The sequence below is a fragment of the Pleurodeles waltl genome, chromosome 5, assembly GCF_031143425.1.
Source record: "Pleurodeles waltl isolate 20211129_DDA chromosome 5, aPleWal1.hap1.20221129, whole genome shotgun sequence".
In the NCBI taxonomy this organism is placed as follows: Eukaryota; Metazoa; Chordata; class Amphibia; order Caudata; family Salamandridae; genus Pleurodeles; species Pleurodeles waltl.
This window is the reverse complement of record NC_090444.1, coordinates 1,849,533,118-1,849,605,206: the sequence shown is the minus strand read 5'-3', so window position 1 is coordinate 1,849,605,206 and position 72,089 is coordinate 1,849,533,118.

Here is a 72,089-nt window from a genome sequence, read left to right as displayed (position 1 = left end):
TACACATGTGGGTGGCACAATCAGTGCTGCAGGCTCACTAGTAGCATTTGAATTACAGGCCCTGGTCACCTCTAGCGCACCTTACTAGGGACTTACCAGTAAAATCAAATATGCCAATCATGGAAAAGTCAATTACACATACAATTTCGCATTGGGAGCACTTGCACTTTAGCACTGGTCAGCAGAGGTAAAGTGCCCAAAGTACCAAAAACCGGCAAAAACAGAGTCCAGCACACAGTCAAAAATACAGGAAGCAGTGGCAAAAAGGCAGGAAGCCATGCCAAGGATGCCAGGTCTAACAACAATGGGGTTCATATTGCAAAGAAATGCATATTTCACTGATGTGCAAACCATAATGACATACATACCTCAATCATGTGCATATCACAGTGATGTCCGTACTGTAATGATATCCATAGTGCAATGATATGGATAGAACAATGATGTGAATTCCATAATGGTGTCCGAGGAGAAATGATGTGCATACTGCAGTGATGTACATGCCTCAATGACGGGCATACCTCAATGATGTGCGAACAGCATTGATGTGCATAACAGAACAATGTGCATACAGTAATCACGTGCATACCACAGTGATGTGCTTACCACAATGATGTGAATACTGAGGCAATGTGCATACTGCAATGATTAGCATACCTCGGTGATGTGCATACTGCAGTGATGCACAGGCCACGATGGTGTACATACCTCATGATGTGCACACTGCACTGACGTGAAAACCACAATGTGAACACTGCAATGATGTCCATACCACACTGGTGTGAGGACCACAATGATGTGACCACTGCAATAATGTGCATGCTGCACTGATGTGTAAACAACAATGATGTACACAATGACAAGCAGGTAAGTCATTGTGCATCATAAGGGCAGCACATGCAGAGCGCCTCAACGCCGGCACAAGCAGCAGCAAGGATATCTTCGCCATCATCAAAGATTTCACCACACCTCTTCCGCCTGCAGGAACATCACACCCTCACAATGCCTCTTCAACAATCTCTCGGAATTCTTCAGTAACAAATTCACCTCCATATACAACAACTTCAACTCTCAACCAGACCCCATCACTGTCACAACTCAACTTCATGTCATGGCCAAAGAACAAACCCTGACTTTGTGGACCCCCGTCACCACCATTGAATTGCCATGCTCATGGAGACCATCCACTCAGGGGCTCCATCTGACTCTTGCCCCCACCACACCTTCACCAAAGGGCTCCTACTTATCAGCAAAGCACTAACACCCATCCTCAACACTTCCATAGAATCAGCCACGTTCCAGGACACTTGGAAACATGCCACTGTCATGCCTCTGCTCAAGAAACCATCTGCTGACCCAGCCACACTTTCCAACTACAAACTCATCTCCCTCCTGCCATACCGAGCAAAGATCTTAGGGAAACTGATCACCAACCCACCTCAACAACCACCAGCTCCTTGACGCCACACAGTCGGTATCCAGGCCCATACACAGTAGAGAAACAGCACTCATCGCCGTCACAGACAACATCTGCATGATCCTTGCCAGAGGAGACACGGCAGCCCCCATTCTCCTGTGCCTCCCTGTAGCACTTGACGTGGTGTCACACCCCATCCTCACCGTGAGATTGAGACTGTCATCCAAGGATCCACTCTTCTCTGGATCTGCTTCTTCTTCATGGGTAGAAAACAAGTTGTCGGCCTGGCACCTTGCTCTTCAGAAGCCTGCAAACTAATATGCAGAGTGCCTCAAGGTTCATCACTCAACCCCACCTTCTTCAATGCATATATGATCCCTCTGGACAATGTCATCCACGCATACAACATCAACAGCCTCTCCTACACCTATAACATGCAACTCATAATCTCCCTCCCCAACACAAAAAACAAGTTCACCTTCAGCATGACTGAAGTCGCTGACTGGATGAAAACCAACTGCCTCAAGCTTAACACCGACAAGACAGAAGTAGTGATCCTTGGCAAGAACACCCCACCATGGGACTCCAACTGGTGGCTGGATTAACTCAGACCCACACACAGCACCCACGCTAGGGACCTCGGAATAATCATCAACAGCAAACTGGACATGACCACACAAGTCAACGGTGTCACTGCACCCTGCTTCCACACCCTGAGGATGCAGAGCAAGATCTTCAAATGGCTCCCAAGCAACACTAGAAAGACTGTCACTCACGCCACAATCACCAGCAAATTGGACCACAGGAACACCCTCTATGCTGGGATTACCAACTAACTCGCTAGAAGACTACAACACGGCAGCTAGGCTCATTATCTACCTCCCTCACAAAACTCACATCACCCCACACCTCAGGGAGTTGCACTCTCTGACTGTCTGATGCCACTGATACACAAACACACTTATTTCAAACTCCTCACACACACATGCAGGATACTACACAACTTAGGCCCCTCCTACCGGAACAGTTGCATCTCCTGCCAGCAACCACCCAGACACCTCTGCTCCACAGGACTCCTGCTTGCACACATCACATGCAGACACAGCAGCAAACCAGGAGGTTGAATGTTCTCTTACATCACTCCTAAAGCATGGAACGGCCTCCCACTGCACATCAGAGCCCTCTTCCCTCTTCTTGAATTCCGCAAGATGTTGAAGAACTGGATTTTCAATGAATCCAACCTTCCATGTGCTGGACTAGGCACATGCACCCGCTTAGTGCCAGGATACCCTGATTTCATGGCACAAGATAGTACAGTTTACAAATATACATAGTATAATATAAGGAAACATCCCTTCAAGAACTGAATTGGGGGGGTCATGGATGTACGAGTGTCTCTAAAGGAACATGAATGCTGATGAACCTGCACCGCCCCTTAGAAAACCTCGTTAGACACTCCCTCTACTTGCCTGTAGTGATCACCTAGGCTTCTGACCCAGTGGTAGACAGGAGGCTGGCCTAAGATGAGTGCTGAACACCTTTGCAACTTTAAAGAAGACTGTGTTACCTGTCAGGGCTAAAGACCACTTGTGCCACCTCCCTTTGGCCTCACACCGCTGGATATACAGTTTTCTGAGGCTGGTTAGCCGGAATCCAGAACCACCAGCAACGTTGTCCTAAGGCTTGTGGACTTAAAGATGCCACTTCTTGAAGCTATGGAGGCTTCCTTACACAAAGCAAGGGTCACTGGGAGGGGCCATCTAGTCCAGGGCATGCCCCGGCTTTTGTGAAATTTCATAAAATTTTAAAGCAAAAGCACATTTAGCGAGCATGAGTGGCTGCGCGCCATCGCTATTCATGTTCTGTTGCACTTAGCACTATTCCTTAGCGCCAAATGCATGTTTGCTTGGGAGGAAGGGGCCATGTTGTGCCAAGAAAACAGTGCTTAATGCAGAATTACTCTTCTCGTGTAGTCTGCATCTTGTGGAATTTTGGGGTAATTTGGTACAATTATGCAACACGTTATTACGTGAGTTACACTCACCCCTAGGTACAATTCTGCCAGTTTCACAGTGCTTTTTCAACATTTTTGCTGTTGGCTAAATTTGATATCCTTCTCAAGCGTCTAGTATTATCATATCACCGATTGTTTCTTTCCTTTCTCAATTTCCTTTTGGAGTTTTTCTTGATCTTTCCAGCCTTACTTTATTGGCATCTCTAACATCCTTCTTGAGCAATTAGCATTGTTTTCTGTCCTCTCCTCCAGCACATGTGGGTCTGGATGTCCATATGATGGTTGGAGAAACATGCATAAACCCCTGGGCTCTCTTTTATTATCAACACTTGGTGTGAGGGAAGTGCCCCCCCCACCATCTATTGAGTTCTAGTTTTAACTGCATTTTAAATCTCCTAAAATATTGTGAAATGGGCAAAGCCCACCAGGCAGGTCTTTGGAGACGTGTCCATCCCACTAGGGCAAGACTGTACACTGAGCTCAAATTTCGATTACTCTCGCCAGAGATATGATAATGATCCTCTATAACTTTGTGTTTTAATGTTGCATATTCATGTGCACACTTTTATGGCTGTTTTTAAACTTGCTAAATAAAGTTTATCGAATTGAATCAATATTCTATAAACAAAACACAGATAGGCATATATGTTTAAAGTGTTTGAATTAAATTCCACATATTTTTGTGCATCATAATGTATGGAGATACAAAATGCTATACTTCAATGATTATCTGAATAGAATTGGCCCATTAAGGCATGATTTAAAATGTATGTTGAAAGGCAAAGACAAATTTAATATAGCTTTAGAGTACTCCATAATGGAGCCGTCACTCACAAATAGGTGATATTCAGTTTAGTGAAAAGCAATTGGTTAAAAAGATGGCGAAGGGACTAGCAACATTCACTGCAACCAAAGCTTGTGAGGGCAAAACATGTTGTGATCAATGTTCTCAATGCCAATGAAGTGATGAAACTGATGAACAAAAAGTCACACTTGGAATTCGACAGCTGTGGAGTGTGTGATGTCTTTTTTACATATTTTACGTTAAAACGTAAGTATATATCAACATTAAATATTATTTTATGATAAACTATTTTAATAACAATTTTTAACATAAAAAAAGTAAATGCAATGTATAAAAACACATTGATTTAAATTAATTCTCTACATACGTTTTTGTAATTGTTAATACGTAATAAAAAAATATAAACATTCTCCTGTAGGTGGGATTATCATTATATTCAATTTAAAAAAAATAATATTATTTTAGTTTAATATATTTAAAAGAATTAAATATTTCAAATTACGGTAAGAGCACTGTAGCATTTGTTAAATTTTTGTTCCGTATGTAAAATAAACATATAACATTACTTTACATTAATATTTTACATTTTCTGTTTTTTTTATCATAAGGCGATCCACACCCCAGTCTCCGAGATACCCCTATGGTAAAGTATAAGGAGAATGTAAAAAGTTTTATTATAAGTAATATATTTTTTTTAATAATGAACTATTTGATTAATAATTCTATCCATTCCTTACCATTTAAAATATATAGGCCCACATTACGACCCTGGCGGTCGTCGGTAATTTGGGGAAAGGTACTGCCAACAGATTGGCGGAACCTTTTCCCAAATGATTACATTGGCGGTTTGGCTCAAGCCAAACCGCCAATGTACCACTCCGTCTGCCAGGGTGGTAATGGCCGCTGGGCTGGAGACTTTGGTCTCCAGCCAGGCGGCTGTCGCAATCCCACCCTCGGGATTATGACCCCACCTACCGCCATGGTTTTCGTGGCAAGCGTACCGCCACGAAAACCATGGGGGTAGGCACTATCAGTGCCAGAGAATTCCTTCCCTGGCACTAATAGGGGTATCCCCTGCCCCCCTCCACTCCCCAGAGTCTTTCCCCACCCTCCCCCTCCCTCTCCTGCCCCCGCACATTTGCACACCCACACGTGCACACATATACACACGCATACCCACATCCACCCACGCATGCACACATTCATACCCACACACTGCAAAACCCACCAACATACTTTGTCGCACACACGCATTCACAACACACAACATACACGTACACTCACATTCAGTCATTCACGGACTCATTCAACGCAACTCACACCCGCATGCACGCATACAAAAACAGACACCCCCCCCACATACACACACACAACACCCCCACACACTCTCAACACCCCCCACACTCCCTCTCCTGTCGAGAACCCGACTTACCTGCTTGCAGGGGGTCCTCCGGCTTGAGACGGGACGCAGCACTGCTGTCAGCAGCAGCACCCACCAGCAAAACACCACCAGGCCGTGTCATTGCTCATGATACAGTAGGTGGTGTTTCGCTGGGGTGGAGCTGCTGCAGACAGCAGCGCCACCTTACCGCCGTCCGCCACCATGACCGTTGACAGAATTCCACCAGCCTTCTGGCAGAATTGCGTCGACGGTCATAATGCGGTGGGCGGCTGGTAACCACGGCAACGGTATGTTGGCGGCCGTCGCCGTGGCGGTAGGCGGCAGTTACCGCTAGAGTTGAAATGAGGGCCATAGAGTTTAAACATTGGAATAGTTTAACTCATTTAACACTAGTTCTTATGGGATGTTATTTTATTTCCCAGAACCAAATGTTATCATTTGGGAGTGTGTTACAGTACCAGTGGTTGGCAATGTGTGGTGATTGATTTACTCTAAGGCTGGGCTGGGATATATTTACAGCTGTTTTGACACCTTTAATGCTGTAGTATTTTAGAAGTGTAGTTTCTGAATAGTAATGGTCTTACTCTTTTGTGTGCTTGTGTGTGTGTGCATGTGCGTGCTTGTAATAGCTTGCCCATCACTAAACCCCTCCTTAAATGTCCTTAAATCCCTTCAAATATAGTAACAACTATTCCCCGTATTCGAGCCACTACCCTTTGTCCCTCCCATGTTTACTACTAAAACATATAAATACATGTGCGGAGATCTCCAAAAAGAAAAGATAGTAGCGGCTGAGGTCTCCACCTGTAGGTTGGTGAATAGCACCTTGTACTACGTGAGTCGTACTACCATGATGCCACTTTATGTATTACAATGTGGACTTTGTGTGTAATTCCCCATTCCTTTACAGGTTGTGTATGACACATCTTAGGAGTGACTATTTTAAACAAAATATTTTTTAATAAAAACACAAATACATTGTTTCTTTGTTGCCCAATTTGTATATATAAACACATTTACAGATGGTACCTGGAACCATAAATTTACAAAGAAGGAGGTTGAGTTTAGCAAAAATAAGATAAAAAATATATAAAAGTATGAAAACATCAACTGCCAATAGATAAGAAAACTATTTATAATGAGTAAATCCTTGACAAAGTGAGCGTATGAAACATTTTTACAGGACTCTTTTAGGTGAAAGAAAAGGTTTTATAATATAAAACATAGAACTAAGGAGAAGTTGGACCAGAACATCTTCACTGGTGCCTTCATTGTTTTACGTTGCGACACGACTGTTCATCATCCCCTCCCTGAGTATCATCATCTCCGCCGGAGTGAGGACGTAAAGATAGCACTCGTAAAGGCCCTTTGTGAATTACCAAATTTCGTAAACTTTACCTTTGTGAATCGGGTCCTAGATGGTCAGCAATGTTGGCAAGAGATTTGCCTGTGCCATGGAACCAGATACTTATGTCTTAAAAAGATTAATTTTATTTCTTCATTGAGCTAGGACATCTGTAGACTCTTTCATGACTGTCGCGGAGTGTCTCCACCCCCTTCATCATTTCTCCTACAATGCTCTTTTTTGCCCTGTGTGCACATTTCAAAATTTAATTGAGGAAATTGTCTTCTGCCTCTAGAAGAATGTTGATGGTTGGTTTGGAGCCATTCTCAAAAAGTCTCGTCTTGCCAGCATTGGTGAAGTGACTGTCTGAGTTTAAACGTGTAGTATAACATTTCAAGAGATCTCACACTGAGGTACCATTAAGGCCAAGCCACAGGCCCATGTAAAAGAACTGTTGTTCCAAAGTGATGGGGCCTGCAAAGCCTGACCAAACAGATTGTCATAGTAAACAGTTGTATTATATCTTTAAATCCTCCAGATAGTAGTATCACACTAAGCATTGTATGAAGTACAAGCAAATATCTATCATATGTTCTAACCTAGCCAGTGAGAGTGTCTTGTTACAATGCCTATTGCATGCATGTAATGGGTTATGTGATATTCCATCCCTCAAACAGCAGCCTTTGTGGATTATATCTGTGTGTGTAAACACAGCTGCAATGTGATACCTCTATGACATTAAGAACCTGACTCTCTGGCCTTCCTTACAAGTTAGCAGGAATAGTGCGAAATGTATCACGTGACAAATACCATTTCCCCAGGATGAACTATTTACCACGTGTGGTAAGAACTTCCTATTCCTAGTTTTTAACTTCCAATTGAGGCATAAGATAGGGAATCACTATATAATAAACCAAATACCGCATATTTTGCTTTTTCCCCAAAACATTTCACCAGGTTTGACCTGCCAAAAAAAATACTATGCAAGTGTGACAATTATCACCTAACACTTAATTCCGATCCTGGTGCAAAAATTATTTGCACTGGGTTTAGCCCTGCACTTGTAATGAAGGCTGTTTATATGCAAGTCTGTTAGAAATGGGGTTTGTGGTTGGCTAGGGTATGCACCGCAGCCAGGCAGAACCCACCACTCTACTCAGGGCAAGTCAGTTATATAACACAGATAACCTGTGCTCGCCCCCTGGTAGATAGCGCACAGCAGTCAGGCTTATCCCACAGGCAATGTGTAAAGCAATTGCACAATATTCCCACAAAAGTGACACAATAAATACACCACAAGAGAGACTCCACACAAGATTATATAAAAATGGGTTTCTGTATTACATGTATAAATCATTAGGCCCACAACAACATAGATCCTCAGCACTGTGCAAACTGTATCAATCCTGTGATAATACTCATCATCCTTACAAGGCAGGGTAAAATTATATATATTATAGCATCGGGCCATGGAATGCAGCAGTAAAGTAAATGAACTGTAATTATTGTGTTTCGTAGACCATTTCTGAAGATAGAAGGCGTATATGTCAGATATATAATGACAGTAGTGTCAGCATTGCAGACTACCAGGGTTGGTCACACACCTCACAGTAATATCAAATGCACATTTGTAGCAATTGCAGTAATCTCAAATCAACCAATGTTTGAGGAAGGAGGTACAGGGTCTCGGAGCACCTGTGCTCCTATTAGGGTAAATATGGTAATGTCCCACCAAACGTAGGTGTCAGGAACACCTGCACACCTACTACTTTGATTACAGTCATTTGCAGAGCAAGGGAAAGCAAGATGGGGACCTCTGTAGAGCAGTCACCCCACCCTGCAGATTCCAGCTCCTCTGTGTATGTGCCTTGGGGGACGGAGTGGGAAGGATGGCATTCACACACATGTGGGTCCCCCTACAGGCCGGATACTCCCCGGCGGCTGCAAGGTAGCACGTGGCCAAGTGTGGCGTGGGAGACCTCCTTTGATCTCCCCATGTCTCGCTCCTTAGCGTGTCATCGGCAAGGGCGGTATGGCGCCTCACGGCACTCCCCGTTACTTAGCCGCTCAGGCCGGAGGGGCATCAGCGCATCCCCCTCCTTGGCTGTCAGGATCACTCTGGTTGCGAGTTCAGCTCCTGTTCTCCTCTCAACAGCCCATGCCTGTACTAGTGTCACACGGAGGATGGGTTTTGGGGGGGAGGGAAGTCCTCTTTGGTCTGTCACTCACTGACTTGCCCAGAAAAGAAAGGGGACAAAATACTTTTCACCTAATGTAGTCCCCCAGCGGTATAGACAGGGTAGCACTGCCCGAGCACCAGACCTTCCCAGTAAAGTGGACGCACAGGGAAGGGAGCACCTACCAGGCCCAGGCTTGATGGCGGGAAACAGGGCTCCCCAGGCACTACTTTCTGTGAATAAAATGATTGTGTTAAGTGCATACCACGCACTACTTGTGGGAGAAAGGGTAAATAAAAACTCAGCGCCCACCACTCTGGATAGGTGAAGCCAACCCAATGCACTGGGCCCCTGGGAGAACACTTGGGGGTCGACGAGCAAACAGCAGTGGGTAGGCAGACCAGCATACCAGAATTAGCAATTTCCACGGTGATCTCTCCTGGCAGTCCCACAGTGCCTTAGCAGGACAGTGTCAGGAAGCAGCTGGCAGCAGGACAACAAGCAGAAAAGCAATCCAGTGAGTCCTTTATGCCACCCAACAAGTAGCAGGCAGCAGGGCAACAGCAGAAGAGCAGTCCAGTTGAGCACCCTTGATGCAGCACAGCAGTCCTTCTGACGGAGGTTCAGTCCCAGTTCCAAAAGTGTTCTAAAATTCATGGGGTTAGAGCCTCTATACTTATACTCCAAAATGTCTTTGTTCCGGGGGTGACACAACCCCTTTCAACCCAGCCTTGGCTCCAGACATCAATAGGGGGTAAATCAGCCCATTGTGTGAGGCAGGGGCACAGCCTATTGACATGTAAGTGCACCCCGCCTTCCCCTCTCTCAGCCCAGGAAGACTATCAGTATGCAGATGCACCCAGCCCCTCCTGTGTGGTGGCTGTTTGGAAAGGATGCAGAAAGTGTAGATGTCACTCTGCTGTCGATGTGAATTGGAGTCAGGCTGCAAAGCACATAGAGCTATAAGCACATAAAAATGCCCACTTTGTAAAAGTAAAAAGAACAGGTGATGGACAGAAAGCTGAGCAATGCAAATATTCACCCCAGTCACAAAGGTCTTGGTTTAATCCATAATTTGTTTTTGCCCACCACGCCACCCCAGTTTGGACCCAGCCATATGCAAATCAGTCTTGACCCTGCTCCCCATGGGAACAATCCACCCCGAACTTCCAAGCCAGGTCCTCCCTGGACCGGAAACAAGCATCCCAGGACCGCATTTAGGGTATTGCCCTCCATCAGCCATGCTAGCTTGAATTTAGTGACTCAGTGAGCACGGGACCCACGACTGGGCATACCCTTCCCACTTAGGTTGACAAAAGCAAAAAAGTGGCATTTCTAAAATAGTAATGTAATATCCAACTGCAATGTTGCTCGAATGTGAATTTAAGTTAAAGAAATGAAAGACAAGAGGCGTTTGGCAAAACAGGAACACTTGGTTTAATTAAAAGCAGCAACTGGGAGAGGTCAGAACAGAGTTGGGTCTGATGACTCTCTCTCAAAGTTACAGAGTTCTGAATGCCCTTATTGTGAGAAAAGGCCTCTTTTTTACATGGTTAGCCCCCACTTTGTGCCTGATGTATGATGTAGCCTAGAAATTGCAGTGCCCAGGGCCCCTGCTAACTAGGTTCCCTGTACCCGAGATCTTTCCCTAAAACTGTTGTGATGCATTGGCACAATTGGAGACACATTTAGCTGCCACCATAAGTCCCAAATAAATGGTACTGAAGTGCCCAGGGCAGGACACAGCACTACCACTGCAGGATAAGTGCCCTGATGCAACCCTAAAATGTAAGCTAGACAGGGCACACTGCCTGTGTGCCCTGCCCACTACACCCTGCATACACATAAGTCACCCCTCTGGCAGGTATTCCAGCCCTAAAGCAGGGTGCACTATACTGTATGTGAGGGCATAGATACATGAGCAATATTCCCCCACTCTTTCCTTGCCAATTAATGGACATAGTGAGTGAACAGAGCAGTCATTTTAATATATGTGCAGGACAGTGGTCAGCACGAGTTACACAGCTACACGATGGCCACTCTAAACCCTGGGTTGTTTGGTATCAAACAACTCAGAATGATAAATCCAAACTGGTACCAGTATTGGATTTATCACCTTAGAGGTGCCCCCTGGAAAAGCTAACTACCCTGGCATGGTTGCTGACTGGTTCTAATTAACCTGCCACCACCAGACAGCCAATCTACAACCGTGGGGTGAGAGATTCATTTCTCTGCGTTGCAGACAAAGCCTTTCCTGCGTGGAGGTGATAACGCATCCTCCCTCAGAAATGTGCACTGCCCTGGCGGTGAGCTTCAAAGGCTTACCATCTTTGAAACTTGACCGCTGACAGCCTCAGATGTATCCTGATCAACACTCGCTCCATCCACAGGCACGCCATCGAACTCTGGAACCTCATCTACGCCACATCCTCGGACGTCGCCTTCCTCACAGAAACATGGCTTAACCCCCTCCTTAGCTCCAGACAACGCCATCGCCATCCTAGACGGCTACAAGATCATCCGCAAAGACCACACGTACGCCCCGGGGGAGGCATCGCCATCATCCACAAAGAGTCCCTATGCTCATCTACCAGCACCGAAGACTCCACAACAAACATGGAACTCCTCCGCTTCCAGACTGGAACCAACTCTAACACCAGTCTGCGGGGCACCCTCATCTACAGGCCGCCGGGCCCCAGACCCCCATTCTGTGACACCATCGTTGACCTAGCCAGCACCCACGCTCTTACTTCCAAGGACTACATCCTACTGGGGGACCTCATCTTTCACATGGAAAACCCAAACGACAGCAACTCCACCACCCTGATCGAAAACCTCGCCAACCTCGGACTCAAGCAACTCGTCACCGCACCCACTCACTCGGCCGGTCACACACTGCACCCCATTTTCTCCACCAACAACCACGTTTCCGTCAGCCACACCACCGAACTCCAATGGACCGACCACTGCTACATTCACTTCACCTTCAACAAACTCATCGGTCGCCACCACGCTCCCCAACTTCCCCACAGAAATTGGAACAAGGTTACTGAAGCCCAGCTCACAGCCAGCTTCAATGCAACACCCACACCAAGCCGACGACGATGTCAACACCGCCGCACACAACCTCCACGAATGGATCACCAACTGCGCCAACACCCGCAAGACACCCCACTACCGAAGCACATCCAAGAAAGCAAACTGGTTCACCCCCGCACTCACAGAATCGAAGCAGGTCTGCATATGTCTAGAGAGAAAATGGCGCACCAGCAAGACCCCCGCAAATCGCGATACCTTCAAAAACGCCATCAAACATCACCACCAGCTCATTAGGACCACCAAAAAACTCACCCTGCAACAACGCATCAATAAAAACACCCACAACAGCAAGGAACTTTTCACTGTCATCAAAGAGTTCACCAACCCCAACTCCAACTCCACCGACATCCCCCCGTTGCAAGAACTCTGCAAAAACCTCACCAACTACTTCCATCGCAAGATCGCAGACATTTAGGACAGCTTCACCACCCAGGGCCCCCCCACGACTCTCACCACCAGCCCGTCGACCGAAGCATCACCACGCCCCCACCCTCCTCCGCTGGAACAACATCACCGACAATGAGACCCGCACCATCATGGCAACCATCCACTCAGGAGCACCCACCGACCCATGCCCTCGCCACATTTTCAACAAAGCCAGCGACATCATCGCACCCAAACTCCGGCATACCATCAACCGCTCCTTTGAAACTGCCTCCTTCCCAGAGAGTTGGAAACAAAGCGAATTCAAACCTCTACTGAAGAAACCCACCGCCCACCCAACAGACCTCAAGAACTACGGGCCCATCTCCCTGCTCCCCTTTCCGGCCAAAGTCATTGAGAAGGCAGTCAACAAACAACTCACCGCCTTCCTGGAAGCCAACAACATCCTGAGCCCCTCTAAGTCAGGATTCAGAAGCAACCATAGCACCAAGACAGCCCTCCTCGCCCCCACAGACGACATCCACACTCTCCTTGACCGAGGCGAGACCGTTGCTCTCATCCTCCTGGACCTTTCTTCCACCTTCGACACAGTCTCACACGACACGCTACGCACCAGTCTCCATGATGCCGGCATCTGAGACTCATCACTGCAATGGCTCTCCTCATTTCTCACCAGCAGAACAAAGAAGATCCGACTCCCCCCCTTTCTCTTAGAAGCCACCAAGATCAGCTGCGGCATCCCCCAAGTATCCTCGCTGAGTCCCACCCTCTTCAACCTCCACATGACCCCACTGGCTGCCATCATCAGAAGCCACACTCAACATTGTCTCCTACTCTGAAGACACCCACCTGATAGTCTCCCTCACCAACAACCAGACCACCACCAAGAACAATTTCGAAGAAATGAAAGCAATCTCCGCATGGATGAAAGATAGTTGCCTCAAACTGAACTCGGACAAAACATAAGTCCTCGTCCTCGGCTCCACACCTTCAACCTGGAACGAGTCCTGGTGGCCCACCACCCTCGAAAACACCCCCACCGACCACGCCCACAACCTCGGCGTCATCTTAGACTCATCGCTCTCAATGGACTCACAGGTGAGCGCAGTCTCATCAGGTTGCTTCCACACCCTGCGCATGCTTCGAAAAATCTACAAGTGGAACCCCACCGAAGCCAGAAGGACAGTCACCCAGGCCCTTGTCAGCAGCCGCCTCGACTATGGCAATGCCCTCTTCTAAACTCCAGCCAGACAACTCTGCTCCGCCGACCAGGCCTTCGCCAACGTCTCCCGCATCCGGAAAACCACAGGCGGAGGAGGATCCTTCTTCCACATCCCTGCCATGACCTGGAACACCCTCCCCATCCACTCAGGCAGTCCCCCACCCTGTCACAGTTCAGGAAGGACCTTAAGACCTGGCTCTTCGACTGATCCTTAGCACCCCCCATCCTCCCCCAGCACCTTGAGACCCTTACGGGTGAGTAGCCGCGCCTTACAAATCCCTGATTGATTGATTGATTGACCTCCAGGCCCTACTTGCCATGCACCACCTCTAAGGTGTTGCCTGCGAGGTGCACACTCCATTTTATTTTCCTCCATCTTGGATGGAAGGAAAATAGCCAATCAGGTATAGGGATATGTGACCTCTGCCCTCTTAGTGGATGTAGCCACCCTAAGGGAGATGACCTATTGGTCACTACCAGGTTCCCCCTAAATTTGGTATTTAGTGCAGCCCTAGGCCAAGAAGTTAGATTAGAAAGACAAAAGAAGACCAGCACCAAGAAGAACCAAAGCACGAGAACTGTGGATCTGCTGCATCAAAGGAAAGGCGCCAGGATCCGACCAGGATCCGACAATTGTGCAGAGGAGCTGGTGGATGACTGTACAACTCTACATAAACCCCAGAGATCCTCCGGGTTTTGGAAATCACCAATGAACTCCCTCCAGAGTGGAGGTACCACTTAAAAAGCAAAGAAGAACCAGCAAGCCAGCAAGTGTCACTTCACTGACCAGCCTCTAAATCCCGAGCCGGATGCTGCAGCTGGACCAAACTTCAACCTAATAACCATGAGGACAAACCCCGTCAGTGTACCAAGTTTGGTGGCACTGCACCCTCCAGTGGTCATACAATGCCAATACCCTTGGGATTGGTCAGCTAATGTCAGACATCAAGAGAAACTGCCCTCCAGCGTATGCAAATGACAAGGAGGAAATCCCAGTTGAGGGGCTTCAGAAGCAATCTGGGCCTCCTGCCAGAGTGCTCCTACTGTCCTGTAAACAACCCTTGAACCAACCTACCTCCTGCTCATGGGGACCCCAAGAATTCATCTTTAAACTTACCTATGCAGTGCTTTTCCGAGTGGTCCCTTGTAGTGACCCTGCACCAGCTCCAGAGACCTTCTCTCGCTGCTCCCTCCGGAACCGGGAGCCGCCCAAACTCCTCCAGCTGGCACAGCATGCCCACCAACCACTTCAACCAACCTGCGAAAGAAGAACTTGGTAAACCAACTGTGTGATTTTGTATGTACTTTTAAAGGTGATCTACCATTGATTCCTATGGTGCTTAATTACGCACGAAAAGACTATTCTTATTAAACTTTGCAAATCCATAATTCCAAAAATACTTAACCAATTGTGATTATCTTGGTCTTAAAAATTATATAACAATCTGAAGTATTTTTATTAATTGGTCTTGAGTTATTCCTTTGAATGTGTGAGTTGCAAGATTGATGCTGTGCATACAACAAATGTTTGCACTTCTCCAAGATTGGCCTAACTGCTCGACCAAGCTACCTCCAAAAATTAGAGCATTACGTGATCTAGTTTTACCTCTGTAAACCAACGTGTAGCTGTCTGGACCCTCTGCACAGTGTGCATAGCTTTGCACACTACATAGAGGGTTCTTTGCAGAAAGGAATCCAGGTCTAGTCACAGAGTTATATATCTAAAGTGCGCAGGGGGGTCTTGACCCTGCATTGGCAAAATGCCAGCCAGTAGGAACATGTCCAGATGTCTGGCTTGATGAGTGCATGATCACTGCATTTTGTGGGTGTGTTGTCTTCTGACTGGCTGAGTGTTCCTAGCTTCATGTGGTATTTAATTGTATGGTGTTTTGGAAACGCAAAGGCAGGCCTGAGAAAAGTTTGAAAGGATGCTTCTGCGAGTGGCGCAATAGCCCACCAGAAGCATTTAGTTTACAGGTCCTGGGTATATGGTGCACCACTTTACAAGGGACTTGCAGGTAAATTAAATATGCCAAACAGGTGTAAGCCAATCATACCAAGTTTTAGGGGAGAGAGCACATGCACTTTAGCACTGATTATCAGTGGCAAAGTGCCCAGAGTCCTAAAGCCAACAAAAAAGTGGGTCAGAAAAATAGGAGGAGAAAGTCAAAAGGTTTGGGGATGACCCTGCAGAAAGGGCTATTTTAAGTCTATGATGAATTATGTTACAATGATACTTTGTATGCTTAGGGCCCCACTATTTTTTAGATAAGATTCCATACATTGACAGCAAAAGGGTTTATTTTTGAGGAAGATAAAAGAAATATGGTATAGTTTAAATATTATATATATGTATAGCAAGTAATGTATGACATATTTGTCATTTTCCCTCTTTCAGGATTTACTGTATTTCCACTCTTAGACTAACTGTGTTTATCATAATGCTTTCTGGGCACTGTAGTGCTGGCCGGCAGCCATTGGGAAAAATGACAAAGGCACTCATCTGTGTGGAGATATTCTGAGATACTCTACCCTTTACTGTAGTTAACTTGTTATTCTTGTAGCACTGGCATTGGAAAACGTGACCACTATGTGATCATGAGCACTATTTACCTAAGCTTAAAGATAATAAAAACTTTAGTTCATGAAAATCAAATTTGAAGTTTTAATTTTTAATTGGTAGACAAGATTGAAGCCCAAATAAAAATATATAAAAACACTTTGATCGTAGTTTTCCCATTCTTAAAAAAATACTTTTAATCAAGTTTGAGTATTTTTTCAACAATCTCATTCAGGGGTAAACAAATAAATAATTCTGTAGATAAAAAACAAATTCAAAGGTTAAAATATTGCAATCTTTATTTATCACAGGAGAGACTGGAGGGAGGGTCTAGGAGAGGCAGGGTACTGCATGGTGGGACTAGGAGGGTCAGGGCACTGGAGGGTGGGACTAGGAGGGTCAGGGCACAGGAGGGTGGGACTAGGGGAGTCAGGGCACTGCAGAGTGGGACTAGGGAGATCAGGGCACTGGAGGGTGGGACTAGGAGATCAGGGCACAGGAGGGTGGACTAGGAGGGTCAGGGCACAGGAGGGTGGGACTAGGAGGGTCAGGGCACTGGAGGGTGGGACTAGGAGATCAGGGCACAGGAGGGTTGACCAGGGGGGTCAGGGCACTGGAGGGTGGGACTAGAGGGGTCAGGGCACTGGAGGGTGGGAGTAGGAGAGTCAGGGCACTGCAGGGTGGGACTAGGGAGATCAGGGCACTGCAGGGTGGGACTAGGGAGATCAGGGCACTGGAGGGTGGGACTAGGAGATCAGGACACAGGAGGGTAGGACTAGGAGGGTCAGGGCAGGGGAGGGTGGATCTAGGAGGGTCAGGGCACTGGAGGATGGGACTAGGGGGTCAGGGCACTGATGGGTGGAACTAGGGGTTTAGGGCACAGGAGGGGGGACTAGAGGGGTCAGGGCACTGGAGGGTGGGACTAGGAGAGTCAGGGCACTGGAGGGTGGGACTAGGGGGATCAAGGCACTGGAGGGAAGAGGGATCAGGCCACTGGAGGGTGGGACTAGGAGGGACAGGGCACTGGAGGGTGGGACTAGGATGGTCGGAGCACAGGATAGTGGGACTAGGAGGGTCAGGGCACTACAGGGTGGAATTAGGGAGATCAGGGCACTGCAGGGTGGGACCAGGAGATCTGGGCACTGCAGGGTGGGATTAGGGAGATCAGGGCACTGGAGGGTGGGACTAGAAAGGTCAGGGCACAGGAGGGTGGGACTAGGAGGGCCAGGGCACTGGAGGGTGGGACTGGGGGAATGAGGCCACAGAGGAGTGGGACTAGGAGGGTCAGGCCACTGGAGGGTGGGACTAGAGGGGTCAGGGCACTGGAGGGTGGGCTAGAGAGGCCAGAGCACTGGAGGGTGGGACTAGGGGTTCAGGGCACTGGAGGGTGGGACTAGGAGGGTCAGGGCACTGGAGGGTGGGACTAGGAGGGTCAGGGCACAGGAGGGTGGGACTAGGGGCTAAGGGCACTGGAGGATGGAACTAGGGGGGTCAGGGCACTGGAGGATGGGACTAGGAGGGTCAAGGCACTGGTGGGTGAGACTAGGAGGGTCAGGGCACAGGAGGGTGGGACTAGGGGCTAAGGGCACTGGAGGATGGGACTAGGAGAGTCAGGGCACTGGAGGGTGGGACTAGGAGGGTCAGGGCACTGGAGGGTGGGACTAGGAGGGTCAGGGCACAGGAGGGTGGGACTAGGGGCTAAGGGCACTGGAGGATGGGACTAGGAGAGTCAGGGCACTGGTGGGTGAGACTAGGAGAGTCAGGGCACTGGAGGGTGGGACTAGAGGGGTCAGGGCACTGGAGGATGGGACTAGGAGAGTCAGGGCACTGGTGGGTGAGACTAGGAGAGTCAGGGCACTGGAGGGTGGGACTAGAGGGGTCAGGGCACTGGAGGGTGGGACTAGGAGAGTCAGGGCACTGGAGGGTTAGACTAGGGGGAATCAGGCCACTGATGGGTGGGACTAGGAGGGCCAGGCCACTGGAGGGTGGGACTAAGAGGGTCAGGCCACTGGAGGGTGGGACTAGGAGGGTCAGGGCTCTGGAGGGTGGGGCTAGGAGGGTCAGGGCTCTGGAGGGTTGGACTAGGATGATCAGGGCACTGGAAGGTGGGACTAGGAGGGTCAGGGCTCTGGAGGGAGGGTCTAGGAGGGTCAGGGCACTGCAGGGTGGACTAAGATGATCAGGGCACTAATGGGTGGGACTAGAAGGGTCAGGGCACTGAAGGGTGGGACTAGGAGGATCAGAGCACTGGAGGGAAGAGGGATCAGGGCACTGGAGGGTGGGAATAAGAGGGGTCAGGGCACTGGAGGGTGGGAATAAGAGGGGTCAGGGCACTGGAGGGTGGGACTAAGAGGGCCAAGGCACTGGAGGGTGGGACTAAGAGGGCCAAGGCACTGGAGGGTGGGACTAGGAGTGTCAGGGCACTGGAGGGTGGGACTAGGAGGGGCAGGGCACTGAAGGATGTGGGACTAGGAGGGTCAGGGCGCTGGAGGGAGGGTCTAGGAGGGTCAGGGCCCTGGATGGTGCGACTAGGGGGATCAGGGGACAGGAGGGTGGGACTAGGAGGGGCAGGGCACTGGAGGCGGGGGCTAGAGCAGGGTCTCCAAACTGTGGGGGCAGACCCCCCCCTTTGGGGGGCCTCAAGTAATCCCAAGGGGAGGGGGCCGCGCTCTGACCAAAAGAAGCATTATGCAGATAACAGTGATTTGTTTTAAGCAGAAAACACTTTATGGCATTTTTAAAAAAGTAGCAGAACTTAACTGCAATGCTTAACTAAGTCTAGACATGTTTAAACATTGCCAACTTAAAAGAATAATTGTGAAAAGTTCTGAGGTGGGGGCCGATAATTTTTGCTCCCCACTGGAGGAGTGCAGCATTAAAAGGTTTGAAAACCACTGGGCTAGAGGGACCCGGGCACTGGAGGGTGAGACTAGGGGCATCAGGGCGCGGGCACTGGAGGGTGGGTGTAGAGGATCCAAGACACTGGATGGTGGGACGAATTAGAGAACTGAAGGGTGGAACTGGGAGAGACATTAAATGGAACAAAACTGGAGATCATCCAGTTTTAAAATACTCCTGAGGCTTCTAGGCTTAAGGCTAGTTTTAAACACACTGCAATCCAGGGAAGTGTTTTAATATGCGGTTTTTATTGTTTTTGATGGTTGACTTTTGGAAAATTGGAGAGGTCCAAAAACAATCTCACTAAAGCAGTGTCAGGATGGGAGGACGATTCTGGTGCTTGCCGGCGATGAGTCATAAGACTGAGCACGGGCCACCAACCCAGTGTGGTCAGTCTGGCCCAGAGAGAGCCACTGCGGCCGACAAGACGTAAATGAACTATGCTTAAAAAATCAAATATGCAGGAGGCCCATCAAACAATGCAGTGCAATTTGGTTTCCTTCATCCACAAGTGCCTTAACGCCTACAGGCATTTGCTGCACTCTACACATTCTACTCAAATCAAAATCTGCATTTAAATCTTTTGGCCAATAGACTACGCATGCAAGGGAGCTTGTCTGGGCCTGCCAATCATAACTAAGTATGCTCACGTGGTGACGTAAGGATATGCCTTAAATCTACGCCACGCTACTCATTACGCACTAAAGGCAGCTGCTTTTATGTACACGCCCCTGCGCTTGCACTGTAAGCGCTGCTATTTCCAGATGCCTAACCTGTTTGTGGAAATATACAGGATAAAACATGGGAACATAACATCACCTTTTATTTCTCATAAAACAGATTTGAATATCCGCATAAAGGTGAGGTGTACGTCAAGGTGTCAGAAACAAAACCCAGTGCAGGAACCAGCTAAGCACGCTGTATCATATGAAATATATCATATTAAATACCATAAGGGACCTGCAGAGCCGTTCAAAGCTAACATGCTGGACACCATAAAACTGTGGGTCTGTCTCTCACACTTCATCATACAACACACTAGCTCCTGGCTGCCTGACCTGAACAAGAAGAGTGTCTGTCTTGCTTGGAAAAAAGGTGTGTGGAGGGGAGGAGGGACATGGCCCCTCCTCCCATACAGATGGGCAGCTGCTGACAAAGACACATGAAGTCCACTGAGACTGAACTTGTTATTGCCTTCAAACTTTAACCTCACAATTCTATTTTCACAGTCTCTAAATTGCACTTGTTCCTTGGAACTACAAGCACATACATGTGAAGAAATGTCAACAACTCTTTTCCTGGAGAGAGCAGTAACGCCTGGCTACAGCCTGTCAACTATCCTGTTTATTTCTAGTGATTAAAGTTCCTGCGTATTAGATTGGGTTTTAAACAGCCCCATGCTAGTGTCCTTGGAAATACTGCTTACCAATCAATCAGAGTGCAAGATTATCCTCCCTTATAGTATAAAACAGCACAGAGATTGATTGTTGCAGTTTTCTTAGTGTCTCAATACAGTGCTTAATTTGAGCCAGTGTTTGCAGGTGGGGCCCACCCCCACTTTTCTTTCCTCATCAGACTTTGACCATGAGCAACAGAGAGAAAAACACAAAAGGGAAAAGAAGGAAGAAGGGAAAGATGGAAAAACAGTGACGAAGAAAGAAAGTGTGAATGAACAAGAACCTAAAAGAATGAGATAAGGGGGAGGAAGTGTCAGGTGCTGAATGGCGGATGCATGAGGTGGAGCCAAGATAACACAGCTTTGGTATCCGACAACCCCGACATTCACCAGCACTGGCCGTGGGCTTCTGAGCAAAACTCTGGGCAACAGCACTTATTATTTTACAAATAAAACACCTCTGACCACACAATCAACATCCTCAGGCCCATAAGAAACAGAAAGAAAGAATCTAAAGAAAATGATAAATTAAAACTAGACAGAGAAGAAGGACAGTGTATTGTGCAAACCTCCTTCCTGCTCTGGCCCTTTCCATTTCTTCTTGGCGGCTCCTCAGGGCAACGACTGGAAGAACGAGTTGGAACTTTTTGCACTTTCTGAAAGTTGTAAGTGCAGATAAGGTGAGAGTATGAGAAAGCAAAGCATACCTGTGGCCAGGAAGGCCTTTGGCAGCCATCAGTGAAGTTGGCTTGAGCACAATGGCTGGCAGCTTGGCGCCAGGATTCGTCAGGGCTGTGTATTTGCCACACTGTGTGTCATAGATTTTTCACATTCTGGAGATTTCCCAACAGGTCTGACATTTTCAGTGATGTTTGTTTTCCTTACTCGGCCATGTTTTCCAAAACATCTCCACTTCCTGCAACCTGGATCCCTGTGACGTCCACCCGCGCACTGAGGGAAATCAAGTCTCAAGACCTGCCTCTCATATGTGGCAAGGTACCGTATGAATAAGGATGGAAGGGGCCTTCACCACATCTCCTCAGTGGAGCAGACAACTCACCATGTTTGGCCAAATCACACACGTGAAAAGTACCTGAGGAAAGAGACACTGCTATATAGACTGATATCTGTGAGGAGGTTCAAGGCAGGTCTCCTGCCTGGTCTAGGACCACGAAATAAAGTAGAAGCAATCTGTAAGGGACATTGTTCTCTGCTGCACACCCAGGTCTACTAGAAACTTCAATACTTGAGGTCGCCTACTGACAGTTCAAGCACAGCTTGCCGCATGCGTTATATGGCTCAGAGCGAAGGTGCTGTGAACCGACTCCCACCAACACCACTGGCTTCAACTTTATGAAGGACACCACCTGGGAGATATATGCTGTTCACCTCTTTTGGATTCCTAAATCTCAGTCCAGTGTCACTCTTCCTTCACGACTATACTCAATTCTGCCAGGATTGACCCCCCGCCATTAGGGACAGCAGCTAGACATGTTTAGAGTTCTCCAACAGGCGGGTGGAGATCTCGTGCCTGCAAAGCAGCCACCACCGTGGCAGCTCCTTTGAAGGCACTGAGGTTTTGCTGTGCGAGCTCAATGGTCAAAGTTTTTTAGAAACAAACTGCTAAAGTGGGAGCTTGTTTATGAAAAACAAAATATAAATCTCACTGACACGCTAGGAGTTTTCTTCCAGCGTGTGGTGGTCACTTATTTGCTTTCTTGTCGGAGACCACCAAACTTTCCTTGGCGGTCTAAAACAGAAAAAAACAAGCAAGAACATACCCCCTAAATAGGGCAGCCTTGCCCGATGTCTGTGTGGCCATCGGTCTTTAGTTTCCACTGGGAAAGCCAGCGAAGGCTTGGGCGACGGATACATAATGGATCGCGTGACTCTAAATAGAGCAGGCAAACCAAGGGTTTGGCAGACAGGGTGCTCTGCCACATTTGTGATGAGTACCTAGTCTGCCAACTCCTAACAAGCTCTTTGGGCGTCAAGCAGTGCCAGCGATATCTGTTGGCCATGCGATGGCCGAATACCTGCCCACTTCCTCAACCTCTGTATTTGTGCTCTGGGGAAGAGTGGTATGTTTCTGAATTTAATGCTGTTGTAGGAAATCCGCCTTTTCTGCATGGCTCCCCTGTATATTCCGCCTTTTGCTGCATCCTATACTTTGCTGGTTTTAGAACTCTGTGCACTTTATCCCTGCGAACAAGTACTAAAGTGCCTGTGCTTCCCCTTTAAGCATGGTCCAATTGGCATTTCCTAACTGATGTATTTTACTCACATTTAAGTCCCTTGTATATTGTACAAGGTGTACCCAGGGCTTGTAAGTTAAATTTCACTAGTGGACTGCAGCACCCATTGTGCCGTCCACGTCAGTGACAATGAAAAACGTGGTCCAAAGCCTCCCATTGTAGACCACGGACAGTTTAAGCACTGCAATTCGATCTGTCAAAATAAAAGCTTTTTACAGGTCAAACCCTCCCTTTTAAATATTAACGTCACCCCTGTGCAGGCTTTGTCACCCGCAAGACAGGGTGCATTGTATTTAAAAATGGGACATGTAGAAATTTAATGTTAACATGATGTTACAGTAACTAGCACCCGAAAGTTATTTTTCACTGTGACTGGCTTAGCAGTTATATGCAGAAAACCAGAGTACTAGTTAAAAATCTTAATACTGTTTCTCAGGAATAGGACTAGGTAGAAAAATAAATAAACAACTATTTTTAATAGTTATCGAAAGTCCAATTCAATGCTAAATTGGATTTTTTAATAAATATAAGTAAATTGTAGAAAGTTGTTTTCCCTGGCTAAATTTACATTTGCTCTCCCACTTCTGGCAGCCAATTAATTAGCATGTGAATAGGTGTGAAAATGGAGTGAAATGCCTCCCAAGAGCAAACAATAGGCTGACCTGAATGGTCAGCAATGACTCCTCTGAACGTGACAGAGTATGCAGGGTGGGGATGTGAACATCACTTTTGACTTTACCGTGTCAAATCCTGCTTGAATGTCAGATCCTGCTTGACAGGTCTGCTGGGTTTACAACATCTTGAGGTGGGGGGGGGGGGCTTGAATGAAAGGGAAACAGAATGCCAAAAAGAAAGAGAATTGTGGATTGCGTCTGGTTGCCGAAATCCCCATGTTTGTTCTACCAGACTTCTATCTCTGGGTTTTAGATGTAGCACTGGGGACGCACTTGAAAGGAAATTAACAGGATTCCAAAACTATTCCTGTGCACTCACTGGTTGCTGGAAAACCTACTTTTGTTCTACCAGACTTCTGTCTCTCGGTTTATTGTGGGTACAATGACTGCCCCAATCTGGATTTTAGTGTTAGATGTCAGAGGACACCAGGATTACCATAGTACACTCCCCACACACCTCTAGCCCAGAGAGCCTGAGTTTCATGTGGCCAAAGACTTCTGCCATCTTGAAAATTCTCAAAGTGGATAGGGTTGGCTCCAGGAACCTTTACCCCATTGGCTAGGGTATACCCAGGAGTCGTTCCCATCCCCTAGCTAATGCCAGGCATAAATGTGGCACCTCCAGGAACACACTTCAGAACACTCTTGGACATGAGGAAAACCAGAAGGGAGATGAGCCTGCTGTCTGGGACCTGAGAAGAGCCTGAAGGACTGAAACCGCTCTCTCGTGCAGCCAGGACAGAGAAGTAAACTCCAAGGGCCATAAGGCTGACCTCCTGTTAAAGCTGTAGGGACACAGCAAGTTACAAGAGGCCTTTTCCTGCAACTGCCCAGGTGACCAGTGGCAACTGGACCTGGACTGGACTCTGCTGTTTGGACTCCACCCAACATCGTGTGAGCTGCTAAGTGCCCACCCCCCGAGGTCCTGGAGACTATAAAGCTGTACGCCTGTGGTAGATTGGGACTTAATTGGCTACAGACAGCATCAAATTGTGATAGGTTCTGGTCTACTGCGACCATTGACTATAATTGGCACTTTATGCTTCTTGACGCTATTTCTAATTTCAAAAATGAAAAATTCATATCTCCAGTCCCCCTTATTGGATTTTTGTAATCTTGGTGTCATTTTTTAAAATAAATTGTACTCTATTTTCTTAATTCAGCTTGTGATTTTTATTGTTTTGCATTTTGACTTAATTATCATTTTGGTACTGCATTAATACTTTATAATTGCCACAAATTAAGCCTTTCTGCCTTCTGCTCTATGCTATAGCTATATGGGGGTTGAGCTCAGGATAATTTAGTGACTTTGAGGGTTCACCCTAACAAGGACTATGATTAGTCCTTGAGTTGGGCAGTCACCCACCCCACATAATAATCCAATTTCTTACAATAGTGATAAATCTGGTCTGTATGAATACAAACCTAAGGTGGTGGGGAAGAAATAATTGCCACAATTTTGCTACCATGATCAGCAGCGCATTCCTGTGAATCCAAACTCTAAGCAGTATTTGTCTGCTGTCATGTTGATGTAACACTGATGTACTTCAAGGTTTTATGGTGTGCGTAAAGCAGCATTGTTGGAAATTGACTTTTCTGCAGGGTCAACCCCAGAGTTTTAGCCTTTTCCCTCCACATTTTGTTGAATTAATTTTTGTTGCCTCTAGGACTCTGGGCACTTTACCACTGCTAACCAGTGCTAACGTGCATGTGCTCTCTGCTTAAAACAGGGTAACATTGGCTTATCCACAATTGGCATATTTAATTTACTTTTAAGTCCCAAGTGAGGTGCACTATAGGTGCCCAGTGCCTATAAATTAAATGCTACTAGTGGGCCTGCAGCGCTGGTTGTGCCACCCACTAAAGTAGCACTTTAAACATGTCTCAGGCCTGCCACTGCAGAGCCTGTGTGTGCAGTTCTAAGATGCCATTTCAACCAGGCAAGTGCAATTACTTACCAGGCTCAAACCTTCCTTTTTATTACATGTAAGTCACCCCTAAGGTAGGCACTAGTTAGCCCCAAGGGCAGGGTGCAGTGTATTTTAAAAGTTGGACATGTACTTTTAAGTTTATCATGTCCAGGTACTGATCTTTCCCAGAGGATAACATTGGGATTACCTTAAAACGTCTTTTAAGTGTGACTCCCAATTAGGAAAAGATAGAAATATGGAGTTTGGTGGCTCTGGGCCCACAATTTAAAAAAACAACTTATGGTGAAGTAGGATTTTAAATTGTAAGTCTGAAAACGCCACTTTTTTAACATTGGCATTTTCTTACTTTAACCGTTCTGTGCCTTTGCCAGCCTCTGAATACACGCCTGAGTTGGGTGACAGCTGGGCTCTGTGTATTTCCTCTAGACTGCCACACACAATGGAAGATTAGGTGTGACTTGATAGGCCTTAATAGGCCATTAACTGGCTTGATGGGGGGCAGGGCTTATCACTGCCTCACTTACACCTGAATAGACTTGTCCTGTCCACCCACAATAGGGCTTAACAACCCTGTATTCTCACTCCAGCCAGATTGGAGCCAGGACAGAAGAGGCAGGGCATCTGTACATTTCAAAGGCCTGCCTCTGGTAGCTTCTCCCAACTTCCAGAACTAGGGCACCAAAGTATAAATACTTGACCCCAAACCCCACCAATGCAGAACTCTATTGGAACCAAGGGCACTCTGCCAGGAAAAAGCACTGCTGTGCTGCCAGAAGGAACTCCCACTATGCAACTGCAATGCTGTGTTGACCGACTGTTTCCTGTGTGCTGTGCTGTGCTGTAGGAGGGACTGACACTTTTCTACTTGCTTTGCTGTGTTGGACGGCTGTCTGCTCCTTCTTGCCTGCAGTGAGAAGGACTGGACCTGTTCTCTACATCCTTGAACCCAAGATTTTCCAAGAGCTTGTTGGGTTGCCTCCAAGGCTTTAAGTGGGCCGGGCCCTAAACTAAAAAGCAGGTGCGGAGTCGGGTCCCTATCGGGCTCTCCATTTTTGCCTTCACCCTCAGGGTGGAAAAACAAATCTTAACTCTGCATCAGTACCACCCTCTGCTACCTTTGATGTAACTTCAAAGAGACTCGCCTCATCATTTCAGAACTGAGGTACTGTCAGTATTTTATATAAGGTCATTGTTGTTGCTGATTTATCTTATTCAACGAATGACCACTGACAAATCCAATAGCCCTGGCTTGTTCTAGGTGTAATGTTACATGTTGTATTATATGTCTGGATGCAATCACAGAAAGAAGCAGTAAAATACCAGCCAGTGGCACAGATTTTTAGCTTAAGTGATTTTAAGCCATGCCCTTAATTACGTCGGCCACACAGCTAAGACCCTCCAGTTTTTTATCCCACTTACAGCCCTGTTTGCCTCCTGTTCTTCTGCAGTCTCAGGGACATGAAAGACTGCTCCCAACTCACCTGCTACAGCACCTGGACTCTGCCATCTGTGAGTCTACCCTGACTTGTGGAGCCACCTCAGTCCTGGAGCCTTGGAAGCGGGCCAAAGGTGCTCTGCTTTCTGTGGTTTTCATTGGAACTGCCCCAAAGCAACGCAAAGCCTTGCAAAGCAATGCTGCACAGACCGCGCACCAGGATTTAAGGTACTGTGTTCAGTTGGCCCAAGTAGGTCCCTGAAGCTGGCCCGTGCTCCATCGCAGTCGGCATGAGCTCGTGACTTTGCCCCAGTACTGCACGACCAGATAACTACCATTAGCGCTTTACGCTTCTATGCACTATTTTCACCAACATCTTTAAAAATGTATATCTCAGGAGCTACTTAATGGATTTTTGTCATTTTCATCTTGGTTTAATCAGATAAATATTCTCTAGCGTTCTATCCTGGTGTTGAGTCCTTTTTGTGGTGGCTTTCACTGTGTTACTGCAATTAATTGTTCACAAATACATTACACATTGCCTTTTAAATTAAGCCTGCCTGCTCTGTACCAAGATACCAGAGGGTGAGAACAGGTTAACTTAGGGAGTGTAACTGACTTACTCTGACTAGGACTGTGGTTCCCACTTGGACAGGTTGCATACCTCCGCCAACTAGAGACCCCAATTTCTAACAAGCATAGAATGCAGAAGCACACAAATGCTGCATGTTCAGTACTACATTAATGTGCTGATATGCCCCATGCTGCATTCATGTTATGACATTTCAGAGCCTACATGCAGGTTCTTTTTTTTCAGTGCTGTGTAGGCTGCATTCATATGATGGCATATACAGTGCTGCATTCATATGATACCATATGCAGTTCGGCATTCATATGATACTATATGCAGTGATACATTGTGTATTGTCACATGCAGTGCTGCATTTATATGATGCCATTTGCAGTGTTGCATTCATATGATGCCGTACACAGTACTGTATTCATGCACTGCTGTATGAAGTGCTGCACACATATGATGCCATTTGCAGTGTTGCATTCATATGATGCCATACACAGTACTGTATTCATGCACTGCTGTATGAAGTGCTGCACACATATGATGCCATACGCAGTGTTGCATTCATGTGATACTATATGCAGTGATACGTCGTGTGATGTCACATGCAGTGCTGCACACATATGATGCCATACGCAGTGTTGCATTCATGTGATACTATATGCAGTGATACGTCGTGTGATGTCACATGCAGTGCTGCACACATATGATGCCATATGCAGTGTTGCATTCATGTGATGCCATACACAGTACTGTATTCATGCACTGCTGTATGAAGTGCTGCACACATATGATCAAATCAAATCAAATCATTAACATTTATAAAGCACGCTACTCACCCGTGCAGGTCTCAAGGCGCTAGGGGAAAGGGGGGGTTACTGCTGCTCGAATAGGCAGGTTTTTAGGAGTCTCCGGAAAGCGGGGTGGTCCTGGGTGGTCCTGAGGCTGGTGGGGAGGGAGTTCCAGGTCTTGGCCGCCAGGAAGGAAAAAGATCTCCCACCCGCCGTGGAGCGGCGGATGCGAGGGACGGCAGCGAGTGCGAGACCAGAGGAACGGAGGAGGCGGGTGGGGATGTAGAAGCTGAGGCGTCGGTTGAGGTATTCCGGTCCCTTGTTGTGGAGGGCTTTGTGTGCGTGGGTGAGAAGTCGAAAGGTGATCCTTTTGCTGACTGGGAGCCAATGCAGGTGTCTCAGGTGTGCGGAGATGTGGCTGTTGCGGGGTACGTCGAGGATGAGGCGTGCCGATGCGTTTTGAATGCATTGCAGGCGATTTTGGAGTTTGGCTGTGGTCCCGGCGTAGAGGGTGTTGCCGTAGTCCAGGCGGCTTGTGACGAGGGCGTGGGTCCCTGTTTTTCTAGTGTCGGCGGGGATCCAGCGGAAGATCTTGCGGAGCATGCGGAGGGTGAGGAAGCAGGCGGAGGACACGGCGTTGACTTGCTTGGTCATGGTGAGAAGAGGGTCCAAGATGAAGCCGAGGTTGCGGGCGTGGTCTGTGGGGGTCGGTGCAGTGCCGAGGGCCGTGGGCCACCAGCAGTCGTCCCAGGCGGACGGGGTGTTGCCGAGGATGAGGACTTCCGTTTTTTCAGAGTTCAGCTTTAGGCGGCTGAGCCTCATCCAGTCTGCGACGTCCTTCATACCCTCTTGTAGGTTGGTCTTGGCGCTGGCGGGGTCCTTGGTGAGGGAGAGTATAAGTTGGGTGTCGTCGGTGTAGGAGGTGATGATGATGTCGTGCTTGCGAATGATGTTGGCGAGGGGCCTCATGTAGACATTGAAGAGTGTCGGGCTGAGCGATGAGCCTTGAGGTACGCCGCAGATGATCTCGGTGGGTTCTGAGCGAAACGGAGGGAGGTAAACTCTTTGGGAACGGTTTGAGAGGAAGGAGGCGATCCAGTCCAGGGCCTGGCCTTGGATCCCGGTGGAGCGGAGGCGGGTGATTAGGGTGCGGTGACAGACGGTGTCGAAGGCAGCCGAGACGTCGAGAAGAATGAGGGCGACTGTTTCACCGTTGTCCATCAGGGTTCTGATGTCGTCAGTGACTGAGATGAGGGCGGTTTCCGTGCTGTGGTTGGTTCGGAATCCGGTTTGTGAAGGGTCGAGCAGGTTGTTGTTTTCCAGGAAGGTGGTCAGCTGTTTGTTGACGGTCTTCTCTATTACCTTGGCTGGGAAAGGCAGAAGAGAGATGGGGCGGAAGTTTTTCAGGTCATTCGGGTCAGCCGTAGGTTTCTTTAGTAGGGCGTTGACTTCGGCGTGTTTCCAGCATTCGGGGAAGGTAGCAGAAGAAAAAGAAGAGTTGATGACGGTCTGGAGGTGCGGGGCGATGATGTCGTCGGCTTTGTTAAAGATGAAGTGAGGGCAGGGGTCCAAAGGGGCGCCGGAGTGGATAGAGTTCATGATGGATTTGGTTTCTTCAGTGTTGATGTGGGTCCAGTTGTTGAGGGTAATAGCCGGGGGTGCGGGTTCGGTGGTGTTATGTTGGGTCTGGTGTCCGAAGCTGTCGTGGAGGTCACTGATCTTGCGATGGAAGAAAGTGGCGAGGGATTCGCACAAATCCTGTGAGGGCGTGACGGCGTTGGCGTTGGGGTTGGAGAACTCCTTGACGATGCTGAAGAGTTCTATGCTGTTGTGGCTGTTTTTGTCCAGTCTGTCGGTGAAAAAGTTCTTTTTAGCAGCGCGGATCAGGTGGTGGTGTTCGCGGGTAGCGTTCTTGAGGGCGGTCATGTTGTCAGCGGTGTGTTCCTTGCGCCAGGCCTTCTCGAGGGCACGACAAGTTTTCTTTGATTCTTTGAGGGTGTCAGAGAACCAGAGAGGTTTTTTGGTGTTGGTCTGTCAATGCGTGCGTTTGAGGGGAGCAAGGTTGTCTGCGCAGTTGGAGATCCAGTTTGTGAGGCTGAGGGCTGCGTCGTTGGGGTCGGTGGTGAGGGTGGGTTGGTTGGCGGCGAGTGCTGGGAAGAGTTGCTCTTCGGGGATCTTGTTCCACTGTCGACGAGGGATGGGTTGAGTGCGGAGGTGGCGGGTCTCGCGTCGGAATGTGAAGTGGACACAGCTGTGGTCGGTCCAGTGTAGGGCGGAGGTGTGGCTGAAGAAGACGTGTTTGCTGGCGGAGAAGATAGGGTCAAGCGTGTGTCCGGCGATGTGGGTGGCGGTGTTCACCAGTTGTTTGAGGCCGAGGTTGGCGAGGTTGTCGAGCAGGGTGGTGGTGTTGGGGTCGTTGTTTTGTTCCAGATGGAAGTTGAGGTCGCCTAGGAGGATGTAGTCCGGTGAGGCGAGGGCGTGCGGGGAGATGAAGTCGGCTATGGCGTCGCTGAAGGGGGCGCGTGGTCCGGGAGGACGGTAGACGAGGGATCCTCTGAGGGTGGTCCTGGGGTCGGTGCGAATCTGAAAATGCAGGTGTTCAGCGGAGAGAGGGGTGTCTTCGGTGGAGGTGGTGACGCTGATGGAGTCTTTGAAGACGATGGCGATACCTCCTCCTACTTGGTTGGTGCCGTCTTTCCTGGAGATCTTGTAGCCTTCGGGGATGGCGGTGGCGATGTCTGGAGCAGAGGAGGCGTTCATCCAGGTCTCCGTGATGAAGGCGACGTCCGGCGCTGTGGAGTCCAGGAGGTCCCAGAGTTCAACGGCGTGCTTGTGGACGGATCGAGCGTTGACCAGGATGCACTTGAGGTGCGTGGGCTGGTGGTCATGGTAGTTGCGTGGTGGAAGATGCGTTTGCAGGAGTTGCAGGCGAAGGGTCCATGGGTGCGTCTGGGGTGAGCTTGGAAGCAGGTGTTGGAGCGTCCTGGGTTGAGGGTGTGGAGGGTGGTGGGGTCGTAGCGGAGCAGCAGGGTTTGGGAGAGCTGGGGACCAGGGGTCGTGGCGCTGGGCGCGGGCCAGGCGCGGACGGGCGCAGATGGGCTTGCCTCTGGCGCGCCCGCTGCGCAGTCGCGCAGCGGTCGCCATATGAGGTAGGAGGGGGGGTCAGGTGGGGGCGAATGGGAGCTGGGGGGCGGGGCGTGCAGGAGGTCGCGGCGGGAAAGCGCGAGGGAGGGGGGGGACAGGTAGAGTGAGAAGAGCTGGGGGAGGGGGGTTTAAGGGTGGAGGGGGGTGAGTGTTAGGAGGTTTAGGAGATAAGGGAGAAAGATAGGAGTAGGGTTGAGAAGATAGGGGAGGGGGGGTTGTAGAGGTGGGTGAGGGTGAGAGGTAGAGTGAGAGGATAGGAAGAATAGGTAATAGAGGGGGTGGCGGGAAGGGGGGAAGAGATAGAGAAATAGATAGAGAAAATAGATAGAGAAATCGATAGATAGAGAAATAGATAGATAGAGAAATAGATAGATAGGAGGAGGTGGAGAGTGAGGGAGTTAGATAGTGGGATAGAGAGATAGAGAGATAGGTGGATAGGAGGAGAGAGGGAGGTAGATAGCGAATGGGTTAGATAGGGGTGATAGAGAGGGGGAGGCGAGTGAGGGAGGGGGATGAGGCAGGAGCAGGAGGGCAGGCGCGGGGAGAAGAAGACGGAGGGGGCAGAGGAGCCGAAGACAGTAGATAGAAGACAGAAGAACAGAAGACCGGAAGAACAGAAGAACAGAAGACCGGAAGAACAGAAGAACAGAAGAACAGAAGAACAGAAGACCGGAAGAACAGAAGAACAGAAGAACAGGAGAACAGGAGAACAGGAGTCCAGAAGAACTCAGAAGAGCAGAAGTTCACAGAAGAGCAGAAGATCACAGATGAAGATACGAACAGCAGAAGGCAGAAGACAGGCAGAAGACCTCAGAAGAAGATGAAGAAGAAGAGAAGCGACGGGAGAGGCAGAGAGGCACACAGAAGAAGAGAGAAGACGGGGAGAAGAAGAGTACAGAAGAAGATTACAGGCGAGGAGCGAGGAGGAAGAACAGAGAAGAAGAAAAGAAGAAAAGAAGCAGGAGCAGGAGAGAGGGTGAGTAGCGCGGGGCAGGGCGAGGGGCTGGGAGGTGGGGGGTACTTACTGTGAGGTGGGTCTCAGGAACTCAGGAACCTGGAGGAGCTGGAGGAGCTGCAGCGGCAGGGGGAGCGACATACGCAGTGTTGCATTCATGTGATGCCATACACAGTACTGTATTCATGCACTGCTGTATGCAGTGCTGCACACATATGATGCCATATGCAGTGCTGCATTCATATGATGGCATATACAGCAGTGCATTCATGCACTGCCATATGCAGTGCTGCATCATATGATGCCATATGCAGTGCTGCATCATATGATGCCATATACAGCAGTGCATTCATGCACTGCCATATGCAGTGCTGCATCATATGATGCCATATGCAGTGCTGCATCATATGATGCCATACGCAGTGTTGCATTCATGTGATGCCATACACAGTACTGTATTCATGCACTGCTGTATGCAGTGCTGCACACATATGATGCCATATGCAGTGCTGCATTCATATGATGCCATATACAGCGGTGCATTCATGCACTGCCATATGCAGTGCTGCATCATATGATGCCATATGCAGTGCTGCATCATATGATGCCATATACAGCAGTGCATTCATGCACTGCCATATGCAGTGCTGCATCATATGATGCCATATGCAGTGCTGCATCATATGATGCCATATGCAGTGCTGCATTCATATGATGCCATATGCAGTGCTGCATTCATATGATGACATATGCAGTGCTGCATTCGAGTGATGCCATATACAGCAGTGCATTCATGCACTGCCATATGCAGTGCTGCATCATATGCTGTCATATGCAGTGCTGCATTCGAGTGATGCCATACTAAGTGATCATTCTCAAAGTTGTGTTTGTGTGTTGTTATGTTCAATGATGTAGTGGTGACTTGCAGATATTTCACTGTGTTTGCCCCACAGTGATTGCCCTGTGTTATTTTTTATTTATGGGGGTGTCCCTGAACCCTGTTCCCTCTTCCCTCCCTGGCAGCGGGCATTTTTCCATCCTCTGTGTTCTTTATTCATGTGGTGCGGTGCAGGCGGCAAACTGTCCTTCTGCAGGAAAGAGGCAGCAGAAAGTCTGCATCCCTGCAGCATTCATGTGATTCATGTGCATCCAATGATGCACTAATGTGCAACTATATCTAAAGCTGCACCTCAGCAATGCATAGACACTGCTGCGCTCATCTGCTGATGTATTCAATGATACATCAATCTGCTGAAATATCCAATAAATTGCTGCCACTTCCCGTGCTACCTTAATGTGCTGCCCTGTCCAGTGCTACATTCATGTTTAGGCCCATTCATTGAATATTAATATGCCACTGTATGCGCAGCTTTGTTCATGTACTGCCACATTCATGTGCTGCCATGTCTAATGCTGCATCCATGTGCTGCCATGCCCAATGCTGTATTCATGTGCTGCCATGTCTAGTGTTGCCTCCATGTGCTGCCATGTCCAATGCTGCATTCATGTGCTGCCAAGTCCAATGCTGCATCCATGTGCTGCCATGTCCAATGCTGCATCCATGTGCTGCCATGTCCAATGCTGTATTCATGTGCTGCCATGTCTAGTGTTGCCTCCATGTGCTGCCCTGTCCAGTGCTGCATCCATGTGCTGCCATGTCCATCCCTGCATTCATGTGCTGCCATGTCATTCCCTGTATTTATGTGCTGCCATGTCCAATGCTATATTCATCTGCTACCATGTCCAATGCTGCATCCATGTGCTGCCATGTCCAATGCTGCTTTCATGTGCTGCCATGCCCAATGCTGCTTTCATGTGCTGCCATGTCCATCCATTAATTCATGTGCTGCCATGTACATCCCTGCATTCATGTGCTGCCATGTCCATCTCTGCTTTCATGTGCTACCATGTCCAATGCTGCATCCATGTGCTGCCATGTCCAGTGCTGCATTCATGTGCTGCCATGTCCATCTCTGCTTTCATGTGCTGCCATGTCCAATGCTGCTTTCATGTGCTGCCATGTCCATCCATGAATTCACGTGCTGCCATGTACATCCCTGCATTCATGTGCTGCCATGTCCATCTCTACTTTCATGTGCTGCCATGTCCAATGCTGCATCCATGTGCTGCCATGTCCAATGCTGCTTTCATGTGCTGCCATGTCCAATGCTGCTTTCATGTTCTGCCATGTCCATCCATGAATTCACATGCTGCCATGTACATCCCTGCATTCATGTGCTGCCATGTCCAATGCTACATCCATGTGCTGCCATGTCTAGTGCTGCATTCATGTGCTGCCATGTCCATCCCTGGATTAATGTGCTGCCATGTCCATCCCTGCATTCATGTGCTGCCATGTCCAATGCTGCATCCATGTGCTGCCATGTCCAATGCTGCATCCATGTGCTGCCATGCCCAATGCTGCCTTCATGTGCTGACATGTCCAATGCTGTATCCATGTGTTGCCATGTCCAATGCTGCATTCATGTACTGCCATGCCCAGCCCTAAAGTCATGTGTGCCCATGTCCAATGCTGCATTCATGTGCTACCATGTCCCATGCTGCCTTTCTGTGCTGCTATGTCAGTGTTGTATTTATGTACTACCATGTTAAATTTTGCATTTATGTGCTGTTAAGTCCAGTGTTACATTCATGTGCTGGCACGCAAGGTGCTGCTGCCAACATGTGTTACCATATCTAAAATTGCATTAATTCGCCCAGATGTCCAGTGGTGCATTCATGCACTGCCATGCACAGTGCTGCGGCCAACATATGCTACCATGTCCAAAATTGCATTCATTCGCCCATATGTCCAGTTTGTAGAGCGCGCTACTCACCCATGAGGGTCTCAAGGCGCTGGGGGGGAATCAAAAAAGGGGGGGGCAGGGAGGATCACTGCTCGAACAGCCATGTCTTGAGGTTCTTTCTGAAGAGAAGGAGGTCTTTGGTTTTGCGAAGGTTGGTGGGGAGGGAGTTCCAGGTTTTGGGGGCGAGGTAGGAGAAGGACCTGCCTCCTGTGGTGGTGCGTTGGATGCAGGGGACTGTGGCTAGGGCGAGGTCGGCTGATTGGAGGTTGCGTGTGGGAGTGTGGAAGTTCACTCTGTCGTTGAGGTAGGTTGGGCCGGTGTTGTGGAGGGATTTGTGTGCGTGGATGAGGATCTTGAATGTGATTCTCTTGTCTATGGGGAGCCAGTGAAGGGATTTGAGGTGTGGTGAGATTCGTTTGTGGTGGGGGAGGACGAGGCGTGCGGCTGTGTTCTGGATTCTCTGGAGTTTGCGTTTGAGTTTGAGTGTGGTGCCGGCGTAGAGGGCGTTACCGTAGTCTAGTCTGCTGCTGATGAGTGCATGGGTGACTGTCTTCCTGGTCTCTGGGGGAATCCATTTGAAGGGGTTTTTTTAGAGTGCGGAGTGTGTGGAAGCAGGAGGAGGTTAGAGCGTTGATTTGCTGTGTCATGGAGAGGGAGGGGTCCAGTGCATTCATGCACTGGCATGCACAGTGCTGCTGCAACATGTGCTACCATGTCCAATGTTGCATTCATGCACATGTATGTCCAATGGTGCATTCATGCTCTGGCATGCACAGTGCTGCTGCTGACATGTGCTAACATATCCAGTGTTGCATTCATGTGCATGCATGTCCAAGGGTGCATTCATGCACTGGCATGCACAGTGCTGCTGCCGACATGTGCTAGAATGTCCAATAGTGCATTCATTCGCCCGTACGTCCAACGCTGCGTTCTTGCACTGGCATACACAGACCTGCTGCCGACATGTGCTACCATGTCCAATGTTGCATTCATGCAAATGTATGTCCAATGGTGCATTCATATATTGGCATGCACAGTGCTGCCACTGACATGTGCTACCATATCCAATGTTACATTTGTGTGTATGTATGTCCAATGATGCATTCATATATTGGCATGCACAGTGCTGCCGCTGACATGTGCTACCATATCCAATGTTACATTTGTGTGTATGTATGTCCAATGATGCATTCATGCACTGGCATACACAGTGCTACTGCTGACATGTGGTACCATGTCCAATGTTGCATTCGTGAGGATGTGTGTCCAATGGTGCATTCATATATTGGCATGCACAGTGCTGCCACTGACATGTGCTACCATATCCAATGTTACATTTGTGTGTATGTATGTCCAATGATGCATTCATATATTGGCATGCACAGTGCTGCCGCTGACATGTGCTACCATATCCAATGTTACATTTGTGTGTATGTATGTCCAATGATGCATTCATGCACTGGCATACACAGTGCTACTGCTGACATGTGGTACCATGTCCAATGTTGCATTCGTGAGGATGTGTGTCCAATGGTGCATTCATGCTCTGGCATACACAGTGCTACTGCTGACATGTGCTACCATGTCCAATGTTGCATTCATGTGTGTGTATGTACCGCGGTGCATTGATGCTCTGGTATGCACAGTGCTGCTGCCCACATGTGGTACCATGTCCAATGTTGCACTCATGTGCATGGATGTCTAATGGTGCATTCATGCACTGGCATGCACAGTGCTGCTGTGACATGTGCTAGTTTATCCAATGTTGCATGGATGTGCATGCATGTCCAATGGTGCTTTCATGCACTGGCATGCACAGTGCTGCTCCTGACATGTGTACCTTGTCCAATGTTGCACTCATGTGTATGTATGTCCAATGGTGCATTCATGCACTGGCATTCACAGTGCTGCTGTGACATGTGCTACTTTGTCCAATGTTGCATGGATGTGCATGTATGTCCAGTGGTGCATTCATGCGCTGGCATTCACAGTGCTGCTGTGACATGTGCTACTTTGTCCAATCTTGCATGGATGTGCATGTATGCATGCTCTGGCATGCACAGTGCTACTGCTGACATTTATTAGTATTAGTTGATGCAGAAGAGCATACCAAGAATGGACATTGCAGGGTGAATGTGATTGTATTTCAGCATTAATCCTTGCTGGTCTTTGCACCAATATGAAAAGATCAGCCCTGCATCCGGGAGACAGTTCTTAGCATGACAGGCACCTGCAACAAAATACAGGCACTGGTATGCAGGGTGGCAACCATGGCCCACTCTAGGGCAGTGCAACCGCTGACCTGGAGGGGAGCATTGACCTCAGAGGGGCGCTGTGTTTAGCAATAACTTACAATTTAAAAGCACCTGCTGCAGAGTTCCTTGTGTGTCCAACTTTCAGGTAGAAATAAAAATTTCAAGACAACTCTTGTAATTAACGTTCCTGCAGGAGAGAGAGAGAGATTGGAGTTGTGTCTAGTGGCAGTTTGGGCTCTGTAAAGTAGCGCAGAGGGTTAATGTGCCTGCTGCAAAGAACAGATCTGTATTTTATGTGGAGAGCTGAGTGGAATAATGAAGCCAGACTTTACCGGCGCTTTAAAACAAAAGAAATGTATGTGAGAGAGAAAGGGGCTATGGAGAGATGGGGGAACTTTTGCCGGGTGGTAATGAGAGAAGCAGAGGAGGAGATCATGGGGGAGGCACCAAAAAAGATTGTTGCACCGGGTGCCACCAGCGCCACCGCCAGCCCTGGTGGCAACCAAGGCAAAATGCAGGCCCTAACCTGCTAGAAGTAAGTGTTGAGACAATGGTCACCCATGGCTTATGGATGTGATTAATCACAAAATTCTAGAACGGAGATATTCTATATACTTTGTGGCATAAGGGCCACCCCTGGCATGTGAGGAGCGCCCATGGGGAAATGCTAGCCTTGACTCAATTGAGGTATTTTCTTACATATTGGGGCTCTCTGCGCACATTTAGATAAACAGTGAGTGAACTCCTGGGGAGCCTCAGGTTTCATTGCTGTGGCTCACCATGAAAATACTTGAATATTTAATGAGTACCTTTCAGAGCCTATGGCTTTTCAGCAAATGTATGTGAAAACTGTCTTTTAAAGCACACTATGGCCCTCATTACAACCCTGGTGGTCAAAGACCGCCAGGGCTGTTTCGTCAGATGCACCGCCAACAGGCTGCCGGTGCAATCCTTGGTATTACGACCGTGGCGGGTTGTACCGCCATGGAAAGGATGGTGGAAAGGGGAGTCGCGGGGCCCCGGAGCACTGCACCCGTCGCACCGCCGCAACACCGCCGGCTACATTTGGAGCCGGCTCCCGTGTTGCGGCCGACATCCCCGCCCGCCGGCCCAGCGGGGATGTTGTAATGGCCACTGCGGGAGTGCGGCCGCATTGGCGGCCGCGCGGCGGTTACAACCGCCAAAGTTGTAATGAGGGCCTATATGACCCTATTTTTTAAGAAATCTGCTTATAGGAGAGACTTCCTGGACCTCCTGTAAAAGATGCGAGGCTCACTAGCTTCACTCATTTGCTACAAATCTTGGCACGTTTTACGCCCCACCACTTGCAAAGATCACGTCAGCACCCTAATATAGGCGGTCCCTAAAACAGACGTTTGTGTTGTGTTGTAATATGAATCATGCAGCAATGTCAATTATGGCAATGTCATTTGGGTTAAGGTCATATAACATCCCTTTCTGGTAAGAGTCAGGATTGTGGGTCATATGTCACTTCCTGTGATGTCATTAGGTCAAAGGGTGTGTGATGTCACTCCTGCTACCCCTGCCCTTTTGGTGAACCGACGGTGATGGCCGTGTTGTAAACTCCCTTCTACCCGCCAAGCACAAGCGGGGGAGCCTTCTAGCGTCCACGGAGAACCACTTCTCATCCGGATTTGAGATGCTATACAAATGTCACCGCAATGCTACACAACTCTTGGGAAAATAAAGCTAGATTGTGCATCTGATCATTCAGTGTAGTATGAGCATGTAATGGAAAGGTGCCAGGCTTAGCAGCCTCTGCCCTCAGGACCGAACTGCTACAACTCCTGGTGTGTTTAAAAGCAAGAGTCAAAAACCCGTCCATTTTCAGAAACTGGAAAATGCAAACCCATCTCCATGTTCTGCCGCCTTTGGTGACCCCCTGGAGTTAAGCTTTCCACCATGCGCCACATGTCACCACACAGGCTGCAGGGCACGTGTAGCGCCTCCTGTGGACAGCAGTGTGTGAGGCGCATACTTTGCACTGATAATTACCCCGGCGGCACCAACGCATCTTTAAAGTGTCTATTTTCTGCAAGATACCTGTCTAAGTAGTTAAAAGTTACTATTTCTGCAGGCAGTTGGTTAACTGACAGGATGGACTGCGACTCTTTGCACAAATGCAGCTCTGAAAACCTTCTAATAATTGAAAACTGAGGACTGGTACTGTTCCGAAAATAGACAATCCTTAGAAAGCACTCACCAGCTGCCTACACGCCAGGCCGCACCATTGGCACAGAAAGTTAGAAAGAGCATCATTGCACAATTAAAGTAACCTGGCGGCATCCTTAGACGCCCTGAGGTTTCCTTTTAAGATACATTTATCAACTGTGTTTACCAGGTGGTTCAACGGAAGCACACTACGACTACAGTCCCCAGAATGCATTAGGCTGTCAAATGAAAGTCCAGGGCTGGAAACTTAGGGGTTGATTTATCAAAACTTTGCGCCGCCGCAAACTCAGACAAAGGGACATATTTACAAGCCTCTAGCGCCTCTCTTTGTCACATTAGCATCATTTGTTTACGCTAATGTGGCGTTAGGAAGGCTTTTTTGGTGCGCCGTATTTACAAAGTGACACAATGCTCGCATTGCACCACTTTGCACCCCCATGTGCCACATTATGCCTGCGCCAGGCATATTGTATGCAAGGGGGGCGCTCGGGCAATAAGACGCTCACAGAAATGGCGCAGTGAAATCTACAAGAATCTACAAGATTTCACTGCGTCATTTTTGGCGTCATTTCTAACTCCTGCTCAAAGCAGCCATAAAAAAATTACGCACCCATAGAAACCTATGGGCCTCCGTGCACTCTGCTGCCCTAGCGTCATCATTTTTCAAAGTGCCACAATAGCATCAAAAACTCTGACGCTACACAGTGCACCGTATTGTAAATACAAAAGTATTGTAAATACAAAAACAACAGATGATGGATGGAATGCTGAACAAATCAATTATTCACCCCCAGTCACAGATCCTGGTTAAATACATCAGATTTTTTGCTCACCATGCCACCCCAGTTTGGACCCAGCCATATGCAAATCAGTCTTGACCCTGTTCCCCATGGGAACAGTCCAGCCCAAATTGCCAGGCCAGGTCATCCCTGGACCGGAAACAAGCATCCTAAAAACCAGTTTCAGGGTATCACCCTTCATCAGCCAGGCTAGCTTGGATCTGGTGGCATAGCAAGCATGGGACCCACATCTGGGTATACCCTTCCCACTTGGGGTGGTAAATGCAAAAACAACACGTGGTGGACAGAATACAGAACAAATCAAACGTTCACCCCCACTCACAGATCCGAGTTTAATCCATCAGTTTTTGTGCTTGCCATGCCTTTCCAGTTTGGACCCAGCCATATGCAAATCAGTCTTGACCCTGTTCCACATGAGAACAGTCCAGCCCGCACTGCCAGGCCAGGTCCTCCCTGGACCAGAAACAAGCATCCTGGGACCGGTTTCAGGGTATCACCCTTCATCAGCCAGGCTAGCTTGATTCCAGTGGCACGGTGAGCCCGAACCCACTGCGCACCAGGTATGCCCAGACATGGCTCCCGTGCTCACTACGCTATCGGAATCAAGCAAGCTTGACTGATGAAGGATGATACTCACTGCTTAATTTGTAAATAAAAAGTTGCTGGTGCCCAAAGCCCTCCTATTAAATACATGGCTGCTGCAATTAAATTTGCAAACACAGAATAAATACCGAGGCTTCGTAATCCTGAAGCCATCTCGGCCTCTTAAATCCATGTAAGGCAACTCCTTGCCCCTTCAGCTCACGCTGCAGCTTTTTACTTTCTCCCTTTGTGACACTTTTTCGTTTTTCCCTTCCTCCGTCTTTTCCATATGTCTCTTTTGCTCGCAGCAAATGCTTGAGGCAGAAGAATAAGTCCCGGCCCTCAAAGATAAGTGCTGGTGCTCAGCACCGGAAACAACAAGCACAAATTAAGCACTGGTGATACTCTGAAACTGGTCGTACACTCCACAGATATCAGACCATAATATTACTTCTGGACTGAACCACTTCCCCATATCAATGAATGAATGGGAGGTTCTTGTATAGCACACAGATACTCGAAACAGTGTCCCAGTGCTATAGGCTACTGGAGACAGAAAAGAAACAGGGAACCGCAGGAGTCTTACAAACACTAAGGGGGTTATTCCAACTTTGGAGGAGGTGTTAATCTGTCCCAAAAGTGACGGAAAAGTGACAGATTTACCACCAGCCGTATTACGAGTCCATTATATCCTATGGAACTCGCAATACGGCTGGTGGTACATCCGTCACTTTACCGTCACTTTTGGGACGGATTAACACTCCTCCAAAGTTGGAATAACCCCCTAAATTTTTAATAAAAATTATACAGTCCTAATCCTTAAACACGAGAAGGCTGGAACAGGCAGTCACACCAAGGGACAACACAAAACAGATGGTCTGGATTGATTTGATGTTTCCAGAGGTCTGTTGGCTTCCAGGCATGTGCCAACAATGTAGAGACAACATTGAAAAAAAGATATTAATGAAGAATTAATGAAGTGTTGCTGAGTGCAGACTGATATGAGAAGCAGGAGCCTTGCAACACACAAATGTTGCTATGCAAGTTGCTCATCACTGACTCTTCCTATATAGCCCCCAAACCGTTCCCGCCCCACCTCCTCGCTGACCTGTATCTCCTGTGTCAACACCTAGTAATCTGTGCCTCACCTTTCCCAGGTCCATTCTCCACCCCTCCCATGACATGGCACAAACCTAAAGCTTGCAGGGAAGGCAGCTGGATCTGTTCTGATGTACAGTAAATCCTCACAGCCCCCTCTACCAAGGCGTTTGCCCACGGTGTTTCTTGTGAGTGGGCGGTTCGCCTATGATAGCGTAGGAGACTAACTGGTCCAAGTGTAGCTCAGGCTGCAAGCAGGCACTCCAGGATGCTACAAAACATTATGGACCTAAACACATGCTTGACCCAATCAAGATTGTCAGTGTGCACAGGGCTAGGAATACCCACCGGATAGGGGGCACCGACTGGGGCAAGGGCACCTCACTTTAGACTTTGGTGACACCAACAGGTGTAACCACAATAACTCTGCAACTGTCAGTTGTAAAATGATTGTTCCAACAACTCTATTTACATCATGGTGGAGCCCATACAGTGAAGAACACTCCAGGGATCTTGGATGGAAAGTTAAAATTGTAAAGATCTCTGGGGACTTCAGTACAAGGAGTCTGTAGTGACCTTGCCAAGTCCACCACTGGGCCATGAGTGCAGGTGCTCACTATTGAACTATAGTGCAGACATACAAGACAGAAGGTGGAGGAGGCAGTGTAGGGTCACCAGCAAGCACAGAAGTTTGGGATCTACCATACGTCCTCAACTCTCTCATTCTGGGCTGAAGACGCTGTCTCTCATGCTCATGAGTGGCCTGCTGGGTTGCAGATGCTTGCTGTTTCAGGATTGTCTCTTTAATCGGTCATCTGCAAAGGTCTTGGTGGGTTGCACCCTGACTCTCAGTTGAGGCAGCTTGTCTCTACACCAGGTGGTTCACCTTGGTGTCTTTCAAGTAAAAGCAGCTGCTTCAAATTTCAATCTTTGTCCGAGTTTCAGCAACATTAAGATCTCAGCATGTTGTTCTCTGATCTGGTGCTATACACCTTGTTTCAAAGTAACAAACACACGGGAGGGGTTGGTCCCAAAAGGTGTGTGTCTTTGACAAACCTGGGGCACTAGTAGAAAGCCATGAGGCACATTCACAGTTTAGGGCCTGGTTGGTATGTCTGTGGACAGGGTACTCTGTTGTGACGGAGTACCCTTCCTGCCAGCATAATGGTCCGCCGGCCAAATTTACAAGCGAGAGCACCACAGTTTGGTGATGGTGGAGATTACTTTGGCTTCGCTCTGGCCAAACTTCTCAGATGGCCTGGCACATGAAAGGCTGTCAAAGAATTGGCCATATGTTGGATAGGCAGACATGTAGCCCTTTTTTACTACTACCAGGAAAATCCTAGCCAGAAGGAGCAAAACAAACATAAAAATGCCCCCTTCCCATTGGAAATAACTTCCATGGTGAGGGGGGGCATTGTGTTTTTTTATTTTCAAAAACAACATCCCAGTTAAAAAATGTTTTAAAAAAACTTTGCTACATGGCTCTGCCATGTATCGTGGAGCCACACATCAAAGTTACAATGCATTCACAGGAAGTGCCTTAATGGCGATGTCCTTCGGTGCGACGGACATTTCTAAATTTGGCTGTCCAGACCTCTGTCAGGGCGGTGGAGTAAAATACTCAGTGCACTGGCAGAGGACGGCCAAACTACCTGTATTGAAATAGGGCCCTTAGTGTCCAAGTCAACCAGAACTAAAAACATCTTTGTTGGATTTTCCTGAGATTTGTAAGCTTGAGGAAGAGAAGAAAAGAAAATAATCACTGTGTTGGAGGCCAAAAGACCGACATAGCAAGTGGGTCACGCTATTGCTGATAGAACAAGGCTTGATGTGCACCAGGCAACCAGTGGATAAGTTTGAATGGTGATTCCGGGCAAGTTCCTAAGCAGAATGCAGATTACACCCCAGAAATCAGAGACCACTTGTTGGCCATGTCATGAGTGATGTAATATGTGAGGTCATAAGCAGTGCATTACGGGAACTGTAGTTATAGTTAGCTCAGGTAACTATAACTGCTGAATTTCTAAGGTTTCATACGAGTAAATTCAGAACCTAACTATAACGTCCCTCTAACCTTTGATTTTTTCAGTGAATTTGTAAGGTTTTTTAAATTCCATTTCCTAACCATAACATCCGTGTAACCTTTGTTTTTTTCAGTGAATTTCTAAGGTTTTTTTTACAAGTATTTCCTAACTATAACATCCCCATAACCTTTAGTTTTTTCATTGAATTTCTGTTTTTTTACATCTAGTAAGCTGGAAGCTGGCTATGCGGGGTGGCGGCTCCGGGGTGGTGGTGGTCCCCGATGTTTAGGTGTCCCAAAGTGAAGAACCAGAACCTTATGGGCCTGGCGGCGCAGGGTACGCCTGAAATCTCCTTGGATTCACCTGCCTCAACTAACAGAGACACGGGACACTCTGTCAGGCGTAAAAGATCAGATTTTATTAGCTGCAGCTAGTACAGTTGTCCAAGAAGTACACAAGGTATGTTCTCAGGAGACTGCCACTTTACTTTGTGGCGCACAATCTTATATACCGTATAAAAACCATTTATTAACTACATACACTCCCAGAACACATAGAAAGGAGCCAGTAAGAATAATGTAAAGATAGAACAGAGCCAATAGAAATGTCGGAAAACAAGACAGCACCAATAGAAGGAATTGGAAAACAAAGTATCAAGTGACTTAAGGTTGCCTCCCCTCCAGCTGTGTTTGTCACCCCTCCCTTGAACTAATTCATTAACCGATCCACAACGAAGTTGCATGTGGTGTGATAAGTTTGTGTGCGTTTGGAGGACAGTTGGGAAATGAGAGAATACTAGCAAAGGACAGCGAAGGCCAGACGATAAGATAAGATCGGCGGAGAATAGTGTGAGCCTACAGATAGTTGAAACAAGGATTAGAAAACCAGACAGGGATTAGTGTACTCGGTCAGACCTTAATACCAGCCTTGTAAAGATAGAGGCAGAAGGCTGTTTTGAACACCATGTTGCAGAATAAGCAGAAAAGGCAGAATGGACTTCGTTCGCTGTGCTGCCTGAGTGAAGGCAACATAAAATGGCGGCGGGCCACAAAATGGCGGGTCGATACGATCGTATTAAAAATCGAATTTCCTCAGACCCTCCTTTTGCCAGAACTCAGGCAAGATACACAAACTCATGTTAATCTGAGTCGATGTCTATGGCCATGAGGTCATCAAGCTGTTGCTGTACCATCATTTTGATATTCTCTGCTCTTTGTGACTTGGGTTTGGGAATACATGCAGTAGCACATAGGTTACAGATGGCAGGACCGCAGTGCATACAAAGACAACAAGAGAATATAAAAGCTAAAATTACTCCAAAGAATGTCAATACCTTCCAACCCCATTTGGACAGTATTCCCCAAAACCACTCTGAAAAGGACCAATCTCCTTCGTCCTGATGAATCGACTCGGAGATTATGTGTAACTTAGAGATAGCTTGGTATACTGTCGGAGCGTCATTAGGTATGAAAATACAGCAACTTGATCCGATCAATTTGCATACTCCACCACGGTCCGCAAGAACAAAGTCTAAGGCAACACGGTTCTGCAAGGTCATAAGACGATCAGCCTGTAGTTCAGCTGTAATGTTACTTAAAGCTCCTACAGTGATGTCTATGGTGGTTTCTACGACACGAACCAATTGCCTTATATTTCTGCTGTTGGCCATTGGACCCCAGAAGGGAAGAAATCCTTTGAGGAAATCTCCTCCCTCTTGTCCTGCTGTGTCTTTCGAATCCACAATCCCTCTGCCATATCTATTTTTATGATGGTTCGCAGGAGCGGTGTATGTAGGGGGAAGAAGAAAGGCTATATAACAAGTACCAGAGAAATCAGCTGGCAACCATGTATAAGCCCTATCGTGGCAAATGAAGTATGTACCTTGAGATGGTACTAACGGCAGTGAATTCAGGGCTGAATAAACATATGTATGGGAACATAAACTTTCTCTTTGTCCGGTGTTTGGAGTTCTACCATTTATTTGCAGACAGAAATTTCCTTGTTGGGGTATGACCCGTATCGGAGGAGATTTTCCTTGCTCAACCTTATCATTGAGGCTGGAAATGTAATTAGTTATGTTCCAATTGGTATATGCTTTTCTTTCATCTATGGAAGCTTCACTTTTTTCCATGATTTTAGCCATAGCTACCATTCCCTTTATCAATAAACTATGACTGAAATCTGAACCAACACTATGTGAACTGACAGGTTGTTTAATTTTACTTTGATATGCATTATTGAAAATGACAAAATAAGCCCAAGCGGAACCTTCATAGGAGAATGGAAGAACTAAATATGGCATTCCTTTTTCTACCGTATGTGGTATGAGTCCACACACCCAACAGTCAGTTGTATTGATCACTAACTGATGTTGATGTAACAACTGGACGAAGGAATTGTTAAAGTATTCAGTTCTTCTGATGAGTTCATGCTGGGGAAGAGTGTGAAATAGGTGCGGAGAGATAGTAGAAGAAGATGTAGAGGTAGGAGAAGAGACAACTTTTTGCTGCAGAGTAATAATGATCCAGTTTACAGATGCCAAAAGAATACACGACAATATAATAACGCATAGAGCAATACTACAACGACTATATATTTCTTTACAATTATTCTTTACATTTTTACTTTCTCTTTTATCTAATGTAGCCTCCATCTTTCTAAGTGGATGCTCACGGCAATCTTCCTCAATCACTGTAGTCACGATTATCTACCGTCCTATGACACTGTGAGGTCCTGCAGGCCTATTGCCACTTACTCAGGTCGTAACTAAGACTCCTACCGTGACCCTGCAACCGGGATAGAGTACTACATAGGAGAGAAATTTACAAGTTCTTTGGTCTTGGTCTCAAATTATAGCGTTCCTGTCCAGAGGCAGTCTGGTTTTGAAACAATGTTCCTGGATTTGTCGTGTTCAAGCGACGATGCGATGGTATTGCTTCTTGAAGGATGTCGTCGTCCTCTTTCTCAGAAAGTGTTCCAATTAGACGCGCATCACTGAATGGTACAAATTGCGGAACTTTCTCACTTTCAGAGTCACTGATGCCTCTACGGACCCACTGATCGAAAGGCAAGGGCAAAGGCACTTTCTTGCAGTGCACGGCATGCACCCAGTTTTTCTTTCCTTCGACTTTAACTGCTGTTCTTGTGGTCAAAAGAACCAGGCGTGGCTCTCTCCATCTGGGCTCCAAATTTCTCTGTCGTTGGAAATTTTTCGTGCAGACCCAGTCACCTGGTCGGATGGAATGACCTGGGTCTGTGGAAGCCTCTGGTAGAGCACTCTGAACCTGTTGATGAAGAACACGCAATTTAGTTGTAAGGTCATGCAAGTAGTCAATCAACATCGGGTATGGCAAGTCTGAGTATTTCTTAGGGCGAGGAACTCCCCATACATTAGCTGGGCGACCAAATATCACTTCGTAAGGGCTAAGCCCCAAACGAGAGTGTACTGCTGTTCTGGTGGACAGAAGAGCCAATGGTAAAGCATCAGGCCAATTAAGTCCTGTGCTAGCTTGCACCTTAGCAATTTTAAGCTTCAAGGTTCCATTGTAGCATTCTACTAAACCAGCCGACTGTGGGTGATTCGCCGCGTGGAACTTCTGTTTTATGCCAAGACCTGCACAAACTTTTTGCATGACTTGACCCACAAATTCGCTCCCATTGTCACTCCAGACAATGCGCGGCAAACCAAACCTAGGGAAGAATTCTTTCAAAAGTATTTTGGCAGTTGATAAAGCAGTATTGTCCTTCAGAGGGTAGGCTTCTACCCATCTAGAAAAAGCACATACTACCACCAGAACATATTTGAGGTTGTTGCATCGTTCCATGTGAATATAATCGATCTGCAACACCTCAAATGGATATGTTGGAGGAGCAAAATGACCTGCTGGAGTTGGGGTTCCCTTTCCCGGATTGTACATCAAGCAAACAATACAATGTTTTACTACATTATTTGCACACTTTGGGATCCCCTCATTTTGCCACACTGGAGCCAGAAGTTTACATATTCCTTTTGCACTTAGGTGAGCTGGACCATGTGCCATAGTAACTACAGGTAGTACATAAGCATCTGGTAACAGCCAACGTTGATGTTCTGATAATTCAACCCAACATCCCATCTCATCTAACATTCCTGTACTTTCCTTCCACTTTCTCAACTCATTCTCCGTAGCCTCTCCTTGAATTGATTTCACACTCTCTACTGTATCTTCACACATTCCCTTTTCTCTTACGCAGTTTGCGGGACTTGCAACATACATTCGACTTGTGTTGTCTCTGGCTGTCTTTTTCGCTACCTCATCTGCAAATGCATTTCCTCGGCCAACATCGTCCACAATCTTTTTGTGTGCACTACACTTCACGATCGCTATCTGAGTAGGCATTGTAAGTGACTCAAGAAGTTCAGTCACTAATTGACCATGTTGTATCTTAGTACCATGGGAAGTAAAGAATCCTCTTTCCTTCCATAAGCGCCCAAAGTTAAACGCTACACCAAAAGCGTATTGGCTATCAGTGTACACGTTTACTCTTTTTCCTTTGGATAACACACACGCTCTAGTTAAGGCTATCAATTCAGCTGCCTGAGCTGAATTATGTCTAATGCGTGCTGTCTCCACAATCGTATGCAAAGTAGTAATAGCGTAGGCTGAAGCTGTATCTCCATTCGGGAGCTTGAAACAAGAACCATCTACCCATAGTGTTCCATCTGGATTCGCTAATGGCGTGTCTTTTAGGTCAATTCTACCCTTAGTCTCTTCTTCAGTACGGAGAAAACAATCATGCTGTTCAGAGACATCTCTCTCTTCTGGAAGAGGCAACAAAGTAGCTGGATTCAGGGTATTACATCGTTTGATGTGTATGTGACTAGCCAAAAGCGTCAGCTCATATCCGGACAACCGAGCACTCGTAAGATGCTGCGTTTTTGTCCTATTTAGTAAAGTATCCACTGCATGTGGCACCATAACAATGAGAGTATTATCTAGCACTACTCCAGCAGACTGTCGAATAGAAATTGCTGCTGCCGCTGTCGCCTTAAGACAACTAGGCAATGCTTTAGCTACTGGATCTAACGTAGCTGAGAAATATGCGCATGGTCGCTGTTGATCTCCAAAACGCTGCGTTAAGACTGACAATGCACAACCCTCTCTTTCGTGGACATAGAGCGTAAAGGGCTTACTGTAATCAGGAGTACCCAATACAGGAGCAGAACACAAAGCAATACGCAAATCAGTAAAACTCTTCTGACATTCGTCAGTCCACGGAAGAGGCTGAGGCGTATCTTTTAAAGTTAGCGCCAACAGCGGTTTAGCCAATAAAGAGAAACTCGGAATCCACTGTCTACAATAAGAAGTAATGCCCAAAAAAGCACGTACCTCTCTTTGTGTGGATGGCACTGACATTTGTGCAATTGCCTGAATTCGTTCGGGGGTCAATCGTCGTCCCTCCTTTGACAAGAGATGACCCAAATAAGTCACCTCGCGACAGACATATTGTAATTTAGAAGGAGAAACCTTGTGATTTAGATCAAACAAATGACGCAACAGTGCAACGGTCACGTTTTTGCAAATCTCCTCTGAATCAGCGGCAACTAATAAGTCATCCATGTACTGAATGAGAGCGGCACCGGACGGTAAGGAAAAGGCATCAAGATGACATTTTAGAGCTTGACTGTAAATAGAGGGACTTTCACAATAACCTTGAGGTGCGCGTTTAAACCGGAAGCTTCGGCCTCCGAGGGAAAAACCAAAAATATCTCTACTCTCTTCGGCGATGGGAATACTAAAGAAAGCATTCTTTAGATCAATAACTGAAAACCAAGTCGCTGTAGAAGGTATCATCGTCAACAGAGCAGTGATATCTGGGACTACAGGAAACTGCGGTACGACAATCTTGTTTACCTCCCGAAGATCAATTACAAAACGATAAACAGGAGGCTGAGAAGGATCAGTGCGTTTAAGAACCGGAAGAACAGGACTGTTACATGTATTTCCTCTCGTTTCCTCAACCACACCCTTCTGAATCAAATCATGGACAATTTCCAGAAGTGCTTTCTCACCTTCAGTAGAGATTCTGTATTGCGGAATACGTGGCATTTCAGCATTGGGCTTAAGAGTAACAACATAAGGTGGGATCTCAAGACAACCAACGTCATTCGGACCCGTAGCCCAAAGCGTTTCGGGAAGAGAAAGCAATTCAGGTGGGAATTGATCTTTTGATAAGTACATTGGACTAGTCATTTTCTGTCCTAGAGTGAGGTATACACCAGAAGGTGAACAATATATCGTAGCATGCATTCTTTTTAATAGATCTAAACCCAACAGATTTTCACCACAACCATTCGTCAGAAGAAGCGGAGCTTCTAAATCATAAGGGCCTATTGAAACAGGCAAAGGGCAAGAAACTGGATTGCGAACAGGGGCGCCAGAAAATCCTACAGATACATTCGTTAAGCCAGACAAAGGTGCGCCAGGGAGTTTAGAATGAATGATAGAGCTTCTCATGGCACCAGTATCTAAAAGAAATGGCTCTGAAACACCCATTGTAGTGACATTAACATAAGGTCCATTCTGATCCACTGGAATTGACGTAACCCCCTTACTTTGTCCATGGCTGTCCTATTCAAAATGAAGACTTTCATTCCCTCCTTCAATATACTGATCCTCACTGTAATACTGTGTAGACCTAACATTTTGCTGGTCAAAGTAATTTCCGGAATTTGGAGGAACAAAAGAACGCTGCTCTTGGGTTAACACACCTCGACCTCTACCTCTATTTGCTGACTGAGGACCACCACGACCTCGTGAAGCAGATGTTGCTCCATTACGCTGCAACAATGCCGGACAACTGTTCTTAAAATGACCTTCCTCCCTACAATAAGCACATTGATTGGGACCTAGCAAAGGTCTTGGAATGAATGGTTCAGGCTTTTGATACAACCTCTGAAACTGCGGAGGCTGTTGAAACTGAGGCTGAACATAACGAGGAGGATAAGCCTGTTGCAAGAGAACTTTAGTTTTTAATTATTTCGTCTTTTTCTCTTGTTTTTCCCTTTCTTCTTTGTCTCTATTTTCATAATATTGTGCAGTAGCCAATATCTGGGCGGAAGAAGAAACTGCCCATGAACTCTCGGAGTCTTTTAGCTTGTGTGATAGTTCAGGAAGCAAGTTATATACGAACTTATCCACAAATAATCGCTGTCCCCCTTCTGTAGCCATATCTTGACCACTGTGATCAATGAATGTCTCCTCGAATCGGGTAAAGAAATCGGAAACACTTTCATCTTTCTTTTGTTTACATGCTGCTAGCTTATCCCAATTAACTCTCAAAGCAGGCATCATTGTTTTCATTAATGTAATAATCCTACCAGGGAGTTCTGAGATCAAAGCGTCGGGCTTTGCACCACCTACTTGACCTCTATCTGCGGCAATAATAGCGTTCCAATCGCCGCCTAATTCTTGAGCGTGATCCTCTCTACGAATTTTAGCCCATATTGTCTGTGGAACTACATTTCCCATCAACATGTCAATATCTGCTAGATTCATAGTACATGCATCAACTGTTTGCGACAACTCTTTATAGTAACCAGCAGGATTTTTGCGTGGATCTGGTAGTGACTGTTTAAGTGCTAAAACTTCAGACCTTTTCCAGGGGACATGTATCCATATGCGCTGAAAATGCGCAGGAATAGCTGGATTAGCACCTGCTGCTGCAACTTCTTCCTTCCATATTGGAGAAACCTCTCTCATGGGATAGTTTTTCAGTGCTGTCCCAACTGAAGGATCAGAATCAGGAAAAGTCTGTGAGAACAATAGGGATCTGAAAGAAATAAGTGTTCTGACAGCGTTTTCAACCTTAGGACCCACAATAAGTCCTTTGTCAAAGTCAGCCTGAACATCTAACAGATCCTGTGGGACCGAACCCAAATTCATATCCTCCCATTCTTTAGCGAGAGTATCGCACATAACTTTAAAAACATATCTCTGCGTAGGTGCATTCCATTGCAGAAAGGTGGACATAATATCAGACGTACTATATTGGGGACCCTTCTTGATCCATCTACAAGCAAGTGAGTCCAATTTTTCTCGCTCTTCGGAGTCTGGGAATTGACTACGAGACTGTCTTCGAGAAAAAGCTGGAGACACGTTTAAAGCTTCAAAGAAAGGTGATAAGAGACCAGAGACAGTATCTGCAAATCGCTTACGCATAGATGGAGAATTTGACATAAGGATAGGGGACAAGGTATTAGGTGAATTAACTAAAGGAGCATTAGGAATTGCCAAAGGAGCAGAAGGCAAAGGAGTTAAAGGCAAAGCTGGCATAGGCAATACTTGAGGAGGCAAATGTGGAAAAGCTGGAGCAGGCGGAAGCACAACTGGCGGCTGAACAGGCTGTAACATCGGGGGTGCATTAGCACCTTGTACATAGGGCGGAGGCAATTTCAATAAGTGGGACATTAAGGAATCTTCCTCAAAATCTTTTCTCTTATCAAGGGAAGAGATAGGCAACGTCGGATAGCATTTATCTATTGCCATTCGATGCTGTCTGTCTGAAATTTCCATTGCATTATCTATTTCATCATCTTTGAATTGCTGAGCAGCCTGTATAATCGTCATTCCCTGTGTTTTCCTATCTCGTTTCGCTTGTTTAATTTCTCTCTGTTTGGCTTCCTTACGCCAAAGGCGAAAAGAGTCAAACATTGCCGGCCGGGCTTTTCTTTTAAATAACGTTGCTTCTAAATTATCTAGCACATCAGTTTCGAAACTACCATTTTCTGGCCATTTTAAAACACCATCTTTCTTTGTATATCGGGTCCATGTCTTATTAAAGGCAATAGGACCAACACCATGTTTAGAATAGAGCTCATATGTGGGAGTTCCAACCGAAGGAATCGGACAGGAGTCCTCAAGCTGGGAGTCCCTATTACAACCAAAGCAACAAAGTTTTCCAAACTTAGTCAGACCAGACATCTCACGATTTTTACTGGCTGTTCACAAACATCAAGGGGGTAAAACTTTCAGTTTACACAGCACAAATGCACTTACCCCTCGGCTTTGGCCACTGCAATGGCCAAATCTAAGGACCTAAGGACAAAACAAAGACCAAAATTTGTGGGCGCGACCCACCAAATACTTAACTAAGGATGTCTTCTTACACCAACAGAGGCCCGTCTATCGTCTCGCTTTACCATACATCATCAAAGAAAGGGCCAAGGCAGGGCGGCAGTCAGGGCAGCAGTCGTCAGTAGCCGTCAGGAAGGAGTAACCGCGCTGAAAAAGACCTTCGGACCACTTCGACATACAGGGGTCGCTTGACGTGGCTCGCGATTCCTCCAGAATTTTCTTGCGGGGTTCCTCACGACCTTCAGGCAGAACCGGTACCGCTGAAGCCGCCCCACGTTGGGCGCCAGTTGAAGAACCAGAACCTTATGGGCCTGGCGGCGCAGGGTACGCCTGAAATCTCCTTGGATTCACCTGCCTCAACTAACAGAGACACGGGACACTCTGTCAGGCGTAAAAGATCAGATTTTATTAGCTGCAGCTAGTACAGTTGTCCAAGAAGTACACAAGGTATGTTCTCAGGAGACTGCCACTTTACTTTGTGGCGCACAATCTTATATACCGTATAAAAACCATTTATTAACTACATACACTCCCAGAACACATAGAAAGGAGCCAGTAAGAATAATGTAAAGATAGAACAGAGCCAATAGAAATGTCGGAAAACAAGACAGCACCAATAGAAGGAATTGGAAAACAAAGTATCAAGTGACTTAAGGTTGCCTCCCCTCCAGCTGTGTTTGTCACCCCTCCCTTGAACTAATTCATTAACCGAGCCACAACGAAGTTGCATGTGGTGTGATAAGTTTGTGTGCGTTTGGAGGACAGTTGTGAAATGAGAGAATACTAGCAAAGGACAGCGAAGGCCAGACGATAAGATAAGATCGGCGGAGAATAGTGTGAGCCTACAGATAGTTGAAACAAGGATTAGAAAACCAGACAGGGATTAGTGTACTCGGTCAGACCTTAATACCAGCCTTGTAAAGATAGAGGCAGAAGGCTGTTTTGAACACCATGTTGCAGAATAAGCAGAAAAGGCAGAATGGACTTCGTTCGCTGTGCTGCCTGAGTGAAGGCAACATAAAATGGCGGCGGGCCACAAAATGGCGGGTCGATACGATCGTATTAAAAATCGAATTTCCTCAAAAGGGACCCCCTTTCTTTTTTTAAATATTTGCCCCTGGGGGAGGTGGTCCCCGGGGCAGCAGGGGGCTCAAGGTTCAGTGTAGCCCCGGGGAGGTGGTGATCCCTGGGACTGTGGGGGAGGCCATCGGGCCCCCGCATTAATTACATTGATCACCCTGGAGAGGTGGTGGTCCCAGGGTGGGTGGGAAGCGGTCCCCGCATATGAATAATAATCCCCAGAAGGTGGAGGTCCCCAAGGAGGTCCCCCTCACACACATTTTTTCACAGACCTTGGCCAACCCAGGGGCAAAACAAAGAGAAAACGCAGGAGACTAAGTTTTTAAAAAAAATCTTGGAAAAATCCACGATCCATCAGTGGATTTTTCTGATGTTTTAAAAAAAATCATGCTTTTTAGCTCTGGCGTGGTTCCTCAGGGACCCCTCACCAGGGCTAAGGGGTCAGGGTGACTCTACCCTGGTCCGTTTTATTTTGTTTTGCCTTTTTTTTCTAGACTCTGCTGAAGCCAAGTCCCAAGAGGGCTACCAACACTTCCTTGTTGAAGGGTTGGCAGCCAACCAGATATCAGCACAGTGACATTTGGATCCGTGGAGGATCTCCGTCTCTATATATCTATATTTTTTGGCCTTAAATTACTCAAAAACTACTGAATGGATTCCCACCAAACCACAAAAAGGGCGATCTGCGGAACAGAATCTTCGTGCCAAATTTGGTGTAATTCCACTCAGTGGTTCGGGCTGTAGACGTGTCTAAAGGTCCTATGGAAAAATGAATGGTGAAAACACGTTTTTGGACCCCCCCATTTTTCTCGGCTTCTGCTTGATGGATCACCCCAAAACTTTCAAGAAAGAAACTGAACTAAGCAAAGTATACGTTTTGAAATTTTTGTGAAGATTCATCAAGCGGCGCCAAAGTATCAGGCAAAACAAGAAATGATCTTCCTATGGAAACTAGGGGGGACATTACAACCCCGGCGGTACAGGACCGCCAGGGCTGAAATGACGGAAGCACCGCCAACAGGCTGGCGGTGCTTCCCTGGTCATTACGACCGTGGTGGAAGCGCCGCGGTCGCACCGCCGGGGCCAGCGGTTTCCCGCCACAATGGCCATGGCGGTAGTAATCCGCCAGGGCAGCGGATTACGAGTCCCCCCTACTGCCAGCCTTTTCCTGGCGGTTTGAACCGCCAGGAAAAGGCTGGCGGTACGGGGAGTCGCGGGGCCCCTGGCATGGGCAGTGCAGGGGCTCCCTGACAGGGCCCCATGCGGCTTTTCACTGTCTGCACTGCAGACAGTGAAAAGCGCGACAGGTGCAACTGCCCGCAACACCGCTGGCTCCATTTGGAGCCGACTCCCATGTTGCAGCCCACATCCCCGCCCACATCCCCGCCGGCTCCATTTGGAGCCGACTCCCATGTTGCGGCCCACATCCCCGCCGGCCCAGCGGGGATGTCATTATGGGCACTGCAGGAGTGCGGCCGCATTGGCGGCCGCACGGCAGTTGCCGCCCGCCAATGTTGTAATGACCCCCTAGGTCCTAACTATACCTAGTGGTCACTGGACGGTTACACTTTGCTACGCCAATCCTAAAGAGAACTGCACACACATATCACAACTACTGAATCATCTGTCACGCACCACACAACACACACCCCACCACTTCACACATAACACCATGCACAAGATACACACACTACACAACACCCATGTCCCCACAAAGGCACCCCGGTTCACCGATGAGGAGTTGCGGGTCATGGTTGAGGAAATACTCAGGGTAGGGTCACAACTGTTTGGAGCACAGATCCAGCAGATATCCATTGGCAGGAAGATGGAGCTATGGTGGAGGATCGTGGACAGGGTGAACGCTGTGGGACAACATCCACGCACAAGAGACAACATAAGGAAGAGGTGGAACAACCTACGGGGGAAGGTGCGTTCCATTGGAGCAAGGCACCAGCTCGCCATCCAGAGGACTGCCGGTGGCCCTCCATCTCCTCCCCCACATCTGACAGAATGGGAGGAGCAAGTCTTGGCAATCCTGCATCCTGAGGGACTTACTGGAGTAGCCGGACTGGCCACTGGTGAGTCAACATTTACTACCTATCACCCCTCCACCCATGCCTGCATGCCATCTCGACCTCTCACCCTGACTCTCATAACCCCACTCCATCCCACACAGTGCACCACCCAAATTGACAAACCTAAATGCCAAGCCCTGCATGCTACATCCACTGCATGCACATCCCTCCCAGCTCTGCATGCACACCCACCACCAATGCATGCTCAGGATGGAGAACTAACAATCCCACAAACCATCACCATACACAACCAAAGTTTGGAGGACAACAGCAATCACATAGGGAAAGCTAGTAATGTTAAATATGTCACTGACATGTACCATAACACATCACTTACATCTCCCCAAGTGCCCCAGCCATTGTCAGCGGCGAGGAGGTGCCACGGCTACCCAGTCCCCCACCAGAAGATGCTCCCAGTGATTACAGCAGCTCAGGAGCTCTGGATCTGGATGAACTCCCTGGCCCATCTGGGACCACTGGTCAGTCGGCCACCCCATCCCACAGCCAGTCCACCACAGGCACCACCCCTCTGACTTTAACACCACAGCAGCCAGACCTCTGTCCCCAGGACACGTCAATTAGTAGTGTGCCCACCTGTACAGGGACCCGAGTCCATACCACACAGTCACGACAATGATGGTCCTGGTGTCAGTGGGAGTGGCCACACCGTTCAGGGGACACAGGCACAAGGGGCCAGGGACATACAGAGGACAGCTGTGCGCCAAGAGGAGGACAGGCCCTGGGAACCAACTGCCCTTACACAGGCACTTACAAATGTCCTGGGGGCATACCTACAATCCCAGGACTGGATGGGTCAGGTGATCACCATCATGCAGGAGAACCAGCGGCTGCAGGGGGAACAACGCCAGGAGGTCATGCAGCAGTTGCAGGGCATAAATGCCAACATGGCCTCCATTGTAGGAGTGCTGGGTGACATGGTCAAAACCATGCGGTAGGACAGAGCACACCACTGGGCCACATCCACTAGCCACTCCACCCTGCAGCCTCCACATCTGCTGCAGCTAGTGGACAGGAGGCCCTGCCACAGGACCCACAGGCCACCAGCATCCCTCCCCCTGCAGAAGGTGAACCACCCCGCAGATGTTCTCTGCGACCCAGACAGACACTAGACACAGTTGCCAAGACGAAGCCACCGCCAGTAAATGAGCCCCTCATGAATGTCCCCTTTGTGTTCCACTGTGTCACCTTGTCCACTTTGAACTGCCATTTCTCCCCTTCCTACGGCCCCTTGGACACTGGACCTGTGCTACAAACAGACTGGCCCACTACACTGGACTATTCCCAACCATCACCCCCACTCCATTGCACTTTGCATAGTTTACCAAATGTACAAATAAACACCCTTGGACACAACTTGAGTAATAGTGCTTTATCTGAAGGAAATGTACAAGGTATTGTACTGCATTAAACTGCATGATCCTGAGCAAATGCCCAGTGATATGTTGATCCATACTACATATGTGTCTCAGCAGGCTATACACATCACAGCATCACACTGTTGTAACCACCCCAACATCTGCAATAACCGAAGGCAAAGGTGACAGTCAGGTGGGATGAAAAGGTAGTGACTGGCATTATGCTACAGCCACACTGCACAAAACGTAAAGGTGTAATATATAGTTCAACAGTCTTACCTGAGTGTAGGTGGAAGTATTGCAGTATCATTTGTGTCCTGTTGTCCACATTCTCCTCCTCCCTCTCACTGTCCCCAGTATCCACTGCTGCCACCGGTGCATTGTCACCCCCTCCTCCTGCAGATAGGGCACATGGCGTCGGAGGGCCAAGTTGTGCAACAAGCAGCACACAACAATCCTGCAGACCTTCTCAGGGGAGTAGCACTGGGATCCACCTGTCAGATGGAGGCACCTGAACCTAGCCTTCAGGAGACTGAAGATCCTTTCAACAATCCTCCTGGTACACCCATGAGCATCATTGTACCTATTCTCAACCCCTGTTCTAGGATTCCTTACAGACGTCAAGAGCCAGGACAGGTTTGGGTAGCCGGAGTCACCTGCAAGAAGTGAGGGACACACATTAGTCCTGCACAATGGCATGGGGTATGACTCCTGAAGGCATACACTCACATACATTGGGTGGGGACTCAGGCTCACCTATAATCCACACTCATTGCCTCTGTAATCGTGCCATCAGCTGTGGGACACTGCTATTCCTCAGGACAAAGGCATCATGCACCGACCCAGGATTCTTGGCAGTGACGTGGGAGATGTACTGGTCAGCAAGGCACACCATCTGGACATTAAGGGAGTGGAAACTCTTCTGATTCCTGAACACTTGTTCATTGGCCTGTGGGGGGACTAAGGCAATTTGGGTCCCGTCAATGGCCCCAATAATATGTAGTATATGTCCCATTGCATAGAATCCAGCCTTCACAGTGGCCAATTCATCTACCTGCCGGAATGTGATATAGCTGCACATGTGTTTGAGCAAGGCTGCCAAAACTCTTGCAAGCACAATAGAGAACATTGACTGTGACATTCCTGCAGCCAAGCCCACAGTCACCTGGACAGAGCCAGCTGCCAGGAAATAGAGCACTGATAGTACCTGCACAAGAGGGGGAATTGCTGTGGTGCTATGGATAGGAGGTATCAGATCAGGCTCCAATTGTGCACACATGTCTGTGATTGTGGCCCTTTCCAGACGATAGGTGAGTATGATGTGCCGGTCCTCCAGTGTAGCTAAGTCTACAAGGGGTCTTTACACTGGTGCATGCCTCCTCCTCCTATTCCTCTGCAGTGGTCGGTACCTAAGGGACCCAAAAGTAAGAAGGGAGTGACAACAGGAACTATGGACACACAATACATCAGTGTACACAGAGCATGTTTGTATGTTGGTCACTCGAATTGTCTAGGTGTGTACATTCAACAACAATGACGCACTTTTAAATTAGTACATGTGTACTAGCAGTAGAAAATGGCAACCGCCTGTCCTGTATGCAGGGACAGGTGGGAGTGACCTCTCTTTGCCGACGTTAGGCGTCATGGCGGAGGTGGTCTGCACCGCCGTGCATTTTCTCATAGTTTTTTTTATTTTTTATGTTTTATTGGTTTTATAGTACAGATACATATTACAAGCTATACATTTGCTTACAACAGGATACCTTTTATCTGCATAGGATACATACAAAAGAAAACCCCTGAACCCCACAACTTTAGCACGCCTCGGAACACTACCTAACCTTCAATATCCTTCGCTGCTGCGATGGATAATAGATTTTTGCGTGCCTTGGGTGGCTAAGGGGGAGCGCACGCGCGGCTGGGATGGGTCAATGCTGCTGGAGCTGGCTCCGGTGTCGCCAATTAGTGGCTATGCATGTGCTTGGAGGCGGGACATAATAGTGAGGCTTGAATGTTTGCCCTGTGTGTTATTTAACACACTCAGGCTAGTGAGCAAGCCTGTTGACAGTGCGAGGGGGTGTTCGAGCCCTGTCATTAATAGCAATCCGCGCATTGAATGGAGCTCCGGGGGGGGGAATGTGTGGGCGTGGTTGTACTGTGCGTGTTTATTCTATGTATACTACAGTTCAAGGGGGCTTATCGTCATTTTTGGCCTCCAGTTTAGCTATCAATGTTTCCCAGGCGACGCACCCTGTGTGTTGCTGGCCTTCTCGCGCCAGCTTCTTTAGCACCTGGTATTCTGTGCGGGCCCAGCGTAGTGTGAGGGTATGCCAGGAATCCTGATCAGGTGCCTTGGGCGCTTTCCAGTGCATTGCAATCAATCTTTTATACATCAAATAGGCTAGGTCCACAAATTTGTGCAGGTGTCTTTGTTTTTTAGGTCTTAACCTCAACCCCAGCAGGCAGGACTTAGGGTCCACTGCCAATGCAAGGCCCGTCATTTCCGTAACCCGGTGTACCACCTCCACAAACGCTTTTTGTATGTTAGGGCACTCCCAGACCATATGATAGAAGTGTGCTGATGACGCTTTACATCTGGGGCATGTGGGCTCCGAGTCGGGGAACATTCGCTTTATCCTGGCTGGGGACAAATACGTTTGGTGTGTGTAGTTGAACTGGGTGTACCGAAATCTGGGGTTCCTTGACACACCACGGGCATGGTACAGAGCTTTCGGCCATTCTGCTTGTGAGATCGGGATGGAGAGCACAGTGTTCCACCTCTCCCTAGCCCTCTCCAAGTATGGCTCAGAGGGCTTGTTAAGGATTTTGTACAGGCTCGACGTTACTTTTGTTTGAGCATCATGTTGTAATATGTGGTGTAATATAGGAGAGGACTCTGGTTCAAGGGCGCCTGCCCCCCAAGTTTTTTTTATCGCCTGGCTTATGGCGTGGTATGCCAGGAATTGACTGGGGTTCACTTCGGTGAGAGCGCGTATGGCTTCGAATGACATTAGCTTGCCATCTTCGAAGCAGTCGCCCACTGTCAGTACACCTGCCTCTGTCCACGCATTCGGTGAGTATGTGCCGGCCTCAGTCCAACCCAGGAGGTGGTCCAGCGGGATGTACTGGGAGTAGGGGAGCGTATTGCTACCCCTCTGAACGTATCTCACCCAGTATGCATGTGCCACTGCTAGCAGTGGGTTAACGGTCTCACCTTTGGAGTGTTTGGTTGACAGCCACGACAGCGGAGAAGTCCCCTTTAACCAGGGCTCCAGCCGCACGGACTCTGCCAGCGTCGGTCTGTGGATCCAATTCTGAGCACACTGTGGCTGTGCTGCTGCATAATAGCGTTCGAAGTTGGGGGCTCCCAGGCCACCCGCGCGTTGCAGAGTGGTCAGTGCCACTCGCGCTCTGCTCCCGCCCCATATGAGTTGCAGCAGCGCTGTATTCAAATTACCAAAGAAACTTTTGGGGATGATAATCGGCAAGGACGTGAAATAATATAACAGCCTGGGCAGTATTAGCATGTTCGCGATCACCACCTTCCCTGGGGGCGATACCGGTAGCTTGTTCCAGAATCGCAGCGAGCCTTTTATGGAGGCCAGCGCTCTCCCCAAGTTTCCATCTCTAAGATCCTCTGTGTTATGATATATATTTACCCCAAGATATTTGAACGTGTTAAAGCACCATTTCAGGCGCCCCTGCGGGAGGGTCTCCTGTCTTTCAGGTGTCCACCTTACCAGCGGGAACGCACACGACTTTTCCCAGTTAACTACTAGGTCTGATAAATCTCCAAACTCATCCAGTAGTGACATCACCGAGGGTATCACCGCGTTGACTTTCCGAATGTATATTAAAGCATTGTCTGCGTATAGCGAGATTGCATGATGGAGCCCGTTCCTGACTATACCACAATCATGTTCCATGGAGCGCACCCTTGCCGCTAATGGCTCCATTGCTATAGCGAATAATAGCGGGGAGAGGGGGCAGCCATGTCTTGTGCCCCTGGAGATGGGAAAGCTATCGGAAATCACTCCACCCGTCTTCACCCTGGCTTTTGGGTCAGAGTACAGTGTCCGGACCCAGCAAATGTAATTAGGGCCTATGCCCATTCGTTGCATTGTGGCCAGGAGAAAGTCCCACTCTAACGTATCAAACGCCTTTTCAATGTCCAGCGCTAACACCGTATCGTCATATGCATCTAGAGGAGTGTAACCCATTATGTTCAGTAATCTACGAATATTCACGAAGGTGTTCCGCTTTGGTATGAAACCATTTTGGTCGTCATGTATTAGAGTGTGTATAATAGGAGCTAATCTGTTTGCCAGTATTTTGCCCAGTATTTTGCAATCTAAGTTTAAGAGCGATAGTGGTCTGTAAGATTTGACATCTGTGGGGTTACGGCCCTGTTTGGGGAGCACCACTATCATAGCTTCTCTCTGGGATAGGGGCAGGTGTTTATTGGTCCACGCTTCTTCGAGCACCTTCAGCAGGTGTGGCTTCAGGTGAGACGAGTAGGTGGTGTAATACTCCAGGGGAAGGCCATCTATACCAGGCGCTTTGTTCCTGGGCATCTGCGCAAGGGCTATATTTATTTCTCCCGCTGTCATGGGAGCTTCGAGGGATTCCCTGTTGGCCTGAGATAGCTGTGGCAAGAGAGCGCCCTCGAGAAAGGACTCTAGTTGCTGTGGGGTACATGAGGTGCGTTTGGTATATAAGTTTGAGTAATATTCTCTGAACGCTGCATTTATCCCGGCTTGTGTGGTGGCCATGACATGTGCGTCGACACGTATAGCCCTGATGGGGGATTGCTGTCTATCCTCACGCAACAGCTACGCCAACATTCTACCTGACCTGTCCCCTTCTGTTTGCAGTCACATTAGGTGATAATTATAATCGTGACAGCGGAGCATGCTGTCTGCTGCGTTGTATTTTGAGCGCGCTTCTTTTAGCACTGTGTGGGGGATTTCCCTACGCGCTACTGCTATTTCTGCCACTCTGAGCTCCTTTTCTAGTTTGTCGATTTCCGTCTGCAGGGTGCGTCTTACTCCCCACGAAGAGGATATGCATTGCCCACCTACTACCGCTTTGTGGTCATCCCACTCTATCGCCCGTGAGTTTGTGGTTAATGCATTTGTTTCCCAGTACTGAATTATTGTGGATTTCAGTGTTTCAGCAAATGCCTGGTCTTGCAAAGCTTCCACTTGCAGACGCCACGTAGGAATCGCCTGGCGTGTCTTACCCCAGTCCAGTGTTACTTTCAGTGGTGCATGGTCTGATAATGTCTTCGCTAGGTACTCTGATCCTCTAAACAATGGTCCTATGTCCTGGGTTCCCCATATTATATCTATTCTAGTGTGGGTCTTATGTGGGGCTGAATAGAATGAGTATTCCCTCTGTTGCAGACACTGAAAATCGCGACGGGTGCTACTGCACCCGTCGCACCCTTCCCACTCCGCCGGCTCCATTCGGAGCCGGCTTCCTCGTGGGAAGGGGTTTCCCGCTGGGCTGGCGGGCGGCCTTCTGGCGGTCGCCCGCCAGCCCAGCGGGAAACACAGAATCACCGCGGCGGTCTTCTGACCACGCAGCGGTATTCTGGCGGTTACCGCGGCCGACGGGAGTCAGAATGACCCCCTTAGTGTCCATAATCGCCTGGAGAACTTTCTCGAACTGTGCAAAGTGTGTCATGAGAGTATTTTCTGGTGTCCGTAGGGACGGGTTTGCCTGCTGATCACCAGGTGTCGCTCCCAGAGTGTTACGGTCTGAATTCTTAGCTGCTTTGGACCTGCCCACCATTGTGTCTGCTTAGCCAGTGTCTTGTGGGGTCCAGCTGCGCGCGTCTTGGCGTTATTCATGCGGTGAATTGTCCTTTTTGTCATTTGAGCTTGTCGCATTGCGTGTTCCCTAGCCCTCCAGGTTCAGCGTTGACTGGCTAAGACTGGATGGGGCTATTCAGAGCTATTGAGTGGTTAGTTCGTGTAATTATTTGCTCTCGGGCCGGCGCGGGGGCCGTCATCCCGCCCGTCAGATTCAGCGTTGGGTCTTTCCGGAATTACGCGAAGCGTTCCTTGCAGGATTTGGGCCACGAGTCCGTTGATTTGGGCCGCCGGGCGCCCCAGGGGCAGCTCCGAAGCCAAGCAGCAGCTATGCAGCCGGTAGTGGGGGTGTATCAGGAAGCGGAGAGAGGGGAGCTCAGCAGTTCAGTTAAAAAATAAGGGGGGGGGATGGGCGTCTGCCCTCCAGGGAGGCCCGCATCCACCCCATTGGCCGCCAACCGAGGCACTGGGGGCAGAGAGCAGACAATGTTCTTCGCACCAAAAGCCAGGCAGCGGGCTCACAGCGCCCGGACCCCCACGTTCGCAGGGCGGGACCACCTGTCCACCCCAGCGGCTCGCCGGAACAAAGTCAGTGGGGCCCACACCCAGTAGCCCGCAGGCGGAGCGCCACCAGTGCGGGGGGAAAGGCCCACGGATGCGGCCTGCCGCCATTTTGGAGCCCCACGGGCGCTGGCACTCTGCAGCAGGGAAAGGGCCGGGGGGGAGGGGGGGAAAGTTCTGGCAGCACCCCTGCACGGGAGCCGAGCCCCCCCCCCCTAGCTGGCCCCCCCTCTCACCTTGATTTCGTGCAAATCCGGGAGCAGCTCCCAACAGGCTCCAACGCGGGCTGCAAATCGCTGCTCCTCTCCTTTTTTTTTTGTTTTTTAATGGGCGGCTCAGGGCCCCAGTCCTGAGGCCCTGTCTTCGCCCCTCACGGACGCCTCGGACCTCCTTCAGGCCTCAGGGCGCCGCCCCCGTGTTGCGGCCTCACTCGGCGAATGATCTGGGCCTCTGCTCCAGCCGCCTCGGCCACCGCGCCCGTCAGCTCCGTCTGTGCCTACTTCCAACCTGCCCCCGCAGCATCGACGGCAGCCAAAAGGAGGGGCGAAGGCACTCCGGGTCACGTCCTCCCCAGCAGAAGCGAGCGTCACCAGAGGGGCGCGGTCGGGTCCCCCGGCGCGGAGCCGCCCCGCACAGTTGTGGTTAGGTCCAGCACCCAGCGATTCCCGGCCCCACGAGTGGGCTCCGTCGTAACGGCACCGCTCCGGCCGGGCCCGAAGCTCCCCCAGGGCGCGCCCGATCATCCAGGGCAAGCCGCGTCCCCCAGTGTATCGTTGGGGTTATGGGGGGCACCCTGCAGGATATTTCCAGCGAGTCCGGGACTGAGCGCGCGATTCAAGCATCTATCCTGGCCACCATTTTAGCTCCTCCCCCTGAGTTGCATTTTCTCATTGGTTAACATGGGCCTCTATGGAGCATAGAAACCAATGATGATCAACATCGGCGGTGACGGTGTTCACCGCTGCAGCCACAACTGCCATTTTCTTTCTGCTACTTCACTTGATTCCTGACTTTCCACAGGACAACATCTACAGTGCGTGTGCTGCTGTGACCTGTGTCTGGAACCTGCTGTGGCTCGTGCAACAGGGGAAAGGACCCCAACCTTCACGTCGGAGGAGTTGAAGAGGCTCGTGGATGGGGTCCTACCCCTGCAAGGGCAGCTGTATGGACCTCCAGACCAACAGGTGAGTACACTATGGGTACGTTGCATGCAACATGGATGCATGCAGATGTGTGTGTGCTGGCAGTGTGTCATTTGGGGGTGGTGTGGCTGGTGGCAGTGTATGTGCAGTGGTACTGGTCATGTGTGTGCTTGATGAGGGGCAAATGCAGCATGTGAGCCATTTCTTTGACAGGCTGGATTGTATGGGTAATGGTGTCCTTCAGTCTGTGTTTCCTCTGCAGGTCAGCGCCCTTCAGAAGAAGAAGTTGTGGCATGCCATCGCCAAGGATGTGCGGACCCTGGGGGTCCATAGCCGGCAGAGCACCCACTGCAGGAAGCGGTTGGAGGCCCTGAGACGCCTAGCTGGGGACGGCCTCCCAACAAGGGAGGGGTGCCCGTTGGAACCTGACCCCCCTGATGGCCCGCATATTGGCTGTGGCCTGCCCAGAGCTGGATGGTCGCTTGAGAGCATCACAGCAGCCACAGTGTGGGTGACAACCATCTATGTTGCCTGGCAGGGGATTTTGGTGCAGGGTTTTAGTCAGTGGAGGCCTCAATATGCCACCTTAGACATTGCAGCGTGGTCCAGCTTAGGTATTTGGGGTGTAATGCATATTTTAGATGGCTAGGTAGCAGGCTTTCCATGTCAGACAGGGCTTAGTTGGTTCCAATTGATGTGCAAATGGCAGTGTCTGTCTCATACCTGCTGTGATACCTAGCTAATGGTATGCCAGTGTGGTCCATACTGCCCATTCTCAGTCCCTGTGTGTGATGGTGATGTGTATGCCATATGTGCTGTTGTTGCTGTGATTGACCCTGTGCTCCCTTTCTCCCCCCCTCTCCTTTTGTCATCCTGTCCATGTGTGCATTAGCATCATCTGGCAAAGAAGCAGGGGCACCAGTAAGTAAGGGAGCTGCAGCCCACGGGACCCAGGAGGAAGAGTCCACCAACACTGAGGGACGAGGGGAGCACCACGGGGGAGACAGGAGCAACTACATCCGACTCAACCGCCACCCCCGTACCAGCACTGCTCTCCCAGTAGCCCCCACCCAGTTGCCCGTGCCAGCTCACCCAGGAGGCTGGGCATCTCCTTTGCCCGATGCAACTCAGGCTCTGCCCCAGTCAGCCCTGCTGCCCTCAGTGAGGAGGCTGTTGACCTCCTGGGATCCATTTCTGTAGGGCAGTCAACCATAGTGAATGCCATCCAAGGGCTGGCATCCCAGATGCAGCAATGCAATGCCTTCCTGGAAGGCATTCACGGTGGCTTGGCGGCCCTACAGAGATCATTTCAGGCTCTGGCCTCCTCTCTGATGGCAGCCAGTGTCCCTGGTCCTAACATCCACCCTCCGACTGCCACTTCCCAGCCCCAGTCTCCTCAACCCCAACCCATCCCATGCACACATACAGACAAGCATGCACACAAAACATCACACAAGAGTGGCACAGACAAACACAGGCACCAAACCTCAAGCCACAAGCACTCACACAGCTAACACACAGATGCACACACAACATCATCCACTACCTCCACTCTCTCCCACTCCTCCTCCTCCCTCACAGTCACATCCACACTCACACCTGCATGCACCGCATCAACAGTCTCTGAACCTGCCACCTGCACAGACTTGCCCCCAGTCACCACAACAGCAGGCCTGCAGACATGCACCCCACACACCACATGCACAGTCACCACCGCCAGCATCACCACCTCATGCAGCACACCCACCTCACTTGCAGACACCACCACAACATCCATGCACACGTCCTGTTTGACCTCCCAACCGCGTCTTCCCGCCTCCAAAGACACACAAACGCTCATACTCAGACCCCCAACAGCCATCCACCTCACACATGCACTCTGTCCATGCACCTGCACACAAGTCAAGCACACCTCCTCCTTCTACAACCACTCCCTCTACCTCCACTCCCATTGCTCCTCCCACACCCCGTCCCACTGGTCCTAAGAAGCTTTTCCTTTCCTGCCTTGAACTCTTCCCTTTCCTTCCCCCTCCCCGTCCTGCCCGTAAGAGGAAAGACCCACCCCCCCTAGCCCAGTACCTCCAGCACCAAGTCTGACCCTGTTCCACCCCCAAAGACTTCAGCTGCCACTAAGGGGACATGAGTGTGACCCCGGCTCCCCGGCTCCCCACCTCAAGCCCACTCCTCCGCCCCCAAAATGGAACGGTAAAGTGCTGCCCCCTCCAAAACCAGAAGCCAAACCCAAAGTTACCCCTCCCACAGCTAAACCCAAGGAGCCCCCTCCCAAACCAAAACCCAAGGAGCCCCCTCACTCACTCCCTACCCCCTGAGGTGCCTGCCTATTTCCAAAATTATGCCCCTGCACAGTGGAGTCTCGATGTTGTCAGGAGTCAAGTTGGGGCTTGGACTTTGCCCTATGGGCATTACAGACTTTGAACTGGCCAATGGCCCTGCCTGTACATATGTTTTTATATTTTGTTTGGATTTGGGCTCTTCATCCTACTGGATTACAGTGGTTGAAACAGAGGAATGTGTCATGGCTTTCTTTGCTCCTGGGTTCTGCTACTGTCAATTTACTCTGCAATTAAATCAGTGTGTGTGGTGTGTGTGTGTATGGTGTGTATTGTGCGTGTGTGTGTCACTCTCCCCTCCCTCCCTTGTGTGCTAGGCAGCTGTACTCACAGTCGTCGTCTTCGTCGGCGTTGGTGCTCCAGGACGGTCATGGTGTGGTACAGCATCAGGAAGACTTGCAGTTCTGGTTCCATGGCGGCCGCAGACTCCACTGTATCGCTGGAGGTGAGTATCTCCTTTTATATGATGTGTTTCCACCAGGCTTTTGGTGGCATTGCTACCACCCCAGAAATCCTGGCAGTGTGCCATGTCATTATATGGTGAGTGGATCCTTGCTGTCCACCTGCCTGAAGAGGGCTACCACCAAGTTCAGTGTTCGTACCCCACTGATGGTTGGTGTGGTACATTGGCCGCCTATGGGAGGGATCACAGCCATGGTCATTATTTGGTGGTCATTACTGCCAGCCTGGTGATGGTACTACCGCCATGGCTGACCGCCAATGTCATAATGACCACCTGTATCTTGAATTTGCAAAGATAGGCCTGCCTTTAGGAGAGTAATGATTGCCAGTGTGACCTCTTTTGCTCAAGATCAAAATGAACTGTACTATGGGTAACCATTCATCATGGTTGCTCGCACATCTTGATAGTGAGCTCACACATGTACATAATTAATGGCTGTGACCTTTAATCTCTGTTGAAGACACTGTACATATTGGGTCGCCATAGGAGCTTGGTAGGGTCACTGTAGATGGTGTGAGATTTGGCTAGAACCCTTAGATGGGATGGTACAACCTGTCTGCTCAATCTACATTAATGTGTGTGTTATTTAGGGACAGGATGTGGCGTAATGGCCGGAGCTGCCGACTTTGGAGCTGGGAAACCAGGTTCGAGTCTTGGCATCGGCTCAACATCCTGTGATTTTGGGCAAATCACTTAGAGCCTGATAACGAGTCTGGTGGTCCAAGGACCGCCAGGCTGGTGGTGACGGTTGGACCGCCGCACTCCAGACGGTCCCACCACCGCATTACGACCTTTGCACTTGGACCACCAGGGGACCACCATCACCACCGGGAACATAGTTCCCGGCAGGCTAATGGCGGGCAGACTCGTGGTCAGCCACGGCGGCACTTAACTCAGCGCAGCCATGATGATCACAACTCCTGTTTCCGCCAGCCTTTCCATGGTGGGGACCCTGTCATGGACAGGCTGGCGGAAACACTGTGCTCCTGCACTGCCCCTGCCCAGCACCTTCGGAATACGCACTGTCCGCTTTACAGACAGTGCGCATTCCGAAGGTGCTGGTGTGCTATGGTATTGGCCTCCCTTAAGAGAGCCGTAGCACTGTTCCCGTATTACGACATTCCCGCCACGAGAACACTGTAATACGACCGGGAGGGGAAAGCTGGTATGACGGCTGCCTCCTCCCTGCGGCTTTGGCGGTCCACCAAAGTTGTAATGAGCCCCTTCATCTCCCCTTGCCTACCAAAAATGAATGTGTCCTTGTGTAATGTACCTGGTGCTCATGTAAGTCACTCCAATACCTTCGGGTCGAGTTTGCACTATATGCAACTGCAAAAAAAAAAAGTTCATTTTGCTGTCACACTAAAATACTTCTCCTTTTACTAAGACAAACACTGAAAAGTGAGTTATTGAGTCTCTTATTTGCGTTCCACGTCTCTCCCCCCAGCCCGCACCCACACACCTCCCTGAGAGTCAATTGTGGAAAGGTTGTGCTTGGCCCAGTTTGCAGAATCATAATAAGAAGGCTCCCAGGACATCAGGTACAAGTAACCTCGACCCACACAATTAAGGCTCAATAGCTCCTGCCTGCCCTGTGGCCAGTCAAACAGCATCTTACACCTAGATGTTCGCATATACTCCTGGAAAGGCTAGTTAGGCGGTCACTGCTGCACTGTGTGGTAATATTCTACTTGTGTGGAAAGAAGCAGGCTGTCAGTTCAGGCATGGAGTGGCATGGGTGCATTCTCCACTGTGCTCCTAGAAAGGGCAACGACATATCAGTGTGGTAACAGAATATTGTTGTCAGAACGTCAACTGACATAAATATTGTGCCCTAAATATTGTTTACAAAAATCTCACCCCATTAGAGTAAATAATGAAAATCTGTGCCCAGTTGAGCAATATTTGTGAATCCTGTCCCTTTGACACAATATTCTTGTTTATGATATTCTGACATACATCCCACACCATTGCTTTGTCTGCATGTCTAGTCATTTGGTTGTTGCACGCTGAATCTCAACACTTCTCAGGTGGTTTGTTTTACTTCCTGGACACACCCCATAGGGTGATGGTTTCCTTTTCAGTCCATGTCCCGCACTTCAGTCTCTCATCTACTATGGCCCTCATTTATGGGGATTTGGCATAGGGAAGCACAGGGAGTCACCTTGCTGTGCTGCTCTGTGCCAAAGTGAAAGGGCAGGAATGCACCGTATTTATGCAATACGGTACAATGCTGTTCTTTCCCCCTGTACTGGTGCCTTTTCAGCAGGATTGTTTTTGTGCAGGAGAGGGCACCTTCCTGCACAAAAACAATCCAGGGAGGCATTTTCCTCTTCCATGTGTGCTGCAAAAATATTTCTCCTTGTTACGCCTCACCTCGGGAAGCGTCAGGTTTTGCCACTTCCCCAGGTTTACATTGATTTACATGAGTAAAGCCACGCAGCGACTTGGGCTCTGTTGCCTTAATCCATATCTAAGAGGCCATTCAAAGCCATGCAAAGTGGCTTTGCGTGGCCTCATAGAGTGATGCAATAGCGGTAAAAGCCTCTCATAAATATGCCCTTATGTGTGCCACAGGGCCCATCTCCACTTTCCTTCAGACGTCAGTGGGCAGGTCAGTCACAACCATGTGATGTGTTAGGAGGCTACTAGTTTTGTCTGAGCCGTCTATCTGTATTAATTTCCATGATTTCTAGACGCTTGTTGGCTTCCAGGCACATGCTATTAATTTAAAGACCACACTGAAAGTAGGTATTAAGTCTTCTGTCTTACACTGAATGAAAAAAAAAATATTTGTTTCTTTACAGGGGACAGACAATTTGTTATTAAGATCGACAGATCATAAACTGAAGGCATTTTTATAGAGAAGATTTATATCAACAAGGTCCAACATGTTTCCAGAAGGTATGGATCAATGCCCAATGTTCAACATAAAATACAGTTTTATACATTGAATGCAAATGGAAAGTATTTAAGTTGCTAGTGGGTATCAAAAAACCTGGTATGGATCATGCCATCCTTAAATCATGTGTCTAAAGATTGGTGACCCAGGATTACCACATTTTAATTTTCATGCTGTGACACTGACAGACCTGGGCTCTTCAATGGATAACAGGGAACAGCCAAAATTACAGGTACTCTAACTAGGCACTCAGGTGGTCATTCTGACTTTGGCGGTCTTTTCCATAGACCGCCGAAGCCGTGGACGCCAGAAGACTGCCAATGTTGCGGTCTTACGACCGCCATATTACGACTACTGAAGATTTTCCACCACAATTTGGGCGGAAATTCTCCAGTAGTCGTGCTGGTGGTCGGAAGCGCAGAGGCAGTTCCACCGCCGGCCCCTCCAAGAGGACTCTGCCAGCCATATTACAACCTGTAATACGGCCTGGTGGTGTCCTGATGGTGGGGCACTGCCGACGGTGGGAGCGCTGGGCCCTGTCCCCTCAGGGAGGAGCACCTCGTCAGACGAGGTGAGTGTCCTCCACAAGAGGAAGGTGTGAGGTGTGTGAATGGATGTGTGTGAGTGTGTGTATGCGTGTAATGAATGGGGGGTGGGAGGGGAGTGTTTGTGCGTGTGTGCATGTATGGCTGTCTGTAAATGTGGTGATGGTGATGCGTGTGTGGGTGAATGTGAATGCTGGGTCGTGGTGCATGTGTGCATGCATGTAGGCAGGGGTGGGGGTTGTGTGTGTATGTATGTTGAGAAAAGGAGGGGGGATGGGGTGTATGTGTGTCACTGGTGGTGAATGTAGTGAGTGCGTGTGTGGGTGTTGTGAGTGTGTGCTTGTATGTGTGTATGGATTTGGGGAGGTGTTGCATGTGTGTGTGTGCGCATGAGAGTAAGGGTGTTGTGAGTACGAGTG